This window comes from Caretta caretta, chromosome 7, assembly GCF_965140235.1.
Source record: "Caretta caretta isolate rCarCar2 chromosome 7, rCarCar1.hap1, whole genome shotgun sequence".
In the NCBI taxonomy this organism is placed as follows: Eukaryota; Metazoa; Chordata; order Testudines; family Cheloniidae; genus Caretta; species Caretta caretta.
The window spans coordinates 9972670-10044758 of NC_134212.1; positions in this window are offsets into that span (position 1 = coordinate 9972670).

Sequence of the window (72089 nt, forward strand, 5' to 3'; positions counted from 1 at the left end):
TGCATAATCTGTGCATTGTTTATGGCAAGACAATGTCAAGATTTTGTGTCAGTGAAGTTGAAGTCAAATTGAAATGTGCTAAAGTTGTCCATGACATACAACATTATGTAGTATATAGACAGCTAAAACCATTATTAGTAAATCTACACTCAGTCATGCTTTGAGGGAGGGGGTAGGGGAGGAATGTACAAAGCATTCATTCCACTCTCAAGAAAGTTCAGTCATTTTATGCCCCAAAATCACAAGGGGTCATGCACTGGTTTTACTTTCATTTTACTTTTTATACTTTTATTCCTAAAAGTTCAGGTCAACCTCACCATTCTCAACCGACCTCCACCATTCTCAATATTAGTAAATGCATATGCTAAAATATTCTTAACATATTTTTAGCACTGAGATCTCTTCCTAACAGATTCTACTTTTTTTAATCTATAAAGAAGGTGAAAAGTGGAGTCTGTGTAGAATAGCTACTGTATATAGCTGTGTATTTCCCGCATGATCTCATTATGCATGTCAGCAACTGATACGCATACAAAAGGGAAACCTTTGAAAATATTTTGATAATAGAAGGATTCAAGTTTTTCATCCTCAGAATTTGTAGCAATCCTTTGATCATTGCTTTACAGTGGCTACAGTACTTTTCCAGTAGAAATAGCTTCATGACTTCTAAGGACAGGAGCAATATTATGTCAGAAAACTGGAAAACTTTGAATTTGCAGGATGCAATAAACTAGGAGGAAAAGAGAACTATCTAGTTTGATTTGAGATCCCTAATTTAATACAAGTTTCTGGAGAGATGTAAAAAAATGAAACACCCGTAAATTGTAAGTGTGCAATGTGTATAAACTGTTGCCCTCCAACAAATTATGCAAAGAATGTTTTGCATTCTCTTTGCCCATAAATGCATGCCTGTTTTTATGTAGACACATAAATGCTTTATCTGAGATTTTTAACTGAGTGTGTGCGTGTGTGAGAGAGAGAGAGAGAGAGAGAGAGAGGCAGTAGGTGAAACAGACTTGGAAACTGCAAAAAACAACCGACCTCCACCATTCTCAATATTAGTAAATGCATATGCTAAAATATTCTTAACATATTTTTAGCACTGAGATCTCTTCCTAACAGATTCTACTTTTTTTAATCTATAAAGAAGGTGAAAAGTGGAGTCTGTGTAGAATAGCTACTGTATATGTATTTTTCAGGGTTTTTTTCTCATGGTGTAGGAATGGTTTTCAGTCCCTTTTAATATTCATTTTATGTCCATGTACTATATATTGCCACCTTACTTACTGCATTAGTAAAAAAGTGCTTATGTGCTATGATTCTCTTATGATAGAAACATAAAATCTCAGAAAGATCAAAGTCCTCTAACACTCACACTTCTGCAACAGCAGGAAATTGATCATGCAGGAGATGCCAATGTAATGCCAACACATTATTATTTATGATAGCACTTACAGTGTGCTAGGTGCATTGGGCACTAGTATGAAGTCAAGGTCCTTGTCCTGGAGTGGCTTCAATCTAAGTGGTTGATTCTGCAAACACTTATTCAGGTGATTAACTCTAGTCACATAAGTAGTCCCAGAGAGAATCTGTTTCTGGCTCACTTACCTGAGGTGAAATTCTCCTAGGCATGGACAGTCCATATAGGACCCTCTGCACCAATTATGCCTTGCACTGGACACCAGGTCCAGTTGTCCAAAACCCCAGAATAGGGCTGCATTGCAATCTCACACATGACCTGCTCTGAGGCAGTATATGCTGTGCCCCTCCAGCTCTTAGAGAGTTCCCTGCACAGATTTGAGCATTGTGAGCAGGAGTGAAGTGTGGTCCCAGGACATTAGATAAACAAGGTGGGTGAGGTAAGTGTGGTATGAATTTCACCCAGAATGGTGTGTGTATATACACAATATGTATTGCGTATATATGCTGGTACAATTTGAGCCTGATTTTCAGAAGCGTTGAGCATTCAAAAGTCCAGCTGAAGTCAATGGGAACTGTGGATACTCAGCACCTCTGAAAATCTGGCCTTATGTGCTCATGTGTAATATACAGAGACAAGGTGGGTGAGGCAATATCTTTCATTGGACCAACTTCTGCTGGTGCAAGAGACAAGCTTTTGCGCTTACACAGAGCTCTTCTTCAGGTTCTGTACGAGGTGATCAGAAGAAGAGCTCTGTGTAAGGTCGAAAGCTTGTCTCTCTGATCAGCAGAAGTTGGTCCAATAAAAGATATTACCTTACCCACCTTGTCTATCTAATATCCTGGGACCATCATGGCTACAGCAACACTTCAGATATATAATATGTTATTTCTGGCTCAATCTGACCCTCACTTACATAAGCTCATATGAGTACATACATTTCTTGTGAAACCTCCTACTGTGTTTGCTGCAGAAAGGCTAATTTTACAAGATAAGCAGTGCTGCGTGGCCTACATATCTGGGGTAAGGCTCCAGACCTCAATGCATTAAATGCCTTTTAAATATACACAGGTTTTATTATAAGAACTCTAATAACATGATTTTTTAATTCCCGCTAATAAAAATGTAATTTTCCTAAACTGTATTTGCAGCTCATTTATTATCGTACTGGAAGAGCTGATATTTTGTTAAATAATCTTATTAAAACAAACATCTAATTAAACTCTTGTGAATTTCCCAATAGACAGTGCTACTGGTACTATATAGGTGCAGGACAGCTCAGAGAAAGCAATGCTGGGACTTAAATTGTACACCATTATAGACCATCTAAAAAGGTATTCTTGTTTATTGCACACTATTTAAAGTCATAATATTTTGTACATGTTACACCTTGTGTCCAAAGATGCCAAATATCTTAACAAACATTAATTATTTAAGGCTCACATCTTTGGGAGGTGTGTACATTGAGAAGGATTATTCCCATTTTTCAGTTACAGAGACTAATGCAGAGGGAGGTGAACACACTTTTAAAAAAAATTGCCTCAAATTCTGGGGGGGGTCCATTTTTGGGTATCCACTGTCGGGTGGCATCTAAAGTAATATCGTGATCCGTGGATGAGTTCAATGGGACTTGTGGACAACCTGAGGTAAGCTTTCCCTCAGGACTCCCAAGACTATCTCTTAACCATAAAACCACCCTGCTTCTGAAATATGGAGTGTGATCAGGACTTCCCTGTGCCCCAGTAATTTGCGGTTGGTATAACAGCCTCTTATGGCCATTGGCAGCCAAAATGAATTAGAACAGCCTTCAAGTTGCTCCAGCTTACATGGCAGGACTGGTCAGGTTCCCAGTCTTCCCAGGACCAGGGGGCACAGAGGTGACTTGTGCACCAACCAGCTCCGTTACTGAGTCATGCTATGAGCTCCTCAGCTCCAGCTCAGGTGGGCCCTAGTGTCTAACCTCTAGTTGGCAGACACACAGCACTGTTCTCTATAGCAGGCATGCTGTTTTAGTCGCAGATAGATGCTTTTCCAGTGGCATACTAAAGTAGGGTCCCTATCCCCTGGTCACATGGGACTTGTGAATTTGGGTACAGAGAGGACCAAGCTTCTAGCATCCAGCATACACAGTATAGTAGCATCACTCATACAAAGCACCTGTCTGCCCCAATTCTGTGCAAACTGGTTGATTCTGTGGGAGGCTTCAGGAAGATGCCAGAGAGATCTTCCTGTTCCCAAACTGAGCAGGGGCCTGGGCCTCAGCAGCTCATCTGAGAGCAGGGAGATACTGTGAGGAAGTTTGGGAGGAATTATGACTGATGTGGGCTCCATTTACTCTTAATCCATCTCTGACGCTGCCATTTTATTGTTATGAAACAAGCTCTGGCGGCTGATGCGTGTGCTCTGAGCTTTTTATGCCCTATCCATATCCAAAAGAGTTTATCTTAGGAGAAGCTAGTGACAGCTTAATATTGACAGGGGAAAATGTGCTGATCAGAGCCAATGAACAGCACTCAGTAATGATCACATGAGATACATCTCAAAACAAAATTCTGCTAAGTTAGGTGTATCTCAGATGAACTTTCCCATTGTTTATATTAGGATTTTGACTTTAGGTGAATCCATGAATTACAGGAAAAAGAAAAGGAGTACTTGTGGCACCTTAGAGACTAACAAATTTATTTGAGCATGAGCTTTCGTGAACTACAGCTCACTTCATCGGATGTGAGCTGTAGCTCACGAAAGCTCATGCTCAAATAAATTTGTTAGTCTCTAAGGTGCCACAAGTCCTCCTTTTCTTTTTGCGAATACAGACTAACACGGCTGCTACTCTAACACCCCAGGAATACTCCCAGGAGGAACTGTGGCTCAGCAATACCCCTTCTGACTTTCATTGCCCTCTTGTTTCCTCCTCGGGGTGAGGAGAGTAGTAATATTCTTCTGGGGCTATGTTTGGCATTAATAACTATATCTCTGTGCTGGCTCATCTTCTCTAGCCTGTGGGTCAGATATGGAACCAAGGATCCACACGGACAAGTAGCCCCACTTACTCCTGTGCACATGGACCCAAGCTCCAGGTAGTCTGGTCCGCACCTTTACATCCCTACACCTTGTCCTTTGTGTCAGTGCATAGCCCATGTCAGAACCTAGCCCAAAGAGAATAGTCTGAATGACACTTGGACATTTACCATTTGCTGTGTGAAGCACAATGGATGTATTTAATGGATCAATTCCCTGTCTTGGTCTGACCATCTTTAGACAACAGTTTGTAGAAAACAAAACCATGAAAATGAAACACATTTATGACATGATTAAAAATATATTGATAATGAGAACAAACTATTATGATGACCAAATTCAGAGGAGAATATCAAAGATGTGCTCTTCAAATAGGATATTATTTGGTAATTAAAAAGAACTTCAGAAAAATGAAACTGAAGACATGATCATTATAATATGTGTTAAGGGCCGTTGAAACACCGTTTAAGTAAAATACTGCTGGGGATTTAAAGGGGGCCACAAAATGAAAAAAATGCTGAGAGGAATAGATGCAATTGTGAGTGTTTAGAAGGAGATATTTGTTTATAATCATTTTAATGTGCTGAACAGTGAAATTATTCCATCATTTATTCACGCTGCAACATTTTAGCTGTATCAGAAATAAATAACAGAGTTCTCTAGCAGCAAGTACTTGGTTGTCAGTGTCCTTGGTTTGTTTTCAATAGATACTTGACAGAACAAAAATGGAAAGTATTAGAGCATAAACTACTTACAAAAAGGAGGCATTACTGTGGATTTAGTACACTCAATGTCTGATACACTGAGTTGTATTTATCGCATACACCGTGTCAAGACATTGCTTACAATGCATCAAACCAAATTACAGGCCATGAGCTAGCACAATATCTAAATGGAATAATGCATTTTGTATCATTCCTTGTTAATACTTGTATGAAAAAGCAAGCAGCATCCTTTCCCATGTAATCTCTTTTTTAACATGTGTTTATTTAACAAGTTTTTCTTGTCAGCTTATAAAAAAAAAAGTATAACTGACAACCTCCCAAATCCAAAGAAGGAATTGCAAAGGTCTTTACAGAGGAGTATATTATTTATTGTCTATTTTTGTGGCATGCATCACTGTCATATCTGAGCACCTCACAAACTTTGATGGGTTTATTTTCACAACACCTTTGTGAGGTTGGAAAGTATTATGCCCATTTACAGATGGGAACCTAAGAAGCATATGCAGATGAAGACCCAGATCCTCAGTCGGAGGATTTCAATGTGAGTTAGGTGCCTAAGTGTCTTTGAGGATCTGGGCCTAGTATCGTGCCCAAGGTGAAACAGGAAGTTTATGGCAGGGTTAAGAACAGAACCAGATCTCCTGAGTCCCATTCTACTATTTTAACCTCAAAACCACTTTCTTTCCCTGTTAAATCTGTCTGTCCATTCAGGTACATATATGGACATCCATCACTGCAGTATCTGAATTTCCTTTAAATAATTAAAAGACACCAAGAAAGACATAATTGCTGATATTTCTACTTATATGTGTCTTTTGGTCTTAGCTTAGATTTATTATGGATATTGGTGAAGTCCTGGCCCCACTGAACTCATAGAGAGTTTTTAGGGTGAAATCCACCCAGTAAAGAGAGCCATCATAAGGCATATCTACAATTTAAGTCCATATAAAACAGGACATAAGTAAGAATTAAGTGGAGCATAGTTTTATGCTTGCCCTGCATAGGGTGGATGTCACCCTTAAAAAGCACTTCTGATTCATTCTGGAGGATGAAAGGCTTCAAGGAATACCTTTTTTGTTAAAGGTACCATAGTTAAAAGGAAGTATCAATGTCTGGTTATGGGTTGCTTGTACCCACACAAACATACGTTTCCTTTCTTTAAAAATCTGATCTAAATGTATGTGTTTCTTACTGATTGGTCCGTTCACATCATCATTACAGGATTTTTTTGAGCAGGAATTCTGATTTTTTTCCAAGTTTTTATGCAGATAAATCCCCCTTAATTCCCAAAATGGACTTCATTAATGGAATAGAAAACCCCTTTAAAGAAGTTCCAATTTGGTATATTTGAGATTTGGGGTAAGATTTTACCCTTCCCTCACTTCCCCTCCCTCCCCCCCCCCCCCCCCGAAAAAAATATCACCCAACTGAATATCTTAGTGTTTATATATAAAAAAAAAAATTACAGGCATTGTGTTACATCTGTGCAACACAAATATAGGAAAGGAGAATGGAGGTTAAACTTTTTCTCAGCAAATAATTCTCACTTTTTGGCCCCCTTTCTCACATGTAATAAGCCTACGGGGAGTGGTATCTATTGTGGAATGAGATCATGACACTATCACAGAATGACGGTGCAGAAATCATCTCCAGGGCATTAGAGAAAGACGGGTTAGCCTACATTAGACTGCAGATGTTACATGTGTGCTCCTGAACTCAGATGGAGGAATATAACATAGGCCTGTTGGCAGCATCTCCGGTGGATAGAGCCTAAGTGGTTTACATAATGTAAGTGTGTGTTGTGGATGTGTTCCCTGATCATGTGTCTGCCATACGTAATTCCAGTCTATAATATAGACAGAGAAATAAACTAGTGACATGTATTTGTGTAAGTGTTCCTTGATGTATTTATTTGGGTGAGCTTCAGAGTATCTAAAACTGAGCAGGTGGGAGACTCTCAATGGTGCATTGCTGAAAGTTTGTTTCTCCTTTGGCTGTTCTTGTTTTTGGAATTTGTCTAGATTCAAGGGCTCCAATCCAGCTGCTTTACTTTAAATGCATATTTAGTCCCATTGAAGTTTGTAAGTGAGGTATCTGCATAAGTTTCCATAGGTGCTGAAACTATGGGTGTGGGACCCCCTGGCTTGAAGTGGTTTCCATCCTATACAGGGTTTACAGTTTGGTTCAATGGATCTCAGCACCCCCACAATAAAAATTGTTCCAGCACCCCTATAAGTTTCTATCTGCAGGATGAGACAGCAGTAGAGGATATCAAAGGGCCAACACCTACATTGGAAGGAGAAGTCAGATTTGAAGTAGCAAAAGAAATCTCATAAATACCGGAAAGGTCTTCAATATTCTTATGTAACTACACAGAGAAGTGATTTCTGAATGCATTATTTGGAAGTATTCATTTAGAATTGCATTAGGGGGATACCTGTCATAATATGCAATAAAATGTGATTAACCTACCCCCTCCATCACTGCCTACTCAGAGGTTGAATGGCAGTATCTCTGTCTCATTTTGTTTAACATTTCTGTTTTGAAAGAACAATAAATTAAACTGCTAACCTGAATATTTTCCATACAAGGACAAATACGTACATCACATCATCTTGACTAGCCCCAAGTCCTGAATCTTAATATAATTGTTAGTTCATTAATACGAGACTTGGAATTCCTTTACTGCCCAAAATGTCCTTATCTCTGTAGAGTTCTGTGCTGATTGCTGAAGGTGATTTTGAGACAAAACACTTACATAACTGTGATACAATTTGTCTTTGTGTCAGAGGGAATAGTTTAAATGACTTGAGGTAAGTCACTGGAATAGCATGAGCACATGTTTGCCCATAGTCTTACCTGAAGATATAGTTGGGCTTGTATTACAAAAAATTCAGCTGTATAAATACATTGTGCCATCTGTATTTGGCAGGGGAATTGAGCCGGTAGAAGCTCAAGACCTGTGTCAGTGTTCTCACAGAAGGACTGTTTATGAACAGATGTTATGTGGTGTTTTTCACAGAAAATGGACTCTGGAGAGAGAAAATGTCTATCAATTACTGAGGTATTATGTATAACAGCAATTTTTAACCTTGAGAATGATACTTTAAAGTTCTCTGCGAAATATTTGAGACTGTGACCACTTCCTTTGTGTAAAGTAACATACAGCCTTAATATTGTGTTACCTTATGACATGTACAGACTTTATTTTGGGGAGGAAGCGCTGTATGCTGAAGAACCCATTAATCTGTTGGAAAAAGTCTGCCAGGTGCAGAACATTTTTTATTTGGTAAACTTGAAATTAAGCAGGGTTTAAGATTTCAATGGGACCATTGGAGGACTAAGGTACTACTTGATATAAGGGTGGCAGAAGCTGGCCTTCTGAGAATAAGGCACCATTCTGGATTAATTTGTTATATGCCATATGCAGAAGCAGTAAGGGCTAGATTGTGCAACCCTTACTCACCATTTTGATCATTTACTTATGTGAGTATTCTGATTTACTTCAGTGGGATTTCTGGTGGAAGTGAGTGCTCACCCTAGGAGGTCCACAATCTAGCCCCCAAGTTATTTGTGACAGTTACAGGTTTCAGTGTTTTACTGCATAGACTAAAGGTCTTGAGGTATTCCACCAGTCTATATATTGATTCAGGAGATTAACTTTACCTTGAAAAGGTGGAGTATCTATGAAGTAATCTCACACGGGCATACCAATACCACTGGAATGGAACTGGAACCTTATGTGACCTGTTGACAGACACCATGTTTTGCATAATATATATTTTTTTTCATTTTCCTTTAGCTTTCTTATTATTTATTCAATAAATCCTTTTTTCTTGCTGACAGCAGTTGTATTTATAAAGCTAAATCCAACACGGCAAAATGTTCATCACTTTATAAACTAAATGCTAATGTTTTATTTATGTGCAATGAAGAGAGAAAAAAGAACTTGAATTGATGTTTACCTAACAAGCTGCAAAAAAGTGCAGTAACATAATAGTGGAGTTCATAAGCATTCTGGCTTGTAATTTTTGGTGTCAACATTTGAATTGCAGAAAGAACTTATGCAGACATAGCACGTATACAAGTGCAGTTTAGATCTACATCTATAAAAATAACATCTGTTTAAGCATACATTACATTTAAAAATAACTGTACAGTGATCAGCTGGTTAAGTACAGTTAACCAGATGTCGTTTTAAAGTGCCAGATGGAACAATGAAACTAAGATTGAAAATTAAAAAATACTGTGAAAGGTCAAATCAATTAAGCAACCTGTTTTGCTGGCATGTAACAGTTAAAAGTAAGTTTAAGCTACTTAAGGAGTGAGCAATGTGAAGATGAAGCAGTTAACTTGCTATTAAGAAGAGGGAAAGATAAAATGCTAGTTGTAGTTTTATGCTCACCCAGCAAGCCTGATCCAAAGGGATATCATTCAAATGTACACATGTAAGTAACATTTTTTTTTCATTTTAAATAACAAAAGTGTCATTTCTTTTCAATAATTTGTGATGAACTAACATGCAGAAGGATGTCTATTTCTGTTTACTTATAAAAGAGCGCCCACCTTATTCTACAAGGTCTCTTGGTAGGAAATCTGTACATTTTAAAATAATTGCACTCCTTCTAAAAATGAGCTATCCAGGTTTGTCATTCAATGCACTGACCATTTGCATTGTGGTTTGGAGCACAATACTGTAATTTACTAAAATTACTGTTGATCACATAAGGCTAGATTCAGCCCAGGGGGCTCAGCCCTGAGAAGGTGGTATGCATCATGTAATGGTTCTGTCCCAGGGCCTCAGAGACTCACAATTCCTGTACTTCTCCCCTCTTGCTCTGCACTTCTTGAAAAGGTGCAGATTATTCCTCCAACTTTTCCTGCCCAGTGAGTAGGGGGAGTGAAAGTAGAGCTCCACCCATTCCCTCCTTCTTTCTGCCCACTTGTTCATAGGGCTGAACATCCGGAGATCGGGTGTTGCATTCTACATCAGACTCAGACCCACAAGTCAAGCAGGCCAAGGACGGGGATATGAAGTTCAAGGAGTCTTACTCTCTTGCTTGACCAACTAAGACAAAGGCACAGTCTATCCTGGAGGCATCAGAAAATTAAGGCCTCTTTTAATAAAAGATGCTGTAGCCCACGTGAAGTGATTAAAAGAATAGCTTCTAAACAGCCAGAATTAGAAGTGTCAAGAGGGTTTCCTTACTATTAATGCATGATCTTTGGACTGGGAGATCCAGGGCCAAATCCTGCCCTCAGTTGCACCCCTGCACTCTTGCTCACTTCAGTGGAGTTCAAACTGGTGTAACTAGTTTCAGTGCATGGAGTCTCCATGTCTTCCACATGTACTGTCCTCTCTTATCAAGCACTTCCTGAAAGTGGAGTACTAGAGAGGGTACGTCTACATATGGAGCTGGGGGATTGATTCCCAGCTTGGAGACACTCAGACTAGCTGTCATCAAGCAATGTACTGCAGAAAAATGGGCAGCAGCCAACAGTGGGAGGGGCTGGCCCCCTGAGTACAAACCCTGCATGTGCCCCGGGCTATGTACTTGGGCAGCTAGCCCAAGCCACTTCCTGTGCGCTTGCAGCTACGCTACTATTTTTAGCTTACTAGCTCGATGAGAGCTAATGCAAGTATGTTCCCTTGAGCTGGGAGTCACACCGCTAGCTCCAAGTGTAGACGTAGCCGAAGTTCCTATACCTAATAGTATAGCATCCCCAATCGGGGGATGTTTAGCATACCATCCCTTGTGCCTTATTTACTTGAGATAACAAAATTAAACCCGAATACTTTGACCTACAACTATATTCATACTATAACTTAACACTCTAAAATATCATAAAGTAGGGATCATCATCTATATAACTTAACACCAACTTCTTTTTTAATGAACTAATTCTTAACTTTGCATGGCAACTAAGGTATTTTCCTCTGGATCTGGGATATTTCAAGCCTTAGTGTGGTACGAAGTCTCGTGTATACCGTTCAGGCAGTTTGATGTTGGAGCGAGTGCAAATCTTTCTTGTGATGACAGGAGACTGCTTTGCACTTGGTTTTTCTGAAGGTGTGGTCTTTTGAGAGTCTGTTCTGATATCTAATTGGTCTCTCATGAGCCCTGTTCCTTCATGTCCTGCTGACCAAGTCTCAGTGGAGTGAACTGTCTTCCGTGTTCATTGTTTTGTCTTGTGTTTGTAGTTTTTGTGAAATATATGTCCATCCACTGCTACATTATAGAAATAAGGATTTATCTGTTCAACACATGTAACTGACTTCCAAGTGCATGATTCATCCTAAGGAAATAATTTGATCCTGACAGATTCTCCTGGTTGTAGTTCTGGGAGGTCTTTAGGTTGTTGGTCGTAAAGGGATTGGCCTTTGTGTATCATTCTTTCTTTTTGTCTATTACTCCTTCTACCACTGCTGTTTGCAGTAATTTTGGGGCCATCAGCACCAGCATACGTATGCTGCTTGACGTCATGTGTTTTTTTAACTGTGCAGCTGTTAATGTCTTCTGTGGGAGTGTTTCTCTACTCAAGAATGGCTTACCATCTATTTTCTTTGCTTTTTGCAGTTTTCTTTAATAGAGATTAATAGAATTTAATAGAGCAATTTTAACTGCCAATTCACTTCACCATTTGCTTGGTTGTGGCATGGTGGTGATGTGATATGATTGAATTCCCATTCCTGGGTAAATCGCACAAACTCACTGCAGATAAACTGGGGTCTGTTGTCTGAAACTATACAGTCTGGGATCCTATGCCTGCTTCATGACTTTTTTTATGATGGTCACTGTGGTAATTTCTGACAGTTTCTCTAGCTTTCAGAAGTATGAATAGTACCCTACAATAAGGAGATAGTCTGTGTGCTTTGTGGTGAAAAAATCCGTTCTTAAATTGTTCCCAGTCTGTTGGGACCACTATATATTTTCTTTGTCTCTTTTTGGTACGTGGCTTCCATTTTCCCACGTGTCACAACTGCTCACCAGGTCTCTAATATCCTTGGTCATGTTTGGCCAGTGTCTGATTCCCAGATAAAGGATTCTATTCCACAATGGTTCTGATGTATTCTTATGAGAATTGCTGACCTCAATGATCTGGGTATTATGATTCAACCACCTTTATATATAATATGATACTATCTTGTGTGCTCTACTTGTCTTGATAGTTCCAGTGTTGTTGAGAGGCAGATGGGGATTCTGCCCAGGTGTCTGGCCATCCTAACAAAATGATAGACACAAGCACTCGTAAAGCTTTGTCTTATATAGTTTGCTCCAGGTTTAGTGTCACTAGGTTCGTGTAAAGAAAAGGAGGACTTGTGGCACCTTAGAGACTAACCAATTTATTTGAGCATAAGCTTTCATGAGCTACAGCTCACTTCATCGGATGCATGTAGTCACTTGTTCTAGCTAAAACCAATGATTCTGTGTTGTCTGTACTACCTTGTACTTCTTATTTTCATGTTTTCCTTGTGCTACTTGGAGCATTATCTCTGCATCTGCTTCATTTATGCTCTGTATTTGGGTATGAACTTGTTCACTAGCTTTGTACATGTCTATAGCTCTTGGCAGAGTTAGTGTGAGCTCTCTGAGCGTTCTCATTTGAGCGCCTGTGTTTTTCATTCTTATTACCAAATCTATCACGAATTAGTTCATCTTTTAAGATTTGATAATTGCACCTGTCATCCATTTTGTGCAGTTTGGGAATATGCTGATCTATTGTTTCTGTAGATTCTTGATTATAATTGTTGAAAATATGTTGTTTGTATATGACATTTTTTGTGGGTTGAAAATGCTTTTGGAGTACTTAGGATTTTACATGGATCCTCCTGGTCTGTTTCCGACACATCCAGATGCTGTTGGCGCATTTGGCAGCTCTTTCCCATTATCGCTAATGGTGTGGCCGCTTTTATTTAGTTTTCTTTTTTATCAAGCAATTTCACAGTTTTCCCATTGTTATCTAAAGAATGTCCAATTGCTGAACATGTCCCCTTTCATGTCCATCTGCTTAGGGACAGGCTTCTGGTATGCTGCCATGGTTATTGTTCTCTCTTCATTTTTGTTTTAAAAAAAATATCCTTAGCTTCTGATTTCATGTACCTGACTTGCTTCTGACAGGACCATCATGTCCTGCATGTGAGTAGAAAGAGAAAGATAAAAAACAGTCCAACATTCTGGCTTTATTTCTACTTCCACATATATGATTCTCTCTCCTCAAGCCTTTCCTAAAAGTACTCTAAGCTCCTATACATAATCGTACTATAGCACCCCCTCTTAGGAAATGATCGTAACAACAATGTAATCGTTTCATGGTGGTCTTGATCTAAACATAATTTGATTTGTGTGTGAGAGAAAGAGGTAAGGCTGGACTTGTACTGGTAACTGTGTGAGAAGAAAAGAAAGAAAGAAAGAAAGAAAGAAAGATTTAAATGGAGTATTTCCTCCAACCAATCCCCAATCTGCCAAAAAAAATCCAGGTGTCACGCACAGGGTTCCTGTCATTTTAAGGAGAGCTGGGCCCAGCCTCACCTGTAACTAATCAATTACCTCCTGGCTGAAACTGATCAAGTCATTGTAAAAGCCAGCAAGTGGCTCAAATTGAGGAGGGGAGTTGTGAGCAGCAGATGGGCTGTTGTGTCTGTTCAAGGCGAAAGATCTTTGGACCCCTGCAGCATGGCTAGGTCAGAGAAAAAGCTGTGTTTCCTTGTTGCTTTGTGAGTTTCATTTTGTGAGTTTTATGTTTGAAGAATAAAACTGCACTGAAGGAAGGGCCTGAACAGACTTTGGGTATGCAGTTAGCCCTTTCTGGGCTGGGAGAATCAGGCCAGCAGCCTACACCACTGGAAAACAGAGTTTTTAAAACACAGGGAGATTGTTAAATTCCTTTTCAGGGGCACTTCCAGTACTTACTACTCTCGCAAAATTCTCATTGATTTGAGCTCTTACACAGCTGCAATATTTGGATGAGTGATGTGTGCCATCTCTGTTGTAGTTGTTGCTACTACTAGTATCACTAGGGCATTCTCCAGCCAAAACAACTTTCCCATAGGGTGCCATTGATCTAAACGATGAATCACCCCTGCCGGTGACCATCCAGGAACCGGTTATGGCAAAATGTTGAGGAAAGCAGCAGTGAAGTTACTGTAAAAACCCAACAGAAGACAAGGACCCAAAGTCACTGTAGAGACAACAATAACAAAAGACTGCTGCAGCAATCTTGTCACCCTCCTGACTACAGCAGAGTCATATCTGCTGCATTTTCCCAAATGTCCATAGTTATGAAGTAAGGCTGAGAATCTGATAATGTCTGAGGTTTATGGGATTGGACTGGAGAACAGTAGCTTTGTCTCAAACAGTGAGGCTGTTGTAGAAGAGAAGTATTAGTACATGGGACTTGTCCTCCTTCTGCTTAAAACAAATGGGGGCAGTAGTTACCACTCTCTCCCAAAAGTCTGGCTTTTAGTGGTTTACTAGCTTTTGTGTCATTTATCCACAGTTACACATAAGCCACAGCTGGCACCACTCTACAATATGCCTCTTCCTAAGGGGACAAAGTCTGAGGTACTAATCCAATTTTTACTCAGCCAAAACACTCACTCACTATCTTCAGCCCTTCACAGTCACCATCAGCTGCCCACAAGTAACGAGAGAAGACGGGGCCAACTGCTGCTGCACTGAGTCTCCTCTTTCCCCGTTGATCTCCACCCTCCCAGCCCCAGCTTGGAGGCCTTAAAGACGACACCAAGAGCAGGAATGGAGCATTTTACTCTCACTCAGCGGCAGAGGAGATGGACACCCCTCCAAACACCTACCATCCTGGCAAAAACTGCTCCCACACACACCACACCAGTCAAGGGAGATCACCAGCATTCAAGAGAGACTTGCCCACTCCATACACCACCTGACCAACCACCGCAAAGCCAAAGAAATCAGGCCAATTTTCCTCAAACCACTGCTGCAAGCGGAATGCCAACAGACCCCAGTCATCGGCGGCGGCATCAAACCTGGGATCTCTGGAGCTAAATGCATGAGCCTCTACTCCATGAGCTAAACGCCACATGATGGTTAGCTAAGGCTCTAGAGCAGACTCATTAATCTCTCTCTCTCTCTCTCTAAGTGGTCTCGGTGCCACTAGATGGGACAGAGTACAAAGGGGTTACACAAGCAGAGACCATGGGACAATCCATCTGCCATTGCAATTGCTGTGTGGAACAGAGGCTATGGGGAGACACCATTTACAGTAGCCTTGTTGAGGTAATGTGCAGGGGGAAGCAGGTACTAGGCCAAGAGGTACAGGGTTGGAAGGACTGATGAATTTGGGAGCGAGGAGGATACGGACATGATGGTTTTGGGGGGAGGGCACATATATGGAATTAATTTTATATTTGGGAGTGTGGGTATGATTGATTTGTTGATGGGTGAGGGGTGTATTACCTGGGAAATCAGAGTATTGCTAGCTGTGACAGACAGTTTTTGAGGAAGCCATTTTTCAAATTTTGGCACCACATCTGCTCTGGGGATCAGGTGAGGGTGTTTGTTATGGGGTGAGGGAGAGTTTCATCAGCAGGAGGGGTGCAGTTTGGCAGCTGAGGGTGTGGTTGGATTACTTTTTCTCTGGGAGCAGGCATGCAGGAAGGCCTAGGCAGCTAGGGGATTAGACTGGACATCTTTGTTATGGAGGACTAGCTGATGAGTTTCCTTCCTTCTTCTCTTATCCAACCACTCCCTCAGAAGCCTTTTCCAGCAACCTTTTTTCTCTATCTGCTCCTAACCTGGAGCTAATTCTTCCCCTCCCACCCCCCACACCCTTGTTTTTTTCCAGTCTTTCACTATTTCTAAAAATGGTGGCTCCCCTGTCAAATCGTTGAGCATTTGTTTGTGCAATGAAATCTGTGATGCTCTAAATCTCAATGTGCATCAGCTGGCATGCTCTGAGATTTAGAGTGCCCCACATTCGTTGTGTGCCAGAGAACACAACAAGAGAGCTCAGCACAGATGTAGCTGATATCAAGTTATCTTTGAAGGTAGGGAGGGATGTGCTGGGGGGCTGGGTAGCAAGTGACCTGGAGGTTTGTGGCAGGGGGAGGGACAACTAGAGCACAGCAGCAGATGGCCAAGTGGGTGATTATATTGAAACCAGGACAAACACTTGAATATAATTTTCTTGTGCATTCCTGGAGCACTGGGGCATCTGGTGACTTGAACTACATCAATATATAGGTCAGATAAAATAGTGGTGCAAGCTAGGCTTCGGCAGTACCTGCATATGAGAGAGTCTATAGCACAGCCAAGGAAGAGGTGACTCCTCCCCCCACCCCTTGTTGCAGTATTATTTTCTTCATTCTAAAAGCCTCCCTTGACTTAAGATCACTGTAAAATTTGTTAGCCTGGAGATCTTGGGTTTCTTGTTATCATCGGTAGGGTAAATTTCATATTTGGTGAAAGCAGGGGACTTGCAACAAATTGCAATGCAGGCAGATGCTGTGTAAACTTCCCCACTCAGTTTTTTCAATGCACTTTAAGTCTATTCTTTTGTTATATCATGGATCTTATATCATGTTCATCTCCATAGTTTCGGAGTGCTTTTGCTAGTAGCTCATTAAGCAACATGCTTAACTTCTGTTACGTGTTGTGTGATCTGTCATCCATTCTGCCGAGAAAGAACTATGTGCCGTGGACTGTCTTGTTTTGGCAGCTTGTCTTTTGTTGTTGTTGTTTTGTCTTCGGGGGTTATCATTTTTTAAATATATGTTGCTATGTATTTATGGTGGAGGAAGTAGGTAACCTTGCACCTGGAAGAGAAGGTGGTGAGGTTTGTGATGGTCTATAGTTCTTTAGGCTGTCTTTTAGATATCTTGTTCTAGACATTGCAAAGATTGAGGGCCTCATATTTTCTATTGCCCTGAATTTTGTGTAGTCATCTGCACCTATGCAAAATGGGTTAGGGTTGACACAAATTATACAAGGAGAAAGGCAATAGAGAATCAGATCCAGAAATGGTTAAATTGTTCCATATTTTTTGCTGTGTAGACAAAAAAATACAGAGGACTGATGCCCTAATTCTGTAAAGACTTATGAACATCATTTCCTTTAATAAACACTAAGTATAAGTTTTTGCAAGATCAGGTCATACATTTTGACACCAAATTCATTGCCCTGCTTGGTAAATAACAAATGATAACACATATCTCCAGAGATGAATGTGTAATCAACCTGATTCTCATTTAAACTAAGACAACTTTACGCCACTCGGATAGTATGAAAGAGACTTAAACTAGGACTAAATATTTATTCCCAATTTAAAGCCCTCGTATGTAACAAGAGCAGTGCAAAATGGACCTCATGTAAATGAAAATCAGGTTGAGTGTATTAGGGACTAACTTTTTTGTTTTAAAAGCATAACTGGTTCTCAGGAATTTTTTTTACCAAATCACAGAATTCTATACCTTGATCACACCAGATAAAATCTTACTCTAGAAGTCCAATATGGAATGGAAAATAAAATAAGATATTGTCTTATGTCATTGGTGTTCACACAATGCAAACTCAACAGCACTGGGTAACAAACCTTTTTCAGTATTTATTTTGCTAAATCAACATTAACTAGCCAATGTACCTAATCTTGACTGAACTATGCTATTTCCTCCCTCCCTGCCTTTCCTGTCTAAACCCTGCTCTCTGGTGAAACAGCTGGAATTTGCTGAAAGGAGGAATATTTGGGGACATGAATTTTCTTACAAAACACTGTGGAGGAACCTAATGCTGCTGTAAGCAAACAGGACTGTCTAATTGGTACAGATCTGGGCTATTGTACACATTTGTAGGCTATAATTATCAAGCATGTGATCCAAAAATTAATAATAAACAAATTGACCTTTGATGTGTATGATAAACACTGACCACAGACATTTGGGGAAGTGGCACTAGAGACGGGACAGGCTCAGAAATTATAAGCCTAAAATCCATAGCTTTTAATAAACAGCCTTCTGTTCCAGTGCCTCAATTTGTTTTTACTGTACTTGCTTAGTTTTATTTTATGTGGCTGTGTGGGATTCTATTATTCATTAATCTACAAGTATTTGGCATTGGTTCAGATTTGTGGTTTTCTTTCTTCCTTTTGCAAATGTGCAGTTTTAAGTTTGGGGTAAAATGTGTGGCTAATGTTAGGATAGGAACTTATTTAATCCTCTACTTATTTCATTTCCATTCCTCTCTCTTTCCCCTCAGAAGAGAAGGAGCTGATTTTGTGAGTGCGCACAGGCACGTGTGTATTATTAACGGTGCTGTCATTTTTAATCCTTTTCTTTCAATCATCATTTTTCCGCAGACATGAAATATTTCAGTCTAACATGCTGCACAGAGTGCTCACAGTGAAACACTAGGAGCATTTTCAAAATCTAAAACAGAGGAGTACCATGAGAATAGAACAAAAGAAATTAAAACACTAGATATGCCACAGTTGTCTTATGCAGCAGTTAGAAATTTAATTATTTTATCTCATAGAATAATGTGCCCTTCAGAAATCATTTTGGACTAGATGTTTCAAACCAATGATCTGTGGTTAATTATCTTTAATAACTGTTGCACATTATGGTTAGATCTATGTTTTTGCTAAACCAATTAATAATATCTTCATTAGTATAAAGACAAGGTAGCTGGATCCTTTCATTTTTCACATTGAAAGAGTAGATATTTTAAACACGGTAATTTACTTTAGCCATACATTCCCGATGATATGACTAATTAATGAAACTTCAAAGACATATAACTTCCAAAAGCTACTTATTTTACAGTCATTGTTGAACATTTTATGACATTATGTTGGGGCATTGCTAAAACCCTAACTGCCTGAGTGCTGAATTTGCTAAACCTTTTTAAGCTACCCAAATGAATGCAGCTTTGAGTGATGTTAAAAAGCTGCAATATTTCTTCTTCTTAAAAACCTGTTGATTACAGAAAGTACCTGTGAAAAATCGATAACCTATCTCTGCTTATGGGTTAGGCTTGCCTATTGGGCTAATTCATATGTTTTGATATGGAAAATACTGGCAAAAACCACATAAGGAATATTCCCTATGTAGTTTGTGGGTTGGTTAGTATTGGTTTTGTTCAGACTCATTGGCTTTCCAAATGTCCTTTTCATCATACTTTTTTATGCCTATAAATCACTTTCTTAGACAGTTGATGATTACTGTCTCATTTAAGTCCCCTATCCTGCAAAGAATTAACCATGTGTTTAACTTTGCTGACACATGTAGTTGGACTACATGTCACTGATGTCAACAGGGCTATTCTGTGAGCAGAGTTACTCATGTGTATAACTGTTTGGAAGATGGGGGCCTAATATTCTAGGACTCGTATTTAGGTATATACTTGATAACAAAAACAATTCCCTGATAGAGCATCAACTGTACATTTTTCCTGACCTTGTAGTAAACTGAATGTGCGCAAAAGATGCATGTTGTTTCTCATCTTGTGTGTATTTTAGTACCATCTTCAGACATCATACATGGCCAACAGGGAAGGCTTTCTGAACCTTAAAAGAGCATTGTATATACAACCCTCCAGGAACTCGTGTTTCCCACCATGGAGAACTATACAGCAGGAATCAAAATGGGGGGGGGGGAGGAAATACATCTAAGAGAATAAAACAGTGCAGTCAACTCTACATAGGGTTGAAAGGCCAGGGAAGAAGTGTTAACAGCCAATTGTGAGAGCAACAAAATAATTATCCTAGAGGTGAGCACCTGGTCCTTCAGCTGCTGAGTTTCCCACAGCAGTCATCTTTAGTCCTGGTATAGGTAAGAAAGAGGGTGTATAGGACTACATTTAACCAGCCCTGAAAGATAGTGCATACTAACAATTCTTTACCTGTGCCAACATTTGAGACTAATTATTCTAATTCTCACAGAAATGCTACTTGTTATAAAGGACGTGCAAAGTGTTTATTATTTTAGTGAAAGCACATCAGTTTTTAGAGGCTTTGGCTGTAGAAGTCTGTCAACAAGTGATAATCTCGGGGCACTGCAATTAGAAATCAGTGAAATGAATTCTCCATAAAATGAGCTTAATATTTCAGTTATGGAATTCATTGATGAGTGTTCCAAATATATGCTAGTATATTGCATACGGCTGGGCCAAACCTATATTATTATCCCTCACATTAATACCTACAGAAAGGCGGACAAAAACAACAGAGAAACAAATCAGAAACATTTTTCTTTAAGATTATCTCACACATTCTTTTTTTCTCAATTCAAAGCACTGTGGATTAGGACACTCTGGGAGTCAAAAAATCTATAGTGGCTTTCTTGAAAATGACCAATTCAAACCAACTTGTAGTAACTCAGCAGGTTAGATGATTGAAAAAAATTGTTTTCTTACAGGAACTTCATTTTGATGACTCAAATTCAGTTAGGATAGGAACGTTTTTCTCAAATGTGAGCACTTATGCAATGTCCTTTGTTTTTATTCCTAAACAATCCTACCTTGAATCTACCATTTCTTTGTCTCAAGTTTGCTGCGGCTGTTTTTATGAATGCTCCTCTGAGGTTTAGGATCATATATGGTCCTAAATCCTGTAATATACCTTTTTATATTTTGTTAAAAAGGAAGAATCTAATTATTCTCATCTGTGTCCCTTTTTTTCCTTCTGTTACCATCTTTTTCTGGTGTCAGGACAAATAAAACTGGGGGGTCCTTTTAAAAATTGTATGTGTAACCAAAGAAAACATTTTTAAGGTCAAAAATGCATTCCTGGGAATGTGGTTTAATGGGATCTTTGAGATTAAGTACTCTTACCCATTAATTTTATGTCACAACTTAATCAAACTGCATTCATTTTAATTAAGAAATGAACACAAGACCCCAATGTTGGATCCTTTTCTAAACAATGGGAACAAAGCTGGCTCCCATATCTGTGGATGTTGAGTGACTGCAAATATTTGGCTCCTTATTAAACTTATTGAAGTAAAAGTAAAATACTGTTGTTTCCTTTTAACTCTCTTGAGACTTATTCTCCATTGCCCTGCACCCTTACTCAATCATTTGCACTGGTTCAAAGTTGGCATAAAACACTGCTAAATGAGAGTGGTCGTATTTTATACCTTGCACTGATGTAAATGACTACACCAGGTGTGGTCCCTTGTTTTGAGAAGAAATAAAACATGATCAAATGGCTGATTACTAGAAAACTACCTATATAAAACACACCAAGTTATCATACTAGTTACATAGATCATGGATTCAGAATGAGTATAAAATATCTGTCAGACTTTTTCACTTGCCCGTGTGGTACACACCTGTGATATATAACTAATATAGTACAATTGATTCATTGTGAAAGTCTCTCAGATTTAAGGCTAGCTGAGTGTGTTTTTTCTGCATGTAACCTTTTAAGCAAGAAACTGAATGTACATTTCTCCAGCATGTAACTTCATCCTACCCCGTAGATGACTTCTTATAAAAATTTCAATTGACTTTTTAATATTCTAAATTGGAACAAAATGGTAGCTTTTAAAAATGTTACCTCTCATGTTTCTCTCTTTCCCTATCTCTTTTCTCTATTGTTTTAAGATATTAAATATAGGTATTAAAAATCCAAACACTTTGAGAAATGTTTGTAACAATACCGGAAAATGCATGCAACTCCCTAGAATTTGGGTTAGGTTACCAGCTTAGAATCACTACAGTGTTTGATGAAAAGTCCCGTAAGGTTCACAGATCTTTCAGGTAAAGCTGGGATAATTTTATGGTGTTGTCACAGCTTCTCTGGTTTTCAGTGTGAAAGCAGGCTGGAACTCTGCAGTTTTAACTAAGTTTTGCATAGAGTTTGCTGAGGCTGACTGTATACAATGTTTGAGTGAATCTCAGCCATGTGAAACAGTTGTTTCAAACAAAATGTCCATCCCAGAACTTTTGCCTGTTAGGCAGAGAGATGTGGCTAGCTTCTGGAGGTTCCCCCAATGTTCAGGAGTACCTCGTGAACCGCTAGACTTGCAGTTATGTCAAGAAATGCCTTACTAAAGCAGCTCCTCTCATCTCTGAAACTGGGGAGTCAACATAACCAGTTTAAAGAAAAAGCCTGTTGAGCATGTATCTAGCCACCTTGCATCTTATACTTAGATCTTTTGGAAAGGGACCCTTTTTGCTATATATGTGTCTGGTGTGTAACACAAGGGAGGGGCTCTACATTCTATCACTATACAAATAATGATAGCATCTTGTCATAATTAGTGAAGGACTAACCTCAAAAGCTTCATATTTTGGTTTCGATTTGGATAAGCACCAAAACTTCAGATGCTTAAGGCAACCTTATGAGACCTGCATAAACCTATTAAATCCAAAAATATTGGGCCAGAAGCTTTGCAAGAACAGGTATTATCATGAGCATATTACTAAGACGGATTCCAGTCTGCACCAGAATCAGAAAGTGCAAAGCATGTAAGAACGATGGCAGGGAGGTCATTTGAACTTTTTCACAACTCTGATAGGTTTGAATAGAGTATAATGTCTGTTTTGCCCAGCATGGTTACCGTATTGTTGTCAGAGTTGCTTCAAAGCTCTTTCATTCATGGGTTTGGAGCTGAGAATATTTTACCGTTTAAATAAGCATTTCAATTTGTGGTTATAATTTTAGCAAAATGTACTGTACATGAGTGTAATATTTCTGAAGCCCTCTGGTTGCTTGTTAGGCAGTTTGTCCCACTGAGAATACATTCCGTGCTCTGAAAAAGATCTAAGAGCAACAAGTAGTTGTTAAAGAAACATTGAAATTGCTACTCCAGGAAAATTAGTGATTGAAAATGTTAACTATACAATTGCTGCTACTTCGCTTATCAATAGGAATCACAGCCCATAAGCGTTATAAATACCTCTTTTCCCTGTTGTGTGCTACACAAAAGATACAGATTGGAAGGCTATTTGTTACGGCTTTCTCGGTATCAGAGATTGCACTGAACCCTGATCTTGGAACCAAACTCCTCTTACCTTTTTTTTGAAAACTAGATCCAAATACTTTGGCATAAGCCCATTTATGATCAAAAAGACTGCGTAAGGAGTATTGCTGGAATTGCCCAGACCTGCTGTGGAGGGACAGATTAAGGTAAAATAAGAACTGAAAAGGACCTTTGCACAAACTCTTATCTGAAGCCAAAATTTTGTAGAGGTTGAAAATATTTTGTGTATTTTTTCCCCTTTAATAATAATAATAATAATTTAATAATGCTTTCAAAATTATGTTCCTATCCACCTGCCCTTTCTGGTTTTAGCTGGGTCAGGAAAAAAAATGCAGTGAGAGAGGCTATTCTAATGGTGTTTCTGATCTAGACAAAACCAGAAAGGATTGGGGAACTGACAAGAAAACCTGTTCCTGTTAACCTGCACAATAACTAGGCCACAACAGACATTAAGGATCTAAACTTGTTGATACTGCACCAAACTTCTGAACTTTCATAACTGCTTTTATAGGTGGTAGCCACTGGAAAGATTTTTCTCCATGTGATACAAAAGGATCTAGAAATCCAGATGACTGCATGCTATATCCTCTCTCACAGCTGTGAGAACCAGTGATGCATCTTGCCCTAACTCAGAATTATTCCCCAAGTGAAATGCAGTCTCCCTCTCTCTCACACTTTATTTTTAATTTGTAGAAATACTTTGTACAAATGTTACAAAAGTAGCCTGCAACGGGGAGCTTTTGTAAATGAATCATTAACCCGAATAAACAGCATTTTAAATTGTCCACAAGGCGGCAGTAAAACATCTTGCATCCCTGAGTTATCTTTGACTAGTAAGAACTCATTTTCCAAACATTTGGAAATTATATTTGCATGCGTTTTATCAAAAACCTGTTCTGCCTGTAAATTTTCATGTTACCTTGGAAAGCGCCAGGTTAACAAAATAGGAGTTAACCACGATAGGCGCCTTTAGCAATTTCCTATACAATAGGTATTATGTGTTCTGGAAGCTTTAGAGCAATGATAATATAAATTGCCTATTTGCACTGACAAACAATATGCCTTTACTCTTTTTCCAGTATTTTAGTGACTTGTAAATTTCCTGGTATACATGCAGTTGCTGCTTATACTTGCCATCCCAAGACTATCTTTGTGTGGTGTGAAAAATTTAGAGAAAAGTTTCTTTAACTTCTAGGGGCAACCAGACTATCTGTGGTTTGTATAGTAGAGCAGCATGTACAGTTAATTCTTGTAATGATCATGATTTGTAAATCAAATGAAACCATTTCTGATCTTTGCCAACCTGGGCACATTATCTGGTATTTCCTAATACACAGGTATTTAGTTTAACAAATATGTATTTCTAAAAGGCTAATCTAGTAATTTAATATTTTATTCTATGCAAAATAGAAGATTTTAACTTGGGCCCAATATACAAAGGTCATGTTAGTAGGTAGAGCCAAGTGCCTCGTATAGACTACAGTTTGTTCGCATTAGCTAAAAACCTAAACTGACATGGAAACTACACAAGTTACTAAGACCCTGTATGCACTAATGTTATGTGAGTGAAATGCTCAACAAGAGCATCTGAATTTTCATATTAAGCATAGATCTTTTTGTGTTATAAATATTTTATTATCTATTAGTTGTATTTCAGTGGTGCCTTGGAAGCCCAACCAAGATCCGGGCCCCACTGTGCTAAGCACTATGCAAATACTTAGTGAAAGACAGTTCCTGTCTGTCATGGGGTCCACTCACTGCTAGGCACCTCCTCCTGGTTAGTCTGGGGATTAGCTCTTCACAGTCCATCGCCCCCTTCTCTCAGTTCCTTTCCTCATGGTTTCTCTCTTTCTCTGGGACTTGGGGTGCTCCTTCGAGACTCAGCCCTCCAGCCAGGTCGCTACAGTCCTCTCCTTCTAGAGTATCAAAGTCCCTCTATACAAAATGACAGTCTTCCCTTCACTGCCATGACCATGCCACTCCTCCTGGGGCTGGTAGGGGAACCTGGGTGGTTCCAGTCCAGGGATCCTGTCTTTAGCAACACTGGCCTGCTTTCTCCCAGCCTATGTTGTTCTTCCCCGGACTCCTTCGTGCTGCTCAGCTCTACCTCCTGGCTCCCTCACTCTAGGTTTACCAGCCCAAACTCCATCTTACCACGCAGTGACTGCAGGCTGTCTGGCACTGTAGCCCCAAACACATCTCCTTTCTCCAAGGAAGGGCCTGCAGACTACTTCCCTTGAAGCTCCTTTCTGCTCCCAACTTCCTGTCTTTATAAACCCGGCGCAGCTCCTCCCCTCAGCTGAATTCCATCAGAAATCAGGCCTTAGCGCTTCCTGGCTTTCCTCCATGTGGAGCCTATAGGTTAATTGGCCTACTGTTCCACTTCAGGCCTTGTGTGGGGTGGACACCACATTGCCCCGAAGAGCTTATGCTTCAAATAAACAAGACATACAATGGGTAGAAGGGAAACAGGGGCAGAGATAGATGAAGTGACTTGCTCAAGGTCACCTAGTCAAAGTCACAGTCAGGCACAGAACCCAGTCCAGTGACTGCATCAGCTAGACTGTGCTGCCTCATTACGTTTGTAATAGCATCAGTACAAATTACCTATTGGTTCAAATCCTTTCTGATTTACACTGCAAGTGGTTGCAAAAAGAAAAGGAGGACTTGCGGCACCTTAGAGATTAACAATGCCACAAGTCCTCCTTTTCTTTTTGCGAATACAGACTAACACGGCTGCTACTCTGAAAACTGCAAGTAGTGTCCCTGCAGTGAACAGGATTACTTGTATGAGTAAGAAGAGAAGGAATTGCCTGAATGGTCTATTCACATAATAAAAATGTATGTAGAATAAGCCACCTAAAATGGCAATGAACAGTGTAGAGCATACAGTATGCACCAGAGCATGTGTTGCCATTTTAGAGCGAGATTTTAATTTAATAGAGCTTTTTAAATATCCCATTAAATTTAAGAAACACGATCTACAAAATCGCTTTGGAGATAAACATTGTTTAAGTGTTAAACACCAGCATTGGCATGGCCACCATGAAACCAGAAAATAAAGACTCCACACACTGGTCTTCGGACAAATTGAATAGCTGTAAATTTTACTGAAGTTATTTTATTTTAACCAAACATTCCCTTTTTTATTACCCAGTAGTAAAAAACTTGTCCATTGTGGCCTTTTCCTTTGGTCTATGGCCACAAGTTAAACAGGGGCTTCCAATTATCACCTCTCTCAAAAAACCTCTGTGAAAGTCAGTCCAAACCTCCCCTTTCTTGTGAATGCTTGGGCTCTGATGAAAGGTGACTTATTTTGAATGTAGTGGTAAAGTCCGTCCTCTATTCCACCTTTCCCCAACACTCCCTGAACTCTCATATGCTGTGGCATAGGGCCGTCCTGTGGACTTTTCAGGTATCTAACAGGAAGTATAGAGGCTAGAAAAACGTGTAACAGACAAGCAATCTCTGAGTGAAACTTAGAATCCAGTCTCATTCAGGGGATGTTGTGAAGGCCAGAAGTATACCTGGGTTTAAAAAAGAATTAGATAACTTCAAGGAAGGTAGGTCCATCAATGGCTATTAGCCAAGATGGTCAGGCATACAGCCCCATGCTTTGAGTGTCCCTAAACCTCTGACTGCCAGAAGCTGGGAATGGACAACAGGAGATGGATCACTTGATACATTGCCCAGTTCTGTTCATTCCATCTGAAGCATCTATCAGAAGACAGGATGTTGGGCTAGATGGACCGTTGGTCTGACCCAATGTTGCTATTCTTGTGTTCTCATGTATACTGAACATTGATGTAACAGTTAAGTAAAAGCCTGAAATTCCTCACTTCCTCAGGAATACTACACACTCCTGGCCCTTTGTTGAAGATTGGGATATGCTATGGCCCGATAATTCCTTAGTACTACAAGGGATTCTTGCCCACCAAAGGTCAGATCCAAAGCCTACTGATGTCCATGAGAGTCTTTCTATTGACATCATTGGAATTTGGATCAGGACTTAAATTTGTAATAAATCTTCAAAAATAAAACCTAACATACCATACCTGGCAAAAGGGGTCTTATTCTACCTGCTGTGAAAGGGAAAGTAAAAATCTGCCTCAAAACTCCGATACATTCACTAGTCTATAGTGAAGGAAAAAATTCCATTCCAACCTGAACATTGGCCTGAGTCCAGTGCATACTGGGATATACTTCTTTGTGAACACCATTCTGCTGCTTAATCACACAATGGATTACATATGCCACCCAAGAAAACAAACCAGGGAGGACTACGGAAACTGTTTGTCCTGCAAGGCTAAGAATGCTCTCCCTACTTTGGCAGGGTAATCTGTTCCCTCTGTAAAAGGGGAGAGCTGTTTGAGTTCAAATCTGCTAGGAAGGATGAGGGAAAAAACCCATCTGAAGTGACTTCTACATTTCTCTCTTCTGCCGGAACACTATCTAATGACATGGAGATAGATGTTCTCACTGTGTTTCTTCCAATTTGTCATCTTTATATGTGCTTTCAGGTAGCATCTAGAGACACCAACAAAGGGAAATGCCACTTAGGTGAAATTAACCTAGATTAAATTACTATAAAGTGGGTGCACAACTGGTTGAAAGACTTTACTCAAAGAGTAAATATCAATGGTTCTCTGTCAAACTGGAAGGACATATCTAGTGGGATCCCAAAAGGACGTGTCCTGAGTCTGGTACTATTGAACATTTTTCCTTAATAAGAACGTAAGAACGGCCATACTGGGTCAGAACAAAGGTCCATCTAGCCCAGTGTCCTGACTTCTTATAGTGGCTAAAGCCAGGTGCCCCGGAGGGAATGAACAGAACAGGTAAACACTCCTTCGGGGGCACCTGGCTTTGGATAATGACTTGGATAATGGAGTGGAGAGGATGCTTTTAAAACTTGTGGATGACACCAAGATGGGAGGGAGTGCAAGCACTGTGGAGGACAGGATTAGAATTCAAAATTACCTTGGCAAACTGGAGAATTGGTCTGAAATCAACAAATGAAATTCAATAAAGACAAGTGCAAAGTACTCCATTTAGGAAGGAACAATCTAATGCACAACTACAAATAACTAGCTAGGTTGTAGTACTGCTGAAAAGGATCTGGGTGTTACACAGGTTCACAAATTGAATAGGAATCAACAATGTGATGCAGTTAAAAATGTCTAATATTATTCTGGGGTGTATTAACATGAGTGTTGTTTATAAGACACGAGAGGTAATTGTCTTGCTCTACTTAGTGCCCGTGAGGCTTCAGCTAGAGTACTGTGTCCAATTCTTGGTGCCACATTTTAGGAAGGGTGTGTGTAAATTGGAGAAAGTCCAGAGAAGAGCAACAAAAATGACAAAAGGTTTAGAAAACCTGACCTCTGAGGAAAGGATAAAAAAACAGGGCATGTTTAGTCTTGAAAAAAGAAGACTGGGGCTGGGGGGGGACAGGGACCTGATAAGTCTTCAGTTATATTGAGGGCTATTATAAAGGGGATTGTGGTCATTTGTTCTCCACATCCACGGGAGATAGGATAAGACTTAATCAACTTAATCTATAGCAAGGCAGATTAAGGTTTGATATTATGAAAAGCTTTCTAACCATAAAGGTAGTTAAGCTCTGGAATAGGCTTCCAATGGAGGTTGTGGAATTCCCATCACTGGAGGTTTTTAAGAACAGGTTGGACAAATACCGGTCAGGGATGGTCTAGTTTACTTTGTCCTGCCTCAACATAGCAGGCTGGACTTCATGACCTTTCAGCATCCCTTCTAGCTCTACATGTCTATGATTCTGTGAAAGTTCAGGCCCCTTAATGCTAGATGCAATACAAACACAGTACCTGTCCTGAAGGGCATATAATATAAATGGACAACAAACAAGGGTGGGAGAGGAAACAAGGGTCAAGAGAGGTAAAGTGACCTGCCCAAGGTCACAGAACAGGTCAGTGGCTAACCCAGGATTAGAATCCAAGTCCCCTGGCTCTTAGTCTGGTGCCACTATCCACTTTAAAGGCCCATTCCCACTTCCATTAACTTAAGATTTCCTCTAACTTTAATGGGAGTTGGATCAGGACCTTAGACCATGTAATTAGCTATTCTAGCTAAATGACTTGCATGACATAATTTGATATTAAACTGCAAATCTCCCCCAATTCATGATCAAAGGTAGATTTCCCTGTAACTGAGAGTGAAGGCTTTCAACAGCGGTTTTTATTAGATTCATAATTACATCGCTGATAGAATTCAACATGTACCTTATATCAGTGTACTGATTTGTTGCTCTAAACACACCACATTGGTTGTTGAAATATTTGAAACTCTCAGAAGTTTTCAAAAGTGTATGTTTGGGTTAAGGTTAAGTTGCCCTTGACAGCATTTTGAAAAAATAAAAAAGGTTTGAATTGTTGAATAACCACCTTTCACCCATCCCTAATTGTAATTTAAATGACAATATGCTCCCAATCAATAGCTCTTTGTCACACTTTGAAGATCAAGGATGAGATTTCACTCCATGAGTTTACATGGCAAAAGCTCCTTGTTCATAATACTAAAGATGTTGCATCCTGCTGTTAAAGAAGTATTCGAATACCTGCTCTCAAATAATTAATTTTGAATAAAAGCATTTAAATCACACTTTATAGCTGTTAATTTGAAACAATTCAAAGCCCATCATTTTTGTACTTTGTTCACAGATAAATATTACAATGGAAATTTTAACCAATTGAAAAAAAGAGTCATTACAGGATAATTTGAACAATTTAAGTTAGGTATTATTGTAAGATGTGGATCTTGAGTAAATATATCTTTTTCTTCACCTCTCTCTCAATTTTATGTATATAATTTTTTGCAGAGGGAAAATTGTAAAGCTATTCATGTTGATCAGTGTGTGTTTGTGTATAGAAGATAGTGTGTCTGTCTAATATGCGTGTCTGTGGATATGTGTTTTGTTCTCTCATTGTATATGTAAGAGAGTGAGACTTATATACACAGGCCCCAGTCATGCTGCTGTACCTAGTATTATTATTGTTATAACCATAGAACTAGAACACCTAGAAGCCCTAGTCTAGGACCAGGACCCCATTGTGCTAGGTATTGTACAAACAGAAGAAAAAGATGGTCCTTGACCCAAACAGCTGACAGTCTAAACCAAAAGAGAACTGTTGGATACAGACAAATAAATGGGGGAGCAGAAGGAAACAATGAGAGAATATTGGTCAGTCTGATCGATGGGGGTATCAGTGCACCAATGACCTAACTATTCTCAAGTTTTTTGTAGGCATCACAACAAAGTGACCTATTCGTTGGTCAACTAGAGGAGGTAGTCAACATCTTGATAGTGAACAAGCGATGACAGGGTAGGGATAGGCCATGAAAGGCCTTGAAACTGAACACAAGCAGTTTGTTTGATGTGACAGAGAAGAGGGAGCCAGTGGAGCGATGTAAAGAGAAATGACCCCCGGTGGCAGAAAATTAATTGTGTGGATTCTGCAATGGAAGAAAGTAGTCATAATTTCCTCTGTTGCAGGGAGTGGGGGAGAAAACAGGGGAACCAAAGGAAATAGGTTTGCCCAAAAAAGGGCAATGCTGGCTCAGTAGAGGACGTGGTCAGGGCATCTGGGATACAGTGACTAAGGGCTGGTCTACACGATGGGGGGAGATCGATCTAAATTACGCAACTTCAGCTATGCGAATAACATAGCTGAGGTCAACGTATTTAGATCTGCTTTCCGCGGTGTCTTCACTGCAATGTGTCGAAGGGAGAAGCACTCCCGTCAATTCCCCTTGCGCTTCTTGTTGAGGTGGAGTACCAGAGTCAACGCTATTGAGATCGGTGGTTGATTTATCATGTCTATAGTAGACACGATAAATCAACCCCTGCTGGATCGATCGCTGCCTGTCAATCTGGCCGGTAGTGTAGACATGCCCTCAGTGTCTTCCCTCTGACTTCACTGCTGGAGCTTCTGTGTAGCCTAAGCTGACTTAAAGCCTGCTCTAAGATGGCAAAAACCCTGAGCAAGGGCAGGTGGCAATATCACCTGCTGTTTCCTCATATTGAATTCCCCTTTGGAATGTAAGGAAATCAGCTAGCACAAGAGCATGTTAATTGCACCTGCATCACCTTGGGTGAATCTAACCCTATGGATATAAACTTCCGTTTGTACTTATACTAGCAAAGGCAGGAATGGTATTGTGGTGAAGACCCAAGACTTTGAGCAAGGTGACATTACTCTTCATTATTACTATTATTATTATTATTTTATTATTTATTAGATGCTATTTGTATGGGGCTAGTGCCTTCATGCCCCAGTCATAGAACAAGGTCATTGCTTTGAGTAGTGTACAAACATATAACCAAAGGTGGTCCCTGCCCTGAAGACATTACAACCCAGACCTGGGTTTCATATGCCGTTCTACCACATACTTCTTTATGTGACTTTAGGCAAGTCACATAATCTCTCTGTGCTTCAGTTCCCTATTCGTAAAATGGAGGTAATAGTGAATGAATTTCACTATATATAACAAGTTAAGAGAACACTACCATCTGTTATTCATAGACTACACATTCACAAACCATCACCACACAACCATTGTATAGTTACTGTGGCTTTTAAAAAAAATTTTAAAGCCCTCCCTCTTTTAAGTAGTCCTCAGATGGCATTCATGAGATGAGCAGATTTAAGCTGCGCTCAGACAAAACATTTTAACAATCAAGAGAGCTCTAATACTTGGCTATCGCTAAAGACAGCATGTTAGAAGTGAGCCAGATCATCAAAATGCAGCTTAAGTGGGTCCAATGATGGTGTATTAAGCTGATACAATTGCTGGTGCTACAGTTAAGGTTGTGGGCATTTCTGTTATAAACTCCAGCTGTTGGCATTTAATATTTTTACCATAATCAGACAATGTCAAGTGAAACTTGTCATGTGAGTTGGCACCCAAAATGCATAGACAACACCCCTCCTCCCCCCCCCCCCCCCCACACACAAAAACACCCAACCAGCAACAGCAGTCCTCCACACATACTAGAATTCTGATCCGGTTCCAAGCTGGTTTCCCTCAAACAAGAGTAACTAAGACAAATTAAAGGTTGTCGATGTTTAGTGCTTCTTGTAATTTAGACTTTCTATAATTTTGGGAGGTGTGGATAGGGTTGAGGAGAGCTGCATAGTAATGTCTTATAAGTTTTTTAAGAAAACTAGACAGAGACAGTTACTGTAGTTTTCCTATTCTCGGTTGTGGTTACAATGCTAATTCTTTTCCCCACAGTGTACAGTTAATCTGTGGAACTCTTTCAGGCCAAGAGCTTAGCAGGATTCAAGAAACTGATTAGACATTCGTATGGATAAAGGGAATATCTGGAATTGTTTACAAAAATAAAGTTTGTAAAAATAAAGAGTCTTGGAAGGAAACATGCCCTCATGTTTTAGGAAATAAGGCAACCTCTAAAAGTAGGGAGGATTAGGAAAGACTTTCCCCATGGGAGAGTTGTTCCATAACTGATTACTGAGAGGAAGTTTGGTGTAACGGTTAGGGCGCTAGCAGGGGAAGACTCAAGTTCAGTGCCCTGTTTTCCCATAACCTTCCTGCCTGCCTTTCTTTGTGCCTCAATTCCCCATCTATATAAACAGGATAAAAGCACATCCGTGCCGTAGGGGGTGGGAAGATAAATACATTGAAAATGGGAAGGTGGTGCTCAGGTGCAATGGTATTGGGGGCTCTACAAGTACCTTAGACAGATAGCTTCTGATATTGGCCACTGTTGGAAAGAGGCTATTGAACTGGATGGATTTAGTATGGCAATTGCTGTTGTGTATTTTCATCTCATCAGCAAATTGGATAGAAAAGGTACAGAGGATTCCATCATGCAGACTCTAGTTTTCATACATTTTATAATGATTACTTCCTTAAGAGAGAATTCTATGTTCCATGCTAGACCAAATGTTTTGAAAGCAGATTGAGAGGCTGTCTGGCAAACCTTTAAAATTACCTACAGTACTTGAGATGATAAAGATAGGATGGATAAGGTTCTAACAAAGTTATTTGAGCATGAACATTTGTTTAAAAAAACTCCACTGAACTGCTAAGCCCACAAACATTGTATAAATAATACACAGTTCATGAATAGGAATGAACTGATATCTACCCCTCACTGAGAGAGATTTGTATTCTGCACCTGTTCTTTGCTAGGACTTTAATAACTCTCTTGAAAACTTCAGTATCTTTGCAGATGGATCTAAGAATGTTGTTCTTGAGATTTGCCCCTTAAGTTTATTAAACTTTAGTTACCTTGTAAATCTGGCCATTAGTATTTAGGGTATAAAGATGCAGGTAGGTGCCTTAGTGGGTGTCATAAATATAAAGGGAAGGGTAAACCCCTTTGAAATCCCTCCTGGCCAGGGGAAAGCTCCTCTCACCTGTAAAGGGTTAAGAAGCTAAAGGTAACCTCGCTGGCACCTGACCAAAATGACCAATGAGGAGACAAGATACTTTCAAAAGCTGGGAGGAGGGAGAGAAACAAAGGGTCTGTGTGTCTGTCGATATGCTGGTTTCTGCCGGGGATAGACCAGGAATGGAGTCTTAGAACTTTTAGTAAGTAATCTAGCTCGCTATGTGTTAGATTATGATTTCTTTAAATGGCTGAGAAAAGAATTGTGCTGAATAGAATAACTATTTCTGTCTGTGTATCTTTTTTGTAACTTAAGGTTTTGCCTAGAGGGGTTCTCTATGTTTTTGAATCTAATTACCCTGTAAGATATCTACCATCCTGATTTTACAGGGGGGATTTCTTTATTTCTATTTACTTCTATTTTTATTAAAAGTCTTCTTGTAAGAAACTGAATGCTTTTTCATTGTTCTCAGATCCAAGGGTTTGGGTCTGTGGTCACCTATGCAAATTGGTGAGGCTTTTTATCCAACATTTCCCAGGAAAGGGGGGGTGCGAGTGTTGGGAAGATTGTTCATTGTTCTTAAGATCCAAGGGTCTGGGTCTGTAGTCACCTAGGCAAATTGGTGAGGCTTTTTACCAAACCTTGTCCAGGAAGTGGGGTGCAAGGTTTTGGGAAGTATTTTGGGGGGAAGGACGCGTCCAAACAGCTCTTCCCCAGTAACCAGTATTAGTTTGGTGGTGGTGGCGGCCAATCCAAGGACGACGGGTGGAATATTTTGTACCTTGGGGAAGTTTTGACCTAAGCTGGTAAAGATAAGCTTAGGAGGTTTTTCATGCAGGTCCCCACATCTGTACCCTAGAGTTCAGAGTGGGGGAGGAACCTTGACAGTGGGATTTAAAAAACACTGAAAAAGGTTAGCCACCTAACTCCCATTGATGCTTTTGTTAATCCCACTAGGTGCCCATCTCCATCTTTAGGCATCTAAATCCTTTTGTAAATGTGGCCCTCAGGCTCTAGTTCTGCACACACCTACCCAGGTGCTTACCTCTATGCATATGAGTAGTTAGTGGGACTACTCATGTGAGTAAAGTGAAGTACATACATGCTTGTGGAATTGGGCCTCAAAATGACAGTATTTCATGGAAATGGGATTCAGCTGACAAGTTTGGATCCAGATCAGGACCTGAACCTCACCCAAGTTCAGAGGCGGTTGGTTTTGGGTGTGTGGTTCAGAGAGAGAAAATTTAGATTGGGAACTGGGTCAGAAGTTCACCAAAGTTCAGTTGTGTTGGTTGAACCCATTCTACAAGACCCTTTAAATTGTTTTTGCCTTATTTGCTTGACACCCTGAATATTGTACTCTGAATGGTTTGTTTCTTCCCAGATGGCTATAAAGCCTAATGCTAAAACTGAAATGACACACAGTATCTCAGACACCACTTGGACACAATCATAAATTATCACTTTTCATGCCATGTATTGCTTGGTTGGTTGGTTTGTTTGTTTGTTTACAAGGTTTGTTTGTTTACAGCTGTGAGCTGTTTGGGATTTTTTTCAGGATGCTTTTTTGTGCTTGTGTGTCTCTGTCATCTGGTTTGGTAACAAAAATCTAATTCAAAAGTCAACATGTACATCAAAATTTATGACAGGTTTCAGAGTAGCAGCCGTGTTAGTCTGTATCCGCAAAAAGAAAAGGAGTACTTGTGGCACCTTAGAGACTAACAAATTTATTTGAGCTTTCATGCTTATGCTCAAATAAATTTGTTAGTCTCTAAGGTGCCACAAGTACTCCTTTTCTCTTATCAAAATTTATGGTTCTGGATAGTGATGAGCAAAGCTTTGTTTTGCATAGCTTATGTAATAAAATCCACATAAATAAATACAAATTAAACATTGAGTCTGAAATCTTGCTTTCAAGGAGCAAATGCATCTTCAAAAATAATGGGCCAGATCCTGAAGTCCTTTATGGACAAACACCTAATGAAGTCAATTATTTTATGTGCATCCACTGTACAATAAATATAAGTCATGAGGTTTAATATACTTTATATTTTAAAATGAAAAGAACTGGCACAGAAGCATTTGCCTTTCAAGTATGCTTTAATATGAAATACAATGAGAGAGAAACTTGCCTACATAGAACAGTAACCTGAGAGTTAATGCTGTACCTACCAAATATTTAGCTTTAAAATAATCTGGAAATATTTACAGATGTGGGGTGTCTTGTGAGGAACTCCATGTGGGTGAAGTCCTGTGCTTGTGCAGATCGCCATTGACTTCTTTGTGGTATTGGGGCCGAAATCACAATCATGGTTACATTTATCAGATGAGCTGGAAACTTCTGCAGATTATGAGAATTGTATTAAATTGGCAAATAAAAAGGCATAACAATGATGCAGTTTTTCTGTTTCCAGTAGCACCCACTATTTGCTAAGTGCTATATAAACACAAATGAAGGCTCAGTCCCTTCCCCAAAGAGCTCATATTCTATGAAGAGAAAACAACCAGACAGAGAGCGAGGGTATGGAAAAGGAGAAGAAGAAAAAAATACTTTGGCCAGGGTGGTGAGAGGGGTGATTGGCCAAGTCCTGACAATACAATGCTTTATTAAATAATGGGGTTGTATATGTACACAGCAAATCCATGTTGAAATTAAGCAGTGAATAAATTGGGTGTCTGCTGAAGAACTAAATCAAAGTTGTCAAGGTTTTAAAAGAGACATGTACTAGAGGTTAGAGTCCCAGGCTGCAGTTTATAATCACTGAAAGGGGTGGGATTTATTTTTTTCCCCACATTTTCTCTCAAGAAAGAGTTGGCATGTAAAGAATTTTACTTTCAGATGAGATGTAGTACTGAAGCCCTGACCATCCATATTCATTAAAGATTCCATAATGTCATTTTCAGAAGAACGGGGTGTTGGAACCCAGTGCCTTGACTAAGTTCTACCTTGAGTGATTACACTTTGCCTACCAAAACCCCCTCCACTGCAGTTTCAACGGGAAAAGATATTTATCACTTCTGATCCTAAACTGTTAGGCAGCATTGCTGTTTGCATTTGACAGGTGCTATGTTTCATCCCAGAAGTGACTTCATTTCAGTGGTGAGTGAACGTGTGTTCAGATGATTCACTGAACTGGGTGATTGGTACTGTCCACAAACATTACCCCCTACTTCCCTACCCATCTTTCCATACGCTCTGCTTTCCCCACAAGCCCAATCCAGCAAACCATCGCCTGGCAGAACTCCCACTGAAGAGGATGGAAATTCCACTGGAGGAGAAGTCTGCAAATCAAAGCAACCATCTCCCTAGGAAGCATCAATAAAAATTGCTCCGGCTGTTGCTCCAGAGCTCACTAACATTCACATCTCTGCTAAGACTGGCTGGTGTGACATGGTTCCTTCACCAGACACAAGGGAGCTCAGACAGACTTAGCAGTTTGACGGAATGGGAATAAGTAGTGTCCAGGAAGGTCTTGCTAATGTGTTAACTGCTAAATTCATGTTAGGGGAGAATTTTTCCAGTCATTTCTCCTCACCCATATTAAAAAAATTCTCCATGACACAAATTTAGCATATCCTCTGTAGAATAACAAACAGAGCATATTTTGTAGTTCACTTCTCTAGCACTTAATGTTGGTACACTCAGTGTACATCTACACTGCAGCTGGGAGCATGCTTTGTGCAGGTAGATGGACATTCACTAGCACTACTTGAGCTATTGCACTAAAAATAGTAGTGTAGCTTGGGGAAGCATGGGCCGTGGTTTGGGCTAGCCACCTGAGTACATACCGAGGGGGTCTGGGCTATTGGTACCCAGGTGGCTAGCTACAGCCACTGCCCATGCTGCCCCCATCTACACTGCTATTTTTGGTGCACTAGCTTGGGGAGAGAATACTTGATCAAAAACGGACCCTGGTGGCTGCAGTCAGCACCACCGACTGGGCCCTTAAAAATCCGGTCGGCGGTGCTACAGGTCTACGGCAGGTTAGTCCCTACCTGTCCTGGCACCGTGCTGCACCCCAGAAGTCGCCAGCAGGTCAGGCTCCTAAATGGAGGAGGCCATGGGGCTCTGAGCACTGTTCCGGCCCTGAGCACCTGCTCCACACTCCCATTGGCTGGGAGCTGTGGGGGCGGTGCCTGCGGGTGAGAGCAGTGCGCAGAGGCATCTGCTGTACCTCTGCCTAGGAGCTGGACCTGCTGGCTGCTTCCAGGGTGCAGTGTAGAGCCAGGACTGCACTGCTGACCAGGACCCGCCCAAGGTAAGCCCACGCCCCAACCCCTGCCTCAGCCCTGAACTCTTCCCCCCAAACTCAGAACCCCCTCCTGAACCCCAAGCCTCTCATCCCCAGGCCCATCCGAGAGCCTGTACCCCCAGCCAGAGCCCTCACCCCTCCCTGCATCCCAACCCCATGCTCCATCCCAGAGCCCCCTCCCACACCCTGAACCCCTCATCCCTGGCCCCACCCCAGAGCCCATACCCCCTTCTGCACCCCAACCCCCTACCTCAACCCACAGCCCACCCCCCACACTTCAAATCCCTTGGCCCTACCTCCCCACCCCAAAGCCCATACCCCCTCCCGCACCCGAACTCCCTGCCCCAGCCCAGAGTCCCCTCCCACATCCTGAACCCCTCATTTCTGGCCCCACCCCAGAGCCCACACCCCAGTTAGAATCCTCACCCCCCTCCCACACTCCAACCTGCTGCCGCAGCCCAGTGAAAGTGAGTGAGGGTGGGGAGAACGAGTCACCGAGGGAGGAGGAACGTAGTGAGCGGGGGTGGGGCATCAAGAAAGGGTTGGGGCTAGGGCGTTCGTTTTTGTGCGATTAGAAAGTTGGCAATCCTAATCCTGTCTTCCGACAGTGACCGATGCCAGGTGCCCCGGAGGGAATGAACAGAACAGGTAATCATCAAATGATCCATTCCCTGTCACTCATTCCCAGCCTCTGGCAAACAGAGGCTAAGGACACCATCCCTGCCCATCCTGGCTAACAGCCATTGATGGACCTATCCTCCACGAATGTATCTAGTTCTTTTTTGAACCCTGTTATAATCTTGGCCTTCACATGAAACCCATATGATCCCACTAATGACATAAGATGGGGCCACCCGTTCCCAGGAAGAAATGAGTAGGTTGCTGGGCAGGCCATTCCTTACACCAAGACATCGAAGTTAATTAGGAACAAGCTGAGGGGGGTAGAGATAAGGTCAGCCTACACAGGTTGGGTTCCTTCCAATCCCTTGGGAAATGAACTCCATACCCGTATAAACCCATCAAGCACCAAACCCTGCAGCCTTAGCACAAGTTCTCCAGATCATCCTTGTATGAAGTCAGATGCATGACTCTGCCATGCAATGTTCAACACTCTCAGTCTTTTTGTTCCTATCCTCTCTAAGCCTTATTTCTCCCTTGTATTTTTGCATCGGTTCTGCAGCAATAAAAACAGCTGCTGTTTAGCAAGGAGATCATCAGCCTGATTCAAACCCAAGCTACATACTGTTTCTTTTTGTTGTTAGACACTACCAGCCTCATACCGTACCTGGCCAAACCTGCCAAGTTTTGGATTTCCTCGAGGAGGCTTTTCATTCTCTCTTCTTGTCTGCACATGTACACGCAACCTCCAATTATATAATAGGTGAACTCGCTGTTGTGCTTTTGTGCATTCTTTTCTTTTTGCAAGCTAGCTAACTGATACTTTTCATATTTTGTGTCTATTGTTACCTTGTGCTGGGGTCCAATTCTGAGGACTCCTTGCTTCTTCCCTCTTTCCACTCCCAGGCACGAATTTTATTTTTAGTATATCTCTCTTTGATTCCATTTTCAAAGATCTTCGAAGTTTCAACACTATAAAATGCTAAAAATGAGCTGGCCTCTCTAAACAAGCTCATTGAAGTGTTATATAACTTTTGGAGACATTTTCAATCCATCAAGACCAGCTGACGAGCTCAGTCAGTGGTAAAGTAGCTTACTGCTTTTTAAAAATCTAGCAAGAGATGATTCCTTAATTCCTTCTTTTAGAACCAGGCTTCTAAGTTTCTTTAGAATGAGCAGGAAACTCCTGTAGGGAGCACCATGTTGTCATTAAAGCAGCCAGTAAGCAATTTATTTCTGACAGTGAGGAATATGAAGGGGTTCTCCATACAGCTACAAATGGTGCATGGGGATAGGACTTTCTAAAGCCAGATCCTCGGGTGGTGCAAATCAGCTTCAACAGAGAGATGCTGATTTACACCAGGTGAGAATTGATTTTACACAGTATCCATTACAAGCCAGCCCTGCACTGAGCGTTGTTTCCTTGGAAAAGTGACTATGTGATTTTGATTGAAAAAGCAGAGAGATACAATCTTTGCCCCCAAACAACATCTAGGTATTCGTCTTAGAAGACCACATAGGAGGAGGGGGGGGGGGAAACTACAAACAAACAAAGATGGAGTTAAGTGACTGAACCTGAATTAAATTAGTTAGCCTCAGGCTGTTTTGTATGTTTATATTTAATTTAAATGTAGCTACTTCAAAGTTCACATAGTTCTAGTTAATAACTTTACTATAACTTATTATTTTCAGATGTTGGCAGGTAGACAAGTTGTGAGTCACCTGGAATATGAGGCTAAATAAGTAATACTCACTGGCAGGGTTTTGACCATGACTGATTATACTTTGCTGTCTTCTGTGTTAGAAAAATACAGCTCTTGAAAAAAAGATCTGCTTTTCTCACTTCCATTTTATGTTGGAATTTCCAGGGCGTGGGTTAGATTTCATACACAACTGTGTCGCTTTCAAAAAGTTCCATCCTGTAGCGTAAAGGATCTTTATGATTTCTTTTGACTTCTTCATGTGAACCTAAAACGTCATTTTCTGCATTTGATACCAGTTCTAGTTGTTCCTGAACAGCGACGTGTATAGGCTATTAGCCTTAAATCACAGGAAAAAAATTGAATGAGTCTCTCCTAACTCATGATAGTAAACTTCTTGTCACGAGAACAATAGTATTTTAATGTGACAGCCTACGAAAAACTAGCTGATCAGTGTAAATTTCTGTACCTGTTAGCCCCTTTGTTGGCTACAAAAAGTGGAATTCATTCCTAATGTTGGCAGCAGAAAGGGGGAAAAGAAAGAAAAAAATGTGTTTGACAAGAACAGAGAATCAGATTTTTAGCTTCTCAGAACCAGCAAGGACCTTTGGAAAAATGTACATAGACAAAGCAAAATCTCAATCATTGGCATGGCTTACCTGGAGCTCTGGGGCTGTGAAAAATACTGCGGTGTTCACAAATGTGCAAAATTCCTGTGTCTCCAATATGTGATATAAGAATCACAGAACGGCTGTGTGCATTTCATAAGAATGCTAAGTTGTACAAAGCAACAGGGCACTGAAGTGTACAGCAATGAATAATTAGAGACAAACTAATCACACTGTCTATCCCAGGCTTAGATCAGGCTGCTGGGAACTTAGGCTTTTGTCTGGTGGTCAGTTCCTTCCATGGGTTGGAGGACTTCCACTAAGTTAGAGCATAGATCTGGTCTCTGCTTACTCCGCCCCCTCTGGTCTGAGAACAGACAGAATAAGGGGAGTCTACATGGCTGCTTCTCCACTCTCTGCTATACAACTAGGGGTATTTCACATTGAGAGTGAGCTACTTCTTACACTACTGCCCATTCTCTGCTTGCTTTCTGAAGTCAGAGATAAGGGGACAAATGCTGTGTTCTCCATTGACCCTCTATTCTGCCCTGGTGTAGAGCTTAGAAAGGTATCCCTTGCCCAGCACCAAATCAGTGGGAAGGCAGTGCTGTTCCTAATATACCTCCGTGACTTTATGAGAAGGAGATAGATGAACACTTGTCCCCCCATTTTGTGAGAAGGTCCTTGTGTGTCGATGGTCCATTTGAAGTGTTATGTTCACCTGGAGGTGGAACAGCTTCAGAAGTCAACATCACCCAATGCTTGGAACCTTCTCTTTCTTACTGATAAATATTGTGGATGAAATATACCAATATATTGAAGTCAATGGCAAAATACCTATTGATTTCAGTGGGCCCAGAATTTCACCCTATATATTGAAAGCTATATTTGCTCTATCAGCAGCATAAACTGAAGCAATGGTTAGGCTAAAACCCATGCTGAAACAGCTAGACTTGTGCTCCATCTGCTAGCCCTACATCCACGCAAAGTCAACTGATTGCCAGTCTGAGAAAAAATGGTGATAATGGTGAAGGATGTTCATGACCTTCCCCTCTTCCACTTAAAGAGCTAAGAAAGATCAAGTTCAAAAGCTGTTGCAGCAGGTGCCACAATTATGCCATCTCATTCCTTATGAAACAATCTGCCAGCCCGTTGGGAAAAAAAGTAAATTAACAGATTTTGAAGTAACTCAGAATCAATGGAGGGATGGAAGAGTGGTATCTCTTAGGCATCTCCAGTAGTTTATCATGGAGCAAGATTATTATTACAGTGTTATCTGTGCCTCGGGACATAGACAGCTGCTTTCATTTTCTAAATATCACTGTGGGATCCACATTTCCCCCTATCAATATAAGCATATATTTTACAAATTTAAATACCTATTTGTCACTTATATAGAAGCAGCTGTATCTATGCCGGGGTTGTTTCATCAGCAGAACATATTCCAGGCCTGTGTTTTGATGTAGAATATTCAGATATATTCCATGGAATAGGAGATAATGCAAGTTCACAGTATAACTTTGCAATTTGTTCTCATTGTTCTTCTTGTATCTACCTTCTGAAGGTCTCCTTCATACTTTGGCAGTTCTGTTAAATGCTGATCAGAAAATACTTGGTATAAGTCCAGTCAGTCATTTTCAGGTAACTGGTGTGAAAGCCAACACTTTCTGTAGCTCTCTTTAGCTACCATGTAGGCTGGATCATCTACTTTTCCATGAGCACTTTAGACGTATCCATGTGTATATGGGAGGGTCAAGAATTTTTCCCCATCTTTAAAACACAGCATGAATGGCATGCAAAATATTATCCAGACACATCTTACTTTACAACATAAATATTATTTTGCTAAACAGGTGTTTTGAGAGCAAAGATTGTTAAATTGGTCTGTTTAATAACACCAGCTCATATAAAAACATCCAAAAGAAAGCTAACAGTAATCTTCTTTTCCCACATATAAAAATAAATCACTATTTTACAGGAAGATAAATTGTATATATTTAGGGTTGCTTGGCTGTCTCTTCTTGTTAGAATAAACCAGATAGAAACTTTCTTTTTTCCTTGAAATTCCTGTTGGTTTTTGGAGTGTCAAATCTGCATTGGTGATAATCTGATAATTATAAGCAGCAAGGCACTTGCTTGAGTGACACGATGAGCAACGTTTTCACAGACAGCAAAACATGAGGGCCAATTTGTGACTCTTTGGATGCTCACACAGAGCAACCGCTCTCTCTCCTGCACAGGTGTGTGGTCAGCAGGTGAAGCCTTGGCTCCGCCCCAACTTGTGGATAGGCCTTCCCAAGGTTTGTTTCAAGTGGCTTATTGTCCTGCAATGTGGTAGCAATTGCAAATTTGTTGAAAAGAAGCTTTCATGTTGATAAACTGCCTTCTCTTTACTGGCAGAATGTAACCAAGATCCAATGTGGTAAATAAAAATATTTCTGGTTATTAAAAGGTCACTTATTTGGGGGTAAAAGTCATAATTTCTGAAGTTATATCTTATAACCAGAAATGTGTATTGTCAGCCGTGGGAAAGGTCCCTGTGAACGCAGAATGCTTATTCACACTGGATGAAATTCACAAGTAATTAGTTTTTAAGCAGATGAAGTGCAGGTGGGTGGAAGTTCACCACTCCCTTCAGCCTAATTGGGACAGGTTGCAGGACTTCAGTCCTGCACACCTTTTGAGAATAGTGGCAAGTTTGGCCTGCAAAATTTATGCCTAAATTTTTCTGCCCACAAATGAATTGTGGGTATAAATCTGATTACTTGCATCTTCAAGCACCAAGATTGTAGGCACAAATCAGATAGTTAGAGACACAAATTTTTAGACTGACATCCACAATTCATTTTGTGGGCAAAAACTGTGCCCACAAATGGGACTTCTGGCCCACAGACTGACAAATAAACCCCATTAAATTCACATACAGAATATAGACTGATAGTATGGAATTACTCACTGGCACATTTGTACATTTCAATTTCCAGTAGGCTGTGTTCCGTATAATCACATGAGTTCTAATCTTGTACTACCCAGTCACGGATTTTGAATTCAAATTTCCTCCTTTTTGTCTGTATTTAAAAATAATAATAATCATTTTCCATCTATTACAAATAACAATACAGATCCACAGACTGAATGCTGAAGTTGTAATTCAATCTCAGGGTTTGGCTGCCGTTCATTGATACCTTGAGCTGTGCTCTTATTATTTATGACATCAGCAGAAACTCTCAATTGAATTGCAGCCTTATATTTAATTAAGTACCATGTATTATTTTGTATGCCATATCCAGAATTAAAAATAGCCCCTTTCCACAGTATAATGGGAAAAAGGCAGCAAAGTTTGAATATATAGTCTAATTGATATTTCTTGTACTTATTCTAAAAGTAATCAAAATGTAAGTTAAATATTAATTATAATATTTTACTGCATTGTGCACGTTGATTTATTGCTGCCTCTTTTGGTTCACTTTTAATTACCATACTTTATATGAAAACTAAGATTTTTTTTAATAAAGAGTTATTTAGCATTGAAATTAATGTATAATTCAATACTGATCTTCATAGCGAACTTTATGTGAAACATAATGATCAAAAGGTGTATTTAACACAGTTTGCAAGTTTTTGTTACTATTTTTTTTTTATTTTATTTTCTCTCCTTTCGCAACATGTCTCTCAACTCTCTCCACATTAAGAAGTGAGGGACAAAGCTCATAAAGGAACAAAAGACCCAAATCAGGGATGATCTTTTTTGAAAGGAGGTACAGTTTCAAAGCCTGAAAAAAGATATAAATCAAAGTGCTCTTGAATACAGAGAACATTTTAAAGGAAATATTGAACTGTTTGCTTAAAAATCTTACATTATTGCCTGCTTTTTAACCTCGGTTCCTTTTTGAAGGAGAACACCAGAGAGGGACAAAGAGAATATTTTCATGCAAAAACCAGGCACAGGTACAGAGGCACAGCCAGACATCATTTCCAGTGGGCACAGGGATTTAATTCAAGTTATTCTCTCCTTTATTCCACATTTAACAAAGTTGAAGGATTTATCCACCTCTCTGACTCTTGTGCAGACTTCGCTAGCTAACATGTGTCTCCAGTGGCAAGTAAATATCGGGCTGGAATTTTATGTCCACCTGACATGGATTCTGGATATAAACCTCAGTGTGGCTTCATGTCCCCCTGGAAGTTCCGTGTGAGGATCTGCTATAATGTGATCTCTAAAAAGCAAAGGGAATCGACTTTATTTGCTCTTCAAGGCCCTGACTGAAAGCCCCCTGAAATCATTTTGCAGGACAAATTAATTTCCTGCTTTTGCGGGAAGCAACATTACCTAATTTGTGGGCAGAGGGAAGATGGTGCATTAGTTTCTGCTGCTCAGGTGTTACAATCCACCACCACATAAGGGACCCATCAAGAAAGGTAATACACAGCAGGCTCTATTATCTTACCTGGAGAACTTCCATGGAGAGCATGAGGGAACCATGAGCATCACCCAGGTCCTGCCTCAAACACATAGCAGCATGGCTAGCAAAACGGAGCCTGAGCTGCATACCTTGGGGAACCCTGAGCCAGATGCTCCGCTGGCATAAATTGGCATAGCTCGACTGAAGTCTTTTATACCAGTTGAAGATCGCTGTGTCGAGATTACCATACCTCTTTGGCTTATCAGTACAGGACACGTTAAGAAATTAATAAATTGTTGCTAGTGATAGTTACAGGTGCATTATCATTAGTCTATGAACCTCATTGTCTTAGCTACATGACCTGGTTTGCTGAAAGATGAAATAAAAAAAATGTTTGTTTTTAAATAAATAACAGATCCCACACTAAATCATCTAACATACTGTCTATTTATATTTTATAAGGACAAATGTTTCTGACAACTCTCATAATAGGTTTGTACAAGCATGCCATGTTCTTCCCAAGGAGGTTTCTTTGAGTGACATAAATTGCCATTAATGAAAATTTTAACAATTCAGGCTAAATAATTTTTTTACCTTTTAATGTGTAGAGATGCAACATAACATGGCAAGGCTAGCCAGAGAAGACACGTGTTTTGGAAATAGGTTGCAGAATATATTTATTCATAGAGCAAAATAAAAGCAACATGAACATTATATTTTAATAGCTCCTGCTTGTAGGATTGCAATACAGGAACACTGATGTATTCCTTCCGTAAACACAAGAATATATAGTATGTTCATGCCTTTAAGAAGTTCTCAGTACCTAACAGTCTCTCTTTTCCCAGTGTGACATCACAGGAGTAATGTTAGAGTGATGGTTGTATGGCAGGAAATGATAAATTATCACCACATTTATCACGTCATAACTCAAGATTTTATGTAAGATCAGCTTTCACGTTCTTGAATGATACAGGAATAGTACCCCAGGAGCAAGTAATTGTCCAGGAATAAACAGTATTATTCCTTCACACAACTGATTTTCCCTAAGCCTGATATTGCAACCCTAACAGACAGGTAATGCATGGGACTACTCACATAAGTAAAGGTTGTAGAAGAGGGTTCTTTCTCACCAGGCACATAATTTCTGTCATCATAAGCTATGTCTTTGGTCCATTATTTGGTCTGAAACCCCATAATCACTTTATCATTCACCTTAGCTACTCCCCAAGGGCCTTACCCAAAGTCTGTTGAAATGAATGAAAAGACCCCCACTGACTTCAATGACTTTGGATCTGGTCTACTGGACTGCCACAAAAAGTCAGAGAGATTTTTAGAACAAAAAAACTAGTTTAATTAGTTCTAATTTTCTTCTCTGGTATAATAATAATAGCATTTAAAAATGAGAAATGGCTTTCAGGGCAGGTAAATGTCTTAGTTTTGCTTAGGAGTTTACAAGACCCATCAGCCAGCTATTTCAAGCATACAACTAGCTTTCAAACACTGTTGTTTAAATGCTATAGTATCAGTTTCATAATAACTCAGCACTGAGTGACAACACCATAATGTGTTCCTTTTAAGAAGTAAACCCATCTCACAAGAAGCAGCTCTACAGGAAAATGGGGAAATTAACACTTTTCATAGAAGAAAAAATTAATCATAGAATCTCAGGGTTGGAAGGGACCTCAGGAGATCATCTAGTCCAACCCCCTGCTCAAAGCAGGACCAATCCCCAATTAACTCCTCCAACCAATTTTTACCCCATATCCCTAAATGACCCCCTCAAGGGTTGAGCTCACAACCCCGGGTTTAGCAGGCCACTGCTCAAACCACTGAGCTATCCCTCCTGCATTATCTTGTGTATGTTTTCTTGTATTTCATCAGCTGCAGTGTCTGATTTTTTTTAAGTATAATATTTGAAGGCAGAAAGTTTAAATGTATATACCTTAAATGTCTGATCTAGTGGAAAAACTGGAGCATGCCATTTATTTTGAAGCCATCATTAGAAGAAAGGTTGATGCACATTGAAAACTTGGCCCCTTAATACAGTGTAGGAGCACGTCTGAATTGTGAATATGAATGTGACTTTACAAACAACATCCATCAGAATCATCTTGCACTCTCAAAATACAAACATGCTGTATAGTCTGGGCATTATTCTGGTGGGTCCCAATTCAGCAAGGCGCTTATGCACATGCTAATTTTAAACATGTAATTAGTCCCATTGAAGTCCATATACCCAATCGAAGCCAATAAGACTACTCCCATGCTTTAAGCACATACTTCAGGCTTTGCTGGAATGGGCCCTAATATCTTCCTGCTAATATACTTGCACTTATCCATGATATGATATTGGGGTTATGGTCAAAAATATAACAATGATATATTTACTGGAGGACTGCAGACTGCAGTCTATGTGTTGGCTGGGGATAGCAACCTCAGGAGAAGTTTGTAGAAGGGGGAAATGCAGTCCATTGAAAAAGACAAGAGATAAGATACACGCTGCAAAGCTGGTCCTAAATTCAGAACTGTCAAAACAATCCCTGCAGACAGGAATCCGTTAGTGCCATGAGGTATAAGAACATGGAAATGTGTATTAGCGTAATAGCTTTTGTTTTGTGTGTTTCCTCTCACAATATCCATAGAATTATTTGTAGTCTTTTGAGTGAGTGTCAAGTGACGGGGGACAGAATGACAGGGAGGCCTCTTAGGGGCTAGTCCAAAACCCACTGAAGTCTTTCGAAGGATGCATATTAACGATAATGGATTTTGGATCAGGTCCTTAGTGAATTTCCTTTTAAAAATTCCTACAGTGTTTGGTAACACACTACATTTTGGAGACTGTAGCAGCAGCAGGAGCGGTGGCATATTTGATGCCCCTTTTACGTTACAAGAACAAGATGGAAAGAGATTTTAGGTACGGCATACGCCAAATTATTGACACGTTAAAAAATGGCTTCAAATACACAACATACCGTCTGCCTTCCCACTAGCTGTGTTGCTGGTGGGTGTGATGTAAGAGAGAGGGGGAATGGACATTGTGCAGTACGCAGCAGTGTGTTGGGAAGTTTACCAAACAAATAGATGAAGATTGAGATTCTATGCCTGTGCTGGCTACACTAGGAGCCACCAGTGCGATTCCCTAGCTCGCGTAGACAGACTCGCGCTAGCTCTCATTGAGATATCCTGATAAAAATAATAAGGTAGCCACAGTAGCAGAGGCAACAGTGAGCAGTGGCCAAGTACAAACCAGCCTGCACCCCATGGACCGGAAGAGTATGTCTACACTGCAGCTGGGAGCATGCTGCCCAGTGCATATAAACAGAAACAAAGTAGCTCTGCTCTAACTATGAGACTAAAAATGGCAGTGTAGCCAGGGGTAGCACAGGCGGTAGCTAGGGCTAGCCCAGAGTCTGACCAGGAGATCTGAGTGGATTTGTACACAGGTCGCCAGCCCATGCTGCCCCCTGTGCTACACCCGGCTACGCTGCTCTAGCTCGAGCGGCGCAAACACATCTGTCTGCCTGCACTAAGAAGCATGCTCCCAGCTACAGCACAGACGGAATCGCAGCCCGAGGAGAAGGGGCCAAGTTGTCTTTTAAGATATAGCAGCTTCCCCAGACTGACCTATGGACAGCAGCTTTGCATGGAACCTCTGCAGTGCTCCATACTGTGACCCCAGCAACAACATACTCCTCCTGCCACCAGCCACATCCCTGGCATGCCCACTATGCCAGTGCTTGCCAGGAGGTCCTTGGAAGACTGCTGGTGACTCTCTTCAGCTGCTCCGGCAAGAGGGGACTTCTCCATCACAAACAGGGCTTTTAGAGCCCCTTTGTGCCACTCTGGCCCTGTTACATGACATACAGGGGCCAGAGCAGGGGATGAGAATCTCACCCACTCAGTCTTTGCCTAGAAAAAATTGCATTCTAACTTTAGATGTGATGCAACAAGTGATGGTACCAAAGTGGCAGTGATCAATCTGTATCGCTCTAAAATTATATCTGTGGTTTATTACTCTTGTACTCATGATTATAACAACGTCTGCAGAGCGTTTCTGTGATTTCTTTTAATGGGCTCTAATGCCGGGCTTTGTAGAAATGTAAGTAGCACAGGGCTGCAGATGACACTGTTAATTAATGAAGAATTCTACTTAGTGAGAGAGTAGGTGAATGTCTTCCTTTCTGAAAATGAATCTTGAGAGCTTCCTTGATTCTACTGAAAATCTGCTTCCATAACCATTTGAAGACTAAAGCATTTGATAGGACTAGTGATTATAATGATTGAGGTGGGAAAATAATGTATAAGAACCATAGAAAATTCTAAAATCTCTTGGTTTGTAGTGTATAAAAATATCTCACTAGATTCATGTCACACTTAGGTGTGTCATGGTGTAACATTGGCCTGTCAGGCACACTGAGCAATGCAATATGTGTTGAACTTCACCGACAGTAATGTCATATGCTTTTAGATTAGTGAGAAAGAAAAGTAACAGCAATTAACATCTAAATGTGGAAACAGATCCTTGGGACCAAGTGCTGTACCCAGTTAGCCTGTTGCCACCTCACTGAAGTACATAGGATTTCAGCAGTAAATCTGCGTCTAGAAACTGGTTCTCAATGCAAATCCTGCGCCTGCCTCTACAGCCACTGAATCTGTCTAGGCAGCAAAACTGGTGCAGTTCCATTGCTCATGGGGAGGGCAGGATTTTGGGAGAGCCACCCAGAGAATTGCACACCCATTGCCCAGCCTGAAGCTCAGCTGGATAGATGCTCCCTGTGCCGGGGGCAGAGTGTGAGCAGGTTAATGGAGAAGCAAAGCCATGTCCAGGAACTCCATCACTACACAGACCCTTCCATCTAACTCCCACTTCCACTCAGCAAAGGGTGTCTTCCTCCAGCCTGTTTAGCAACCCAGGGAAGCATGATTCAGTGAGGACTGATTCAAAGGCTGCTGAATCTATCCACCAACTTCAGTGGATTCTGGATAATGCCCAAGGGTTCTCAGTGATGGATGCAATGCAAAACTTAAACTGGGTAACACAGAAATCCTTCTGCCTACCTCCCACTTGTCTGTTTGGTGCCTATTTTGTTGGTTACTTGGGCTGAGTGTGAAACAGACAACCTGCCCTTTGGTGACCATACAAATATCTTCATCTTTGAGTTCTTTGTAAGTCACAATACACATACTCTAAAAACAGAGTTTATTCCAACACACCAGACTATGTATTTATGGTTGTGACAAGAGTAAAGTGTAACGTGGTACATTTTGCATGTATTGTGTCAACACATCATAACGAGAAACTATTGTTTATTTGAGAAATGATAAATGAAAACCAGAGGGGTTATTTTTATTAGCCAACTACTTTAGAACTGTATTTCCCTTCGGTAACTTCAGAAATAAGGGGCATGAGTGCCTGGTACAGAATGGCTTGTCTGTCTCCTGGCTATACTTCTAGCTGGTCATGCAGGTGTTTTTTAGGTTAGAGTACAGCCACTTGTTATATAAAAGGAGAGAGTAGCCCACTAAACCATCAATACCGTTTGTTCAGCTTCTGAAGCTGAAATTAGATGCATGGGTGTATTAACTGGGAATTTATCCAGACCCACTTTTTAAAAGGTGTAGCATTTCACACTGCCAACATTAACATCACCTGTGTGCTTTGGTCTGTCACCATGCCCAGACTTACCACAGCACTGAATATGCCTCTGCATGCAATAAGCTCTGGGCAGCATGAAATGCGCAAACCTCAAAAAAGGATCTCACACAGAATTGAAATTGGGTGGGTTGATTTAGGCCATAATTGTCAGGAGTCTTTAGAATCCCCAGCGGCTGTGTTTTATTTCACCGCATTATGTCGTACTCGGCTTGCCCTTGTTACTTTTTTTTACAGTGCACTGTATGCATATACAAAACGTACAGCATCAAAGGATAATAAGGGTGCATAGGAAGAAGTATTATCACATGTGAATGAATAAACCAATCAAAAAATCAAAAAACTTCCTTAATTTTATCATACTGCACACTAACCACTGCTAAGTAACTATCCACAGTCACAGAATCATAGAAGATTAGGGTTGGAAGAGAGCTCGGGAGGTCAGCTAGTCCAATCCCCTGCTCAAAGCAGGACCAACACCAACTAAACCATCCCAGCCAGGGCTTTGTCATACTCTCACTACGTTGTCTCTAATGTTATGCCCCCAGTCTACACTGAAAACTGCATGGGTGCACACCTGGGCCCACATGATTGTCAAAGCAGGATTGGGGCCTTAGTCTCAACGCTTCTAAAGCAGGGACCAGGTTTTTCTGTTTGGGGATGTACTTAGCACACCTTTGGTCTTCAATAGAAACACTGAAATAACAATGAATAAGTGCAGTGGAGAGTAACACTGCATTGCATTCAGGAACTGTAATTGCAGCACATGTAGACATCGGGAAGCTAGCTCATGCACCCACAGCAGTGAAGCTGCTGCAGCATGGACTTCAGCACAGGCTAGCTGCCTGAGTAATTACCCAGGGTCCCATACAGTTTGTGGTGAAGCCTGTGCTGTTGTGGTTTCACTGCTATCCCTATGTGAGCTACCTTGAGTGAAGCTAGCTCAGTTATGCTTACCTGCGTTGCAATCACAGCACCCAACTGCAGTGCAGACAGACCCTCAGGGCACCTGCCACTGACTCAGTTTGACCATGGAAAAGCTTTTTTACTTCTGTGCCTCGTTATACTCATGTTTAAAAGCATTGTGAATCTAGGGCTAGATCGTGCCCTGGTCTTACACAGCCAAGCACAGGAGAGCTGGTAAGGAAACTTCCAAAGAAACAACTTTTTGTGGGAAAGTTTTAGCTTCAGCTCAGGGTTTAGCAGGGCCAGAATGAAATCTCAAGGAGGGGAGAGAGAGAGAATGAGAGAGCACACCTCGCCCTAAAATAGCCAGTAGCCAGAGCACTCATTGTGTGAGACCCAGGTTCAAGTCCCTGCTCTGCCTGATTCAGATCACGGACTTGAACCTGTGTCTCCTCTATCTTACTCCAGTTAGTTCCCTTACCACCAGGCCGTTCTGGGGTATCTCGCGCTCTCATTTTCCCCGATGTGGAACAGTACATATTTTTGAAATCTCAAAATGTTCATGGGACAGGAAAATTATTTCCTCAAGTAAAGTCTTTGTCTCCTCATACACATACACCCTTGCTGAGCCTACCCGGCCCTTGCATCTGGGTCTCGTGTGGAGCACGGCCCTTGCTGGCCAGATATGCCCCTCTGGAAGCCACTGGGTGAGGAAGAGACACAGAAGGGAGCGGGTGGGGCCTTGTCTCACCAACCTATCCCCCACTTACTGGCCCGGCGCAGGGGGGAGACATATGTTATGCCTTTCATAGGCTGCAGTAAAACATCTCCCCCACTGACCCCAAGGAAGAGGGAAGCAGAGAAGGAATTGTAGCTGCCTGAGGCACAATGCCTTCCTGGGTCTACGCCTTAGATGCAACAGTTATGCACTTGCCTTGACTCAGGGGCTTAGGATAAAATTTTGGAAAGCACCTAAGTCCCACTGTCAAAAGAGTTTTAGGCATTTTGACAGTCAAAGAGATACACTCGTAAGTCACTTAAGTCCTTCTGAAAATTGTATCCTCAGTCCATCCCTGGATTGTAAGTCCTCAAGGCAAAGGCTGTATCTTTTGTTGAGGGCACTGTTGGGTTTAAAGCAAATAATAAAAACAGTAAAAAAAAAATCCTCAGATGGAAGGTGCTATGCAAGTACAAAATGTATAATTTAATTATTAGGCAACTTGAAGACTACTTTCATCCCCCTAGATAATTCTCAGGATTGCTTAGTACTACTAGTGATTATTTAATTAAAGGTGGCAGGAGCTGCTAATTCAAAGGGAGTTTCAGCAGTGAAATGGTTCAGCCTCTGCTGTTTGTGTAGGTTTCTGAATACGGCCTGCGTGGGTGGTTATGCCAGACCCAGGCTAGATCAGTGGGGAAATCACAAGCTAATCTTGAAAAAAAATATATTCTAGTTTTAAGTCTTTTAGACTGAGATAACTAGATCTGACCAAGGAATGTGTTTCCCTCTCCCCAATAAAATCTCCTAGGTGGCTTTGCAAAATCTCACCATTAAGATTTGAGCTACATTTTAATATTTACTCTTTATATTCTCTGCCTTCGTATTCTTTACTCGGCACTATGGAATGATGGCACCTATAGAATGATGGCACCATGGCATCCTTGGTCAGTTAGCTATTTATCATTTAGCACCAACCTGCCCAGTTTATCAACAGTGGGGAAGCAGTAGGCAGTTTACTTGTGTTATTCACAATAAGCTTCTGGTCCTTTGTCTTTATTAGGGTTCTCAGAACACTTCTGATGATTGCCATGTGTATTTCTATGCAGCTTTTCTAGTGCTTTTTCTCTGTTCCGACGCCCTCTCTGAGCCGCTGTTGTCCCTCCCAGCCTTTCTTGTAACTTAATTGATCTCTCTCTGTCACTTTTGGCTTCCCCAAGCCTCTCTGACACTCTCTCTTATTCATGTCCTCCTTCTCCAGCATCTACACCACTCTCAGCTTCCTCCTGAATTTTTTGTTGCTGCCAAGAACTTAGTCCAATGGAGGACAGAATATTATTGGCAGACCACTTTGCTCTCTATGTGAAAATCTACCATCATCGTTGAGATCACTGTAAATGCTTCCACCTACATTAGTTCCTTGGACCAGCTAGCTAATACCATTGTGAACTTTTTCCTCCTAGTTGTTAGAAAGATGCTGGTAGCAGATTATTTGGAATTGTAAATTTGGGAGACACAAACCTTTCTTTTTCTGAAAATAATCTCTCTTTCTTAGTCTAGTCTTAGTTGTCAAACTCATCAGTCCTTTTCCACATTCCAAGCAGCATGGTACACCTGTGCATTTATTTAATAAACTAAAATTTGCTGAGTAGCTTCTCAGGCTTATTTTAGGCTAATTAAATGGTTGTTTTCATCAATTCTTGTAATTTATTTTGCTATAGATAACAGGAGAATATATCAGCCTTGGAATTGTATTCAATATTTCCCTCATACCATATTGTCAACAAAAGTCCTGCTGAATTAATGAATTGTGTGCATGTTTGAAAGTGGGATTGTACTTGTCTAATTGTGGCATCAGTTGTCATAGTGACTATCAGCCAATCAGTGAATAAACACCCTTACTTGGCAGTGTTTAGGTAAAGCAGGCTTTGTGCAGTTGTCAGCCAGAGATTTATGATGGTAAAAACTATATTTGGCAGCCAAATCAATGTGTTGACCACTCTTTGTGCTCCTGCCCTTATTTTAAGTTAAACACTTGATATTCCACCTGAATATTAAGCGACCATATGTCTCTGGAGATGTTTTGTTATTAATAGATCACTTTTTATAAACTGTATGTAGGATGACTAGCTATTTGTATAAATGTCCAACAAATGCAACCACTGATATTTTCTGAATACGTAACAGCAAATGTCAGCTCTTGCAAGCAAGTGGGTATTAGAGGATATCTTCTTTATGCCTCCTATTAAAACATGTCGAGTGATCTATAAATTACCGTGTAGATAAACAGTGGATTAAAATTAGGCAGTCTCATTCTGTCATCACTGTAATATTAATCATTGGAGTTTTGGTCTTTAATGCTAATATGTACCTTTTAGCAGTATATGACACTCTATATTAAATTACATGTTGACTGACAGATTTTTAAATCAAAACTTGCATTCTCATTTTTGTTTTCCTCATAATGTCACAACATGGTAAGAAATAAAGAGTAATTTTGCCTATGTCTGTAACATTGCTTTATTTTTATACAGTGTGCTTTATTGTTGATTGCTTGCAGGGGGCTTGAAGTTTAATGCTCACTTGTTTATTTAGCTGGAGACTAGATAATTATTTAACTCAGTTCTTTACCTGGGTACTGTAGATGAAGGCAAGGAATGTGAACATTTTATATAGATTAGATACAGATATAGATATTGATATATTCAGCCTTTTTACTGAGGAAGCAGAAGGGCATATATATATATATATTTATCATCAAAATTCTAAGATGAGAAAATATAAATATTGTATAATTATTTAAATACAACAAAAACTCCTCTGTTTTGTTGATGGCATCTATTTTTACCTTTGTACCAAAAGAATGTTATATTCATGAATTTAAGAAACTAAATTCACAGTTTTAAAATTATTGGATAATAAAAATACATCTGTGTATGTGTTTCCTACCCAAATGTGCAGCAATGGAGATGTTTGTCACCTCTTGAAGAGGACGTGGGACATGTCTTTTCTTGTAAAACCATAAAAATAATCCTCCAGGGAGATGAATTAACATCCGTCCTAGGGTGGGTTCTTATCTGGCCTCTTCAGTGTTATGTTTCCAAAATAATAAAGGACAACTTCTTCCTTCCAGTGTGAGGGTACATCTCATATCACCAGAATTCCCTCCAAAGGGCCTATTACGTTTAATTAAATAACATGAGCTACAGCGTAGTAATAATTTTATTGATAAACTGCCCAACCTCCCTTTGCGGCTGAAGCTTAGAGGCACCATAGGTTCAAATAAGTGACTCATAGTGTCCAATAAGTAACTCTTAATGGACCTACATTTTATGTCCTTGACCTTCAACACAATTACAGTACAAATTCAGTTTGAGGGATTTCAAACCAGTCAGATATATTTGGAGTTTAAAATGTCCCAGTGCAATGGAATTTTATTTTAGCAATTAGACTTTGCTATCAGACTATCATTTTAAGGCTGGTGGAGAGTGGGGAATTTTTGTAACCATTTTATGCATCCCTCATGCCTGGCTAGTTTATCACCATGTTGGAAGAGTACATTAAGAAGGGTCTCAACAATAAACTAGCAGGTGGGCAGAAGCAGCCTCAGAAACTTTGTAGTGTGGAGCAGTGGAATGTTAAGCTGCTATAGTTGAGAGATGAGGTCAGGAAGTAGCAAGAAAAGTCCCTGGAAGCAAAGAGGGAGTCTGAAATAATGAGAGATGCCTGAGAGCAGAAAGTTGAGTTCAATAGTAGAGGGAAAGAATTCAACAGCCAATTGATGGCTTTATATTTGAGACAGGACCCAGTAACAGAGTGAGAAAGAGACAGGACCTTGAAGCAGAAGACAGAGTTAGATCCAGGGAGTAAAGAAATAGAAAGGGAGAATAGACTAGTATCCTGCAAGCTGAGTGAGTGCCCTATTCAGCACTCTTTGCTGAGGCAAAACTACCATTGAAATCAATAGCAGTTTACAGCCTGCTGAACAGACAAAATAAAAGATAAATGGAGCATGAGAGAGACACAGAGTGAAGACCCTTGAAGCATAAAGATTGAGGAAGATGGGGTCCTAGAAAAAAGAGAGACATGGGACCCTGGTAAAGCAAGAGCTTAGGCTTTAGTAGTATGGATCAGTATCTTCTTGTAGGATGTGTGCTGAATTCTGACAGATTTCTTTGGGAAAAAAACATTTCTTTAAAACATTTTTACAATTTATAATTTTTTTTTGTTAAAATTGGAGAAATTTGTAGAAGCTCTAAATGTTCTTACCCCCTTACTTCCCCCCGCCTGCAAGTTCCAATCCTCAAGGCCCCCGCTACAACATATTGATAATAACCAATACAGTTGTCCATTGTGGAAATAATAAAAGCTACAGACCGTAGTAGATTTTTAAAGTTACATTTTGAGTTTAATGCTTATAACAATATCACTGGGAGCAGGTACTTGGCACAAATGTCTCCATTGGAGCATAACACCTTGGCCTATAGCCTCTGAGAGTTTATCAGTGCCATGGGAGATATTTACTGCTATGTACATGCTCCTCTACAATGAATGAACAGCTTGCAACTACATATTAATCTACTTGATGACCTAGATCAAGAACAAGGAAAATAATGTTGATAAGTCAGTCATTTTTCCTTTGCAGTATATCTCTGACTAGTGTTAGTGGCTGATAGTTTTCATTCATTTATTTGCCTTTTGTTTCTTATGCTGTGTTTTCAGTGTAGTTATGAAACCGTCCTTGTTTTTAATTCTTTCGTAGGTCTGATTGATCAAGGAAATGCATAGTTAGTAGAAAAACCTATTCAGTACTGTTGAGTCTGATTTTGCTTGCTGCAGTTTTTAGCAGGATTACAATATTGGTCCAGATTCTCAGCAGGTAGATTCATGTGATTGTATGGACTTCAATGAATCTACACTGACTTACATGAACTAAAGTCCTGGACTCTTATAGTCTGTTCCCATAGTAAATTCTAGGTGCAGGTTAACTTTCTCGTCATGGTGTTGCCCAGCTAGCTGATGGTCACTTGAGCCCCAATTGTAACAGAAAGAGTTCAGCACAGATAAGTCCAATATATCTTTATTCTGAGTTACACAGCCTTGCAATCATTCAACTCCTTCTTCTATACTAAACTTCTTGAACATCCTCTCTTCTTGTTTACGTTCATCTGCTGCTTTAACACCCTTTTTAGTTTCACACCTGCAGAAGCTCGATCTGACCACTGCAATGTAGTCATTAACCTTTTACCTTGTATCTTTACTATCCTCGATACATTGATGTATTGCAGACTAGTTTATCACCTAAAACATTCCAACCTGGGTGGAGAGGAGTTTGCCACTGATATGTATTATTACACTGTTCTCAAATGACATTCTTTATCTGATTTCTGAACTGTGTTTGCCCTGTATTCAAATCTGAAATCCCCTTTCCCACTATCCCATTTGTTCTATTTCTTCTTTGTTGTAACTGTCAGTCTGCAGCAAGAACAAGAACTTTTTACCAGTTGAATAGAAGTCTGAAAATGAGAGAAAAAAGGAGAGGGTTTTGGGGGAAGGAGAATGGAATGACCTTAAGTGTGCTCTACAGAAACAGCCTCCCAGCATTTCAAATATCTGAGACCTGTAGGAAATTCATTCCTCGACGTATGTATCCAGTCAAGTCGGTGTCATCCTCTAGTTAAAGGAGGGGATTAGCAGTCAGGTGATCTAGGTTCTTTTCCCAGCTCTTCCACAGACTTCCTGAGTAACCTTAGGCAAGTCATTGAACTTCTATGTGCCTCAGTTTCTTTATCTGTAAAACAGAGGTGATCATGTTAAACTGTCTCCCAGGACTAGCGTGTCATTCATATTTATGGAGTACTTTGAGATCTTAGATACTTTTCATTTCTAAAATGTTTTTTTATTATTAAGCTGCCTGTCCTCAGTTTTCTCATCTGTAAAACAGGGATAATAATTTGTATATTCATCGTTTTTAAGAGCAGAAGAAACCCATATGGTCATCCAAATTGACCTCCTGTGTAACACAGACAATAGAATTTAATCTAGTGATTACTGCACTGAGCCCAATAACTTCTGGTTAACAAGAGTGTACTTTTAGAAAAACATCCCATCTTGATTTAAAGATTTCAAGTGATGGAGAATCCACCACAACCCCTGATAAATTATTCCAGTGGCTAATCTACTTGTTAAAATGTGTGCCTTATTTCCAATCCGGTACTGCTAAAACTTCCCTACCTTTATAAAATGTTTGGCTATCCAATGATAAAGCATGCTGTATAAATGCAAAACATTTATTCTCATTTATGTTATTGACAAGTTTGTCAGTGTAGAATACATTTGCAATTATTCTGAAATCTGTAGCTGGCCTATAATTTATGGTATTTCTTCCATTGCTAAACTACAGCAATATCCTTTTCCAGATTTGACATATACTGGCTGAAAGATGCACAATAGTATCTCTGACATGGCAACATGGGATAAAGATGTTTCATTCGTGATGATGAGCCAGAGATTTTTCTCAAATGGGCACAGAAGCACTGACCAAACTATTAGTAAGAGCTTATTATGTGGAACTCAGTACTATATCTGGGTTTTCTACTTTACTTCCCTTCACATTTATTTAACAGCACTCTGTTATTTCAGGAGTCACTGAAGTATGCAGAAAGGAGCATTCCAAGTAGTTGGAACCATCTGCTTCAGATGGTGTTATTGGCAGCTTGTTTCCTTGCTGCATCTTCTGTTGGTTTGAGAATTTTTTTCTAATCTGAAATAATGACTAAAATGTCCTCATGGATTTTGTGTGTCCCCCTCAACAAAATTCTGCTCTTCTAGTTATCATGCAGGAAATGAGAGATATCGGCTGGATGAAAATAGAAATAAAATACAGGCAAATGGAAGCGCTTTGATGGTTAGACTCACATACATGCATGCACACTCCAAAGTGTTGCTGTGATTGCAGCATAGGCTTTTTCAAATCTTTCACCATAGAACTCTGCATTTGGCTTGCGTAACAGCAAACGAGTCCAACTGTGAAATTGCCCAGTGTGGGTCTGTTGGAGAAATATAATCTATCATTCCAAAGTCCAGACCTTGGTATCTGGGTGATTGGGATTTCATTGGGTTTTTAAGGCCACAAATTCAAACAATGATCATTGTCTGTGAGCAGACACCTGGAGGCTTTGTCAAAAACAGGTTATTTTTGTCCATTTCCATTTCAAAGATCTCTTTTGGGCTTACTGTGAATGGAAAGGCTACCTAGGAGTTTGGATACAATATTACTCTTACTACATATGCAACAAACTAATGGAACAGTTCAAATAACACAGCAGTAGAATTGCCAAGGGGACACAATGCAACCATTAGGTAAGGCTTGCCAGATAGATATAGTTTCAGCTGTTAAAATGACATATTCATATGTTTTCCATAGATCCACTTGGCTTCTCGCTCGAAGAGTTTTGGATTTTTTTTTTTTGTCGTAGACTACAATTAAACAATAACAATTTAAAATGCATGATATTCCCTGGAGATTGAAAGTCTGGGAGTATTTGATGACCATCTACAGAGCTGTTCATTAATCTCAAGGAAATTCACCTAATAGATATATATCATTGACTTGACTGACAATTTAAAAGGGTGGGGAGGGCTAGGAGAATATAGGCATATGAATTTTTGTATGAGTTTTGCCGTTTCAGTTGATGTGTACAGGGCATTTCTACAGGTGTAATAATTACAATATAATTGTTTTAACCATTTTTGCGTAATTCATTCACAATTTGTTAATCTACCTTGAGGTTTATCTCATCAATATCAGCACACTTTAACAACTTTATTACCAGCCATACCCAGGAATAAGAATGGATTCTGCAACCCTTACTCTTCTTGACACCAGTGGACACTACTCATATAGGCCTCAATGCTTATCTTTACTACCATGAGTAGTCTTATTAGTTTCAGTGGGACTGCTCACAATAGTAAAGTTAAGTACATGCCTAAGTGTTTGCAGGATTGGGGCTGTGAGTAAGAATGTCATAAAATAAGATTGGCAGGATCAGGTCTTTAGGGCCTGGGTCAGCAGTCCGCCCCACTTAATAACATCCATAAATCCCATTGACTAGGGATCAAATTAAGTATGTGCTTAAATATTTTGCTGAATTGGGGCCTTAGTTAGTAGGCAATCATTCAAGAAAAATGAAGTCTTTTGATATGGATGAAATTTCAGGTGGAGATCGAATGGCTTTAAATTTTCATTGATGACAACGATGATACTTTGAACTTCTGTAACTAAAGATCTTTTGAGTAACTTTTTTCCATACTTTTTTCCCTAAATTGTGCCTCAGAAGTCCCACCAAACTATTTGGCTGTTGTTTAGTCATGAAAATACACAGAAATTTCTGAAAATCTAGCTCTGGGACTATTTCTAGGAATAATTGACTATTGTGTTACTCTGATTTTATGCCAGGGTAAATCTTACCTCAGTGGAGTGTATTCGGCACAAAGCTGAAGTTACACGGTGATGAATCAGATCCTCTGTCTTTAAGGATTATATCCTGGAGAAGTTCCTGTCTAAGATTTTTGTGATAGAGAAGGTTCCGCAGTCTGGAATATCTATCTTTTCATGGCTACCCATTCTGCAGGATTTATAGCTTCCTCATAGATCTTGTTAATTGGAAGAATATTCTTTATTGCCATGTCAGAAAATAAGGGTGATACAGAAATACGCATTCTGAAAGTGCTTTCTGTGTGTCTGATTAGTAGCAGCAAATCAGCTTCCAAACTGCTATGGATACCTGTTAAGAAATTAACAAATATATTTGAGCATAAGTTTTCGTGAGCTACAGCTCACTTCATCGGATGCATTCTGTAGCTCACGAAAGCTTATGCTGAAATATATTTGTTAGTCTCTAAGGTGCCACAAGTCCTCCTTTTCTTTTTGCGAATACAGACTAACACGGCTGCTACTCTGAAACCTGTTAAGAAATATAATCTATAAATATAAGGGGGCACATTTTCTATATACATGAAACTGGCTTCAACTAAATTATGCAAGGCAACAGGAAGCTCATTTATGTACTTGCTATGGATTACAATTTCCCACCCACCCGTCTCCAAAGTATTTCTCTGTCCTAGACAAACTTCTCTTCCTCTGATCTGTTGGAGTAGTGCCAAATCCATGGTTTTCTGAGGCTTATGTTTTGGGTGAAGACTGGAGATTTTTTTTTGTGATTAGAGCAAGAAAACTATCTGAATAGATAAGTGAAAATACTTCAGTATGGAAAATATGTTTAGTTGTGGGTGATCCAGTATGAGATGGTATATATTTATATCATATTTCCCACAGGGTCATACTGAAATCCTATTATATTCATGTCACATTGACATCTGTCTAATTTGATGTTCATAATGCAATTATTTTGTAATTTTTGACCCATGCCACATCATAACCATAAAAATAGTCTAATGCCAAGTAATTAAAAGCAATTTTAGAATAATATGATAGCAAAATCTAGTATAAAACACCTTAATTTTGGGAACTATTAAATCATTAAACTTGTCAGTTTAAAATGAAGCCTCCTTTGTGATGTATTGCAATCTTGTATGTATTTCACTGCCCTCTACTGAGATATGGCATTTTTCATTTATCATTCTGCTATCTAAACTACAAGAATCCTGTTCATTTAGGACCTGGACCAATGGCCACTGAAATCAATGGGAGTCTAACATTTTAAATATACATATGTTAAAGGGGAAACATTAAAGAAGTTTCCATACTGAAAGAAAATTATTGATTACAAGGATCTACATTTTTTTCTTTTGGACCACTAGTCCAGAAACACTACTTAGAAGTGTTTACTGGTCCTGCAAACATTTGTACTGGTGTACCAAAATGTTACTAGACTTGTTAGGTTGTGAGAACTCAGAACTTAAAGTCACTTCATTCTTATTATCCTCTTGTCTATTGTTTCTGTTTCAAAATCCAACTCAGGGCTGTGGTATACACCACTGAGAAGCTAAGAATACCAGCATTCTAGAGTTTTACATATGTCAATCCTAGAACTCAGAGCAATGTAACTTCAGTTCCCTGAATTATTCACACTTACAATAAGGAAAGAATCTAAGAGGAACAGTCAACCCAAACTTCCGTGTAAAGCAACAAAGTAATAATAATAACTCAAGCCTTGATACTAATACTTTGCAGTTCTTTAGCACCTTAATCCTGAAGATCTCAAAGCATATTGCAAATGCTGAAAAAGCCCCAAAATATTTCTATAATGTAGGGAGTTAGAATATTATTATGCCCATTTTACGAAGGGAGAAATTGGGACTCAGAAAGGTTAAATGATTTGCCAAAAGTGCCACAGAAAGTTCTGGGCAGAATTAGGATGACAATTCAGATTCTCTGGCTTCTGTTTCTTAATTATACAACTAGCCTGCCTCAAATCAGGCCATGTGGCCATTCAATCTGATTTCGTTTTCTGTTATTGTGCATTTGGCGCTACTTAATTCTAACTCAAAAAAGTGAACAGAGCCTCAAATAATCCAAGAGATTCCAGTACGGTATGGTAAAATGTTAAAAGTTTTCAAAAACACATAAACACATATATAAGGAAATTAACACTGTTACAGATTACCATAATCAAACAAAATATGGTTCATTACAACTGTATATATTAGCATTCATTTAGATGAATGCTGATTGAAGGGAAAAGAATACATTTTCTCTGTGCACAAACAAAACGCATGAAGAAAACAAGTGAACTTCCTTTGAAAAATGAATTACTTAAAAATTTGTGTCTTGGGTAACAAACAGTAAAAGGACAGGAATAGTTACTTCAATTAAAAGAATAAATCCGTTGAAATACTGTGAAACACTTTCTGTGCAGCAAGCCACAATGTATATAATAATAATACAGTAAAATCCTCCAATAAATATCTATTAAAGGAATAAACCCGTCAAAAGAATTAATTTTCTGTGCAACAAGGTTATTCATTCAACAGGCTTCCACCATATGTAATTTATGAAGCAAATTACACTATTCCAAAAAGGAAAGGGAAATTCGAATAATACATTTAAATTACAACAAGCTTGAATACAAGAATGTAGCCTTAAAAGTCAGGAAAACACGTTGTAAAGCCAACTGTCTGCACCTTTAGTAAGCAATGAGGTTGACTGTATATACCATGTATAAACCATGATTGTTTGCAGAGAGAAAAAATGTGAACCATTCACATATTGCAGATTACTATTCAGGACTCTACCTTTCCAACATATTCCACATCTATGCATAAACAGGGGAGACAGGTCGATTCTAGTGTAATTATCAGTACAGTGAATCAATAAGCACTGAAAGCATTAGCCGCCTAAAGAATAAGAGTCCAGTGATAAGTAATACAGGAATATCTCATGATTCTCTCTCTCTCTCATTCACTCATGCTATGCATTTTTGTTCCATGGCATTGATAAGTTTTACCTGAGAAAGGTTAAGGAGCTCACTGATAGCAATTAGAAAATGTAGTTATCCTTAACATTGACAATAGTCCCTTTGTATGGTACCGCAGAGCATCATAAAGTGTAGCACTAAAGGTGTTCTGTTTTACCCTAGGCTATACTTTGTGTGACTGAGCCAAATTTGTAGCGATAAATCACTTTTCTGAATGTGCCAGATGTATACATTTAAAACCCCTTTGTAATTTTTCCTTGGATATTTGGGGCCCATTCCAACTTCCACTGAAGCCTTGCAATCGAACCTAAAGTGTCATCGCTGTGTCAAGTTTAAAACTGCTGAAATACTTTATTTGCAACATTCTCTATTTTCATCCAAAATTCTTCCAATCCTGGGCAGATTAATTTGTACAATGAATGAGTTCCAATTTTAATAACTTTTTGTTAACCTCTAAATGTTATACCTAGAGCTGTGCTAAGATTTCTTTAATAAAACCTGCAACAAGGTGAAACTTGCTTTATGTGGGCTTTTGTTACAAACCCAGAGCTTAAACCAGGTTCACTGAGGTTCATGAACCTTTTGGCAACACTGGGCTGAGTTTCAAGTAAACCCAGGCCAAGTTTTGAACAAACTTGGACTGATATATAGTTTTAGGTAGAAATCATGTGAAACCAAGAGAAACCTGGCAGTTTTGGTTGAGTTCCGCTTTAGGTTTTTGCATTAATTTACACCCACAACTTAAATTGGAATTGAAGGGATGTGGATACTGAAATTATCATATTTATGCATCTGAAGGCCACTTCAACCGATGTCAGTTTTTCAACTGACTTCATTTACACATTGGATCTAGTACTATGTGAGAATTCTAGTTATCACAGACATTTATGTGAGGATTTCGTGAACAAGTTGAAGATGAATCTGAAATGACTGGATGTACAAGTATATAAATAGGGACTGCTACAAATGGTCCTTAATTCATTTTTCCAAATATTCTGAAAAGTATTCATAATACAAACTGGAAGCAGTTCTATATACCAAATCAACTGATTTACATCTTTACTTTAAACTGGACTTCATGTCACCCAATATACACTAACTAAAGCATTGTTTACAACCAAGCACTCAGAATCAGACACATCTCTAGGAGTGAGAAGATATGCAATAAACCATGGTTTAAGAGCTGTCAGAGCAATTCCTGTGACAAGGCCACTCCTTTCATTTTGCATCATATGAAGACAATTTCTTTTTTAAGCAGTGATTGTGCTTACCTAGAGTGCTACTCAACAGTGAAATAAACACAAGCAATAATTCACTTTCACTTAGCAGATAGCCTCTAGTAGAAAACTCAAACAAAATTACATAAATGGTACCTAAGCCACTAATGATTGCCCACTGCCAGTCACTTAGTTTACATAAAGTTGTCAGAGCAGAATTAAAAATTGCAGTTACAGCTCACAAAGTCTGTTGCTGTGATTCAGCTAAATGTGTTACGTTAAAACATATGTATCTATTAAATTTCCATATTTCAATTTTTTGTTCTACAGGCAAACCATACAGACTAAATCTACTTATGTGCAAATCCACTCATAATTTTGTTTTATCCATTCAGTGGCTAAATCCAGAGTGCAAAAAATAACATAGGCAGAGCTGGAGAGGGTTTATATACAGTTTTAAAATCTCAGAAATCAACTATCATTCTTATAAATCATTCTACTTGGGATGGCCCAATCAGGCTCCATCCCTGCCAGCTGTATACAGAATTCTCTGGCATTTATTCTTGGCCACAGAGTGAGTCACACAGTGTAGAATTCTACTTAAGAAGGTAAAGTTACAAATGTCCGTGTCTTTTTGTATTAGATTTGTGTATCAGTAGACTTATGTATGTAAATATCAATAGGCCTCTTTTGCTTTCACACCAGATTAAGGGCCAAATTTTGCTCTCTGGTATATACTAAGTGGGAGCAACACCCCTGTTACGGCAGAATTTGGCTCTAAACTAGGTTTTTGGTACATTTGTGCTTGGGCAAATTCTCACTTCCTAAGAACATGTGTGGCGATACCTCTGAACAGCAGCACTGAAAAACAAGTGTTCTTTTCTGTTCAAGGTGCAACTTTAAAAGCCTTCTACTCTGAGTTCTCATTAGAAAAGCCTTCAAAATGTATTTTCCCGCATAAATTCTGAGCATTACATGGAGCTGTATTTATTAAAGGGTCCTCTGTGGCGGAAGTTATAGAAAAAGTTCTGCCAAGGGGGAGGAGATGCTTTCTGTTTACCAGGTGTGTTCAGCACTGCAGCTACGACTGGTGTTCAATTAATAGTTGTTTAAATTACTTTCATTCTAATGTGTTCTCAAATTAAAGACCATCATCAGTGCTTTGGGTTATTAAAATGAAAGCTATTAGTTAGGATTGACAATAAAATCTTGATTAATAGTTTGATTTTAAAACAATTAGATTAAAATATTGTTTGAAAGCATTCATTTTTACCAGCTGACACTTTAATGCATAAATATAATTACAGATTCTTTAAGAAGGCTTACTTTTTGCCTTGATATATATGTTAGCAACTGTGTATTTGAAATAGAATCATAAAATGTAAAACTTTGTTTAATCACCAATGTCAAAAATTATTAGGTAATAACCACTGCAGAAGAGAATGTGGTAAAAGACACAAAGGCCCATATTTAAAACATAATTTTTCTAATACTTACTATGATTTTAAGATGTCATGTCATCATATGAAGGTGAATGGGTCAGATGTAAAATGGACTTTTTAAAAAAAATGTTAAGTGATCAATTTGAACTCCTAAATGGGTTAAGATTATTGGAAGCTGAAATCCTGTTTGACCAGAGACTAGGTACAACATTGAGTGCCAGAACAGCAAAAGCTTCCTACTCTGCTTTTCACAACTGACAAAGGTGATGTGAATTAGCATGGTTTCCTAAACAGATATAATAGATCTATACTATATTTATTCTAAGCATAGATCTATGCTTACAGAATTAGAATCACAACATTGCAAAATATTGTGTAAATAACTCATGTCTGCCCTCACACGGTCCCTCTGACCTTTTAGTTACTAGAAGTCTTTCCAATACACCTCCTTACGTACTTATATGGTACACAGAAAGGGACTGATTCTCCTGCCACTTACACTGTGGCTTATTGACTTCCAGGAAGCTGCTCCGGATTTACAACAGCATCAGAGGAGCAGCAGGGCCAGTATGCACTATTATAGTGTTTAAAAATAGCCTCAGTTTGCACTGGTGGCTGTGAATATTGCACTTTTCTGTTTGACTCAACAGTCATTTCCTAAAGAAATAATAATCAGTTCTAACAATAAATCTGCTACTAAATTTCCAGTCCATTTGTGCCTATCAAGAAGGATGCAGCTTTTAAGTCACAGCTAGGCACAACTAGGAACACCTCTTAGATACTTGCTAGAGGAATGCCAGACTGCTTACGGAGCAAAAGACTAATGTATTATTATTGTTAGTTATTATGATAATATATTTATCATTTGTATAGTGCTCAAGTTGTTTCAGAGGCACTACAGACAGAGAGAAGACAAGGTCCCAATGCACAAGTTGTTCAATGCTGGCAGCCTATAGAGCTCCTGTAGAGCAGGATCAGGGCCCACTATAGAGCCAAAAGAAGAGGAAAAGGAGTAATACAAGGCAGTATGGTTGAGTGGTAGGGTTAGGCACCAGACTTATAGACCTTGCCCCAAATTACTGCATTTGGCCGAGCTGTGCTCAGCACAGGACTTAGGATATTGGGTGTGGAGAGATGGGTTAATATCACCTTTTCCCCTAATTCTGAAGCTGGCCAGGAGCTAGTGTAGCCCCTGGTGCAATTAAGAGCAGCCTCAAAGCTTCTTTAAGCATCATGTGGCTTCATTGGCCACCAAAGGACAGTTGCAGTAGCCAGGAATCTCTGATGTACAGCAGCTCAAACTGTTTCATTTGCAGTAACTGATGGATCTCAAAAATATTTAGCTGTTCAGTGCCATTTAGAGACGCATCCAACAGTTTATCCCAAGCTTCTGAACTCTTCTATCCCTCTGTGGTCAGGAAACAGATGGAAATCTTGTGTGGACAGGCTCTTCCATAAGGTTTCAGATACCTCTTAGTTATAACCAGATTGGAAATACCGAGAAAGAACAGCTTTTCTAATGGTATTTTTGCTTCCAGTCCCAGATGCATCCCAGAAGTGCAGAGGCTGTACAGAAATTAAAATAAACTCACACAGAAAATTAACTCTAACACATATGTAGTTTAAAGTCAAGGCTTAAAATATTTTGTATTTAACTGAATGGATTTTCCTGGCTCTTGTTATTACTCTTAAATTTTGAGCCTGGAAACCTGTAAATTACAAGTAGTTTTAAAACAGACAACTTTTTGTCAATTTTTTTTTAACTGAAATTTCAACATTTTGAACATTTTGTGATTTCGGACCTGATTTCCAGAAGTGGCTCCAGTTGACTTTGTTTGGAGTTGTAGGTACCCAACACTTATGAAGATAGAGCCCTTAAGCTCTCCGTGCCTCCATTTCCTACATATAAAATAGGGATAATAATATTTCCTTTCTTCCAGATTTTGTACATCTTGTCTATTGTAAATTCTTCAGCATCTAATAGGGATTCTCTCTTACTATCCGGTCCTGATCCCCATTAATACTTGTATGGTTTATTTTAATACCACTGATAATAGTAATACAATCATTATTTACTTAGCACATACATAGCATCACACATGCACATAATCTTCCAAAGTAAACAAAAGGTCCTGAAACTAATGTAATCTTCATGAGAGATTGTAGTGTACAAATACAAGTTTATATAGAACAAGACAAGCACAAATTGGTTCTAAAATTCAGAAAATTTAAAATTTTTTAAGGTTTACATTCCTTTAATGATTTCTCCGATTCTCTGAACTGTTCCCATTTTATACTAACCTGCTCAAATTCTTAGGAAACTTTTGATTTTCTACAAGTGTCTATATGAATTCTTAATGCTTTGCTTGGAAGATTAGAAGGTGTTATGCCCATGAAAAATAAAAATAGAATGAATTTTAAATACTGGAGGAATTGTTGACAGTTGATCAGACTGCTGGTTTCACTTCTCATTTGCTACCAAGGAAAAGCAGACAGGGTAAAAATTAACACAATTAGAGGGAACAATGGGAAGATAAGTAAATCAGGTATGGTTTTTTAAATGGTACACTTATCTTTTAACAGTTAAAATAAGACACAGATATTGATTTGAAGTGAAAGTAAACTAACAAAGAGGCAATACAAGAGAATGACTATCTCAGTTGAAAAATAATCCAAATAGGAAACTATTTACTTTCCAAAACCTAGATTTGCCACAAGGATGCGTCCCCCTAATCACCTTGCTGGAACACCTCAGGAACATCCCAGGGAAGGATCTCTGGCTCAGAAGGACCCTGGGCTAAAACTTGTGAACCCCATTTTTTATTTTTAAGAATAATAGACCAGGTAAGTGTGATACCTCATTTTCCAAGGACTGTAGATAAATGCAATCAGCAAAACTTTCTTTGTATTGAGGTGATGATAGTGAAATTATCTGCAAAGAGTACTAAGAAGGTTTAACGTTCAAGATCAGATCCTCAGCTGGTGTAAATCAGTGATCCTCCAATGACTTCTTTACTCCAACTGAGGATCTGAACCATCTGTCTGCATCTATATTATTTCCATTCTTGAGCCGAGATGCAGTAGCATATTGCAGGTCTGGTTTTTTTAAGATATCTTGGCTGTCAAAAATGTTGTGAACTCTTAGTTTATACGGCTGCATGGCTTTGAGCATTTAAAACTCCTTATAGCATGGTATTAAGGTGTACCAACAGTTTAGCTGCCAACAATAGCAATACCTTCTCTCAGAATGAGTCAATCCACAATGGGTTCATTGCTATTCTCCAAGCTGTATGAAGGAAGAGAAATTTATATGTAACAAAATGTTTCTTAGTTTGCACTGGAAGTACCTCCATCCTTACAGCATGATCCAAATGAGTCAGCTTAATTCCATCATAACTGAACGCTACCCATAATCAAAAAGGACATGCCAGTCCTTTTCATCTCCAGTTTCATCTTTTCCACATAGAGCGAGTTATTAGTTCAGGGAAGAGCTATAAAATTGGGAAAGTGACCAACATAACGCCATCGTTAAATAAGGCACCTAAGAACACTGTGGAAATTATAACGTGGTCAGGTGGTCAGTAGTAGATAAAATACTCCAAACTATCTGAAAACAAAATTATATACATATGGGGAACTCTGAAAATCTGGAAGTCACAGATTCATTAAGCATAGTAAAAATGGTTTAAGGTTAAGAAAGTCATGCTTTTCTATTTTGTTAGAAGTCTTTCATTTTAAAAGATATTGTTGCTAGAGTAAGATGAAGGAGAATGGACTGAGATTTCCAAAAGGCTTTCAGCAAAGTGTCTCATCAGACCATCAGTGAAATTAGAAGATCCTAAGTAGCTTATTTGCCTTTAGAATGGAACGTATAGAGATCTTTCCAAATTTCATATGTGTGTTTTTCCATTTCAGTTTGACGATATTGTCACTCCAGTGGTGATGATGTGGAGGGTTTGCGGCTGCATAATCATTAAAAGCAGAGGTGTATCATGATAATCTGTTGATCTCTTCTGTTTTTGTTGTCATTGTGGATCCAATCCTTACCAGGTGTAAATCAGGTTACACCAGTTGATCTGTATTGACAGGAATTTTTTAATGTATAATTTATAATATGATCTATGGGGAGGATGGAGGCAGGGGAAGACTGGTATGTCTTTCATAGTGTCCTTGAGCCTACCAGTCTGGCTTTACATGTGCATTTAGTACAGAAATGGTTATCTCTTGCTGATCTCCACCTGACAATGGCTACAGAAAAGGAGTGATTTTTGCATGCACTGAATGCGTCCGATGAAGTGAGCTGTAGCTCACGAAAGCTTATGCTCAGATAAATTTGTTAGTCTTTAAGGTGCCACAAGTACTCCTTTTCTTATTACTCTTTAAGTGCAGAGCACAATGGCCTCAAGAAATCTCAGCCGCACACATAGAAACTAGGTGCACACATAGAAATGTTCTTAACAGCAATAATTCCACACTATTCTGATTATCACTTAATAATATATTCACGTACACAGCACTTTGGTCCATATTTGAAGTACTTACACTGGCAACCTGTAGACAATGATATAGTAAGCTGTAACAATATAAATACATGTCATATAGACAGATTTAAAAATCTAAATGATAACTTTTTCCAGTGAAAATTTCATTTTTTTAAATGTTTTTGTCAACATTTTCCAAAGAAAAACTTCATTTTCATACCTGGTCTAGTGCTGATCCCTTTTGAAAATCTGACTCTAAAAGTATTAAAATGAAACATAGGGCTAGAGTTTTTAAAAGGTATTTAGGCTTCTAGAAGGATTTTCAAAATCATCTGGGCACTTATCAGCCACTGATTTCAATCAATGTGTGTGAAGCACCTAGATGGTTTTGAAAATCCCACTAGACTCCTATGGACCTTTAACAATCTGGCCCATAGGTACCAATTTGCAAACAAAAAAACAGAAAAATGAGCCTACCCTTAAGAACATCACTTGAGGAGCTAAATATCTGCACCCACATTTTTCCTCCCACTGAACAAAGTTTAGAATGGCTATCAGGAAACCATATGGTATGCATACAGAAATCTGTAACTGAAGGTAGATTAAGAAATGGAGCATAAACTTCACTTAACTCTTGCAGATAGAGTAGACTTAGCACTCCAAAGCCCTTAGAGGTTAACAATAAAATCTTCAATTGAATCCTTATTTTCAATGTGAGGACAATTTAAGCTATAAAACAATAAGTGACATGAGCCTAGCGAGGCCAATGAGGACAGTTAAACTAGGGCTTGTCAGAATGCCCATGCTTTATCACCCATGAAAGGATGTAACTCTCCATGACATTAAAGATGCAGGACTTGATGGAGTGTCACAGTTCATTGACACCAATATCATCCTTGATCGTAGAATCCCTGTCATATCCTGCCACTTTTGAGTAGAAGCTAATGATTGCACTGTTCTACAATACAAGGCATGGTGGGACAGTGCTAGCTGGGGAAATTACTACATAGTAGTAAGAGTTGCCAATTGAAGTAGACTTCTGTAGATAAGAGTTAGGAATAAAGAAGTCTAAAATGTTGGCTCTTCTGCTCAAGTAGAATGAGTTGCTGATCTGAATATCTGGTGGGAGAAGTGGTGTG